Source organism: Vigna umbellata, chromosome 2 (genome assembly GCF_029865625.1).
Source record: "Vigna umbellata cultivar VRB3 chromosome 2, Vumbellata_1.0, whole genome shotgun sequence".
NCBI classification, from domain to species: domain Eukaryota; kingdom Viridiplantae; phylum Streptophyta; class Magnoliopsida; order Fabales; family Fabaceae; genus Vigna; species Vigna umbellata.
In genome coordinates this window covers 542,517-614,605 of record NC_142166.1, presented here as the reverse complement: position 1 = coordinate 614,605, position 72,089 = coordinate 542,517, and the positions used below count along the sequence as shown (strand labels likewise).

Below are 72,089 nucleotides of genomic sequence, written 5' to 3'. Positions count from 1 at the left end.
TTTTCATAATCAATACCTTTTTCTTGACTATATCTCTGTGCAACAAGCCTAGCTTTGTTCTTGGTTATATTTCCATCTTCATCTAGTTTGTTTCTGAGCACCCATTTAGTTCCTATCACTAAATGAGTCTTTTCTCTAAGGATTACTTCCCACACTTGATTCCTTTCAAACTGGTTTTTTATACACCATTAATTATCATGAAGAATGTTGAAAATAGAAAGGCTTAGTTTCAATACCAAGAGGGGGGGTGGGGTGAATTGGTGAAACACAAAAATCAGAGTCTTTTAAAAATCTTTTTCACAAACGGATATTGGTTATGTAATGCAGCCCCCAAGATTTGATGGTAGTGAGACTACCGAACGTGTGGCTGCCCCTAGGGTCTCTTTTGGGCTAGTTTGGATTGCCTTTGTGGAGGCTACAACAATGGTTAGGAGGGGTCAACTGCATCTTACTGGACAGCTTGGTGATGTAATAAAAGAATCAGCTCAGATTGCTCTAACATGGGTATGAAACAAAATCCAAGTTGCTTGATTATCCTTCCATCTTGATTGGTTTTATCTAGCATCCTGTGCATAAAAGTTTATCTATGGTTATGGTTTGCTAGTATTGTATATTGAAGTTTATAGTTCCTATTGGGATCCAATTATAAGGTCCCGAGTTTTCAAACGACAATTTTAAGCTATTATGATGTGGTTCTCCCAATATTGTTATCAATTTTTATTTGAAGCTTACCTCCATATTTCTGAGTTGCCAAAAAGTAGCATGGTGGTGATGCTAACATTGTTGTGTTTGTTACTAGTCAAAGGGTTTTTTTGTGGTTAGATCACATGGGTGCTAGGATTTTGGAATGTGGTGAGATGTTAGGATTCAATTGCAAGGTATGAGATTTGAGTGTTGTGTTAGCCATATGGGAGTGTCACCCCTTTTTATTTTCCTATACATTTTTATCACCTATTGTGCTATGTCCTTTTTTTGTAATTTTGGTATCCATCATAACCCATTAAGTGTGTTTGTTAAAAAAAACTGTAGTTTGTATCTTGCGGTGTGCATAAGTGAAATATTCTTTTATTTTTAAGCTTTAATTGGGTCATTCAGATTGAAGGCTGTATCAGCATGATATGCTTGACGTACAGTTTGGCTCTCATTTTCCTTTTAATACATGCCATCAGACTGTTATATATGCTCAACATATGGATTAAATCGGGAATCATTACTTGTTTTTCTTTAAGTATGAAGGATTGGTTTTGTAGGTAAGGGCAAGGGCAACTGATCTTAGGTTAGCTGCTGAGGAGGGATTTAGTCTTTTGGATTCATTTTCCAGCAGGTGCTGTACCTAAAGATAGGCCTCAGCAGGTGTGACTTTGGTCACGACGTTAGTATCACTTTTCAGTCAGCAAAGGGTGACATCAGACACGGCTATGACGGGAGAGATGACAATTGTTATGATGAAGTTATACTTTTGAAGAAGGCTCATTCTCCTATTTCACCAAATTCAATTGTTGACAATTGGGTTAGCGGCCCCTCGGTATCTAATTCTTTATAGATTTGAAAGTTTTAATTTTTTTCTTGGTGAAGATGTAGCTAGATAGTGAAACTTGTCTACTGTGTGAAATGTCAGTGAGGTAGTTTAGAAGTTTCTAGTTTGAACTTTTATTCGGGGCTTGTATATTATTATGATGATGAAATGAATTACATTTTGTTTGTTTAATTGAATCTATTCATTTTCACGTACATTGATTATAAATTGAATCGATAAGATGATAAAACAAGATAATTGATTGTAATATGATTGGATGTCAAACGTAAGCACAATTTTTTTTTAAACAAAATAAGTTTCTATGACGTACATGACAATGTATGTCATAATAGGTTAATTATGAAAAAATACATATTATGACAGGTAAATGCAATTACGTCATAATAAGTTAAATCTATTATGACCTATTTTTCTGTTACGTCATAAAAAGTATATACCTATTATGACGTTAGACCACCTGTCATAATAGGTCATTTTTAGTCATCATAAAAACTAATTTTTGCACTAGTGATATTTTTCGTTGATATTTTCATATTACTTATCTTGTAGAATATCTAACAATAGAATTTTCCCTAAAATCTCATCTCTTCATATTTTTCCAAAATTGTAGAGAAAACCAAAGTATGTTAAGATTTCCACTTTGGCCCTTTGTTTGCCTAGTTTGGGATGTTTGACTCAAGGAGAGACTTCCCAATAAGGGACTGCCACATGGTAAACCTTCCCCCCCTTTCCACCCAAAAATTAGGGTTTCCTTAACATAGAGGCTTCTGGTGGACACTCAACTTTTGTGGTTCTTCCCCACAAAGTTGACTGGTGAACGTTGGTGGTTGACAGAGGGTTTCACGAGTTTTCTTATAGGTGGTTCGTTTTTTAGAATGCAGAGGAGGTGCTCATTGTGGTGATTCATGTTTTGTGACGTGGCTCGTGATTTGGACGAATTATGGGTTGTGAGGATTCACAATTTTGGCTTTTGCATTTTGGGTTTGCTATAGGTTGCAACCTGCAATGGAGATCGGGGCTTTGTGGTGGGTTTCGCCTTGCTGTGATTTGAGACTATGATTGCAACAAAGAAGACAAACATGCTCGCCTTTTTTTTATGCGAAGAGATTGTTCGTGGTTGGTATAGCGTTTCTACGTGGTGGCTTTGTGTTTTGGCTTTTGTGGTTGAAGCGGTTTGGAATGGTGTGATTTAGGAGGTGCGAAGAAGACAAGCAGACTTGCATTTTCATACTAGGGTTTTACGTTCGTAGGATGTTCTGTCACAGTGGTTCTCGCAATTCTTATGGTTGGCGGAGTCAATAGGTGTTGTTGTTTTGGGGTTATGATTTTGTAGGTTGGATGAGTTGTAGAGCTCTCGCTGTGGCTAATGATGGTTCCCGTTGTGGTGCGAAGGTTGGCATATGGTGGCTAGGATTTGGTTGGTGAGAGGTTGAAGATGATGATGTGACCACATCTGGTTGGATAACTTTTTTTAGTTGAGGATTTTGCCAGGTGTTCGCTTCTTATTGGTGGGATTCATAAGTGGAGGATTACCATTTTGCAACATCTTAGCAAATCTGACTTATTAGTGGTAGAAGGGGTGTGAATAAGGAAATCAGAGGGTGTAGAATAGATTTTGTGGCCCAATCTAGGAAAAGGAGTGTATAAGTGAAAACTAGGGGTGAATTAAGGTCCTTGTAAATTTCTTTCTTGAATTTACAAATTTTAACCTTATATTGAAGTTCAGACAATTTAATTTTGTTGAGATTGTTGATAGGGGAGCACTGGTTTAGCTGAACCTACAATCTCAAAGCTTCTGGTTTTTGATGATGACAACATAATTAATAACACATGTGATGTTTATGTGTTACATGTTTTATTGCTTACATGTTATATGTTTTAATCAATGTGTAAATCTGTTTAAAGCATAGAGAACATGATTGTGTTGATACATTGCATTTCATTATGCTATATAATTGATTTTATTGGTGAATGCATGTATGATGTTTTATAGAAGGAAAACCACAAGCACTTATGTTGAACTTTTAATTGTGTGGCAAAACAACAGTTTTAAGTCGACTTCATTATGGGGTGAGTCGATTAAAACTCGTGGCTTTGCACAAACCATTTTCAAAGTGTGTTGTGAGGATTTTCAAAGTGAAAGTTTTTTTAAACTTTATTTAACTGTGTTATATAGTCGATTATATGCCGTATGCATTCGACTAAGTCTATTACAGTTTTGAAATTCTGTTAATGCTTGAATTAAATGTTACAACGGCTATATTTCTAATATGTTGACCAAACATTAAATGAGATTCGACTGCATTAATTATATATTCAATTAACTGCATTGATTGTTGCTAACTGCTATAACATAATTTCTATATTCGACTGCATTAGTAGCTAAGTCGATTAAAATGCGTCTTAATTGTGAAAATCTATAAATTGACGCGAATTTGATTTCTGTAAGAACTTTTGTGGATCTAGCAGTTTGTGATATCTTTTGCAGAAAGTGCATTTTTACAGAAAGAGAGAAAGAGCTCCAAGAAACAAGAAGTGACCGTGGTGATCATCTACTTGTGGATTCTTGAAGAGCAAGTTAACTGCACATACAAAGGTTGATCATATCTGCACATTGGGTGTAATTGAGAGATCAGAGGCTACAATCTTGTAAAGATTGGATCGATATTCCCTGTTGTGATTACAGGAAGAAGAGCGTGCTGCGTTCTTAACTTTGAGGGTGGCTCAAAGGGTTTGGACTATAGGAGAGGGGATTCTTGCTGCTAGTCTGTTTGTATATGCCTATATTTTGATTAGAGGATTAGAGAAGTGTTTTATATTTTTTATGTGAGGTCGCTATAAAAGCCTTGTTGTTAAAACCTTGATCATTATAGTGCATTGGCTTCCTATGGTTGGAAGGACACTGGATGTAGGCTTGGCCGAACCAGTATAAAAACTCAATGTTTGATCTTTCTATCCCTACACTCTTTTATTTAGTCAACTTCTTACTGTATTCAATCGATTTAATTTTCGCTGCACACTAGTGGAAAAACAGCGTATAACGTCACGCGTTCAACGTCGTAACACTCAATATCCAACGTTAAAAATGATCGGTGGCACTTTCGAAAATAAATTGAATCGCTCCACGTCAATTACTAAAATAGTGCGCCGTCTAAAATGTATTAACGTCAAACAAGAAGCATAACAACGTAATCTAAAATGTATTAACGTCAAATAACACCCAGATCGACATAAAACAATGACCTTAGAATCACATAACGTCAACTTAAGAAACATTTGACGTTCAATTTAAAATAAAAAAAAACGAAATAGTGGTTTTGCTTCCAGTAGTATTACTCCTACCCATATTTGACGTCAACCATGACAAATATTTGACATTTTATATGCAAGCATGAAGCCAAAGAGTAAATGCCTTTTCTCTTCTTTATTTCTTTTCTCTTATAAACCAAACAAAACGTCCCACACTTTATGGGGTCGAGGCTTAAAATAATATAGAACGTTGAACAAGTTGGGGTTGGACGTGCTGGTCGTAATCACATAATGTCCCTAAGGAAGCAGCCGACGTTCAATACAAAATAAATAAATACTAAATATTGATTTAATTAATATGGCGTCAACCGTAACAAAAGAAGGACGTTATATATTTGATGAGAGGGTCGCACCTCCCACAAAAATTGTGCATAAAAGAATGCAGTACAGTTACTAGGAAGTGACTCCTAGGTCGTCTCTCAAGGACCAAATGTGGTTCTGTCTCAGATCAAACACATAGTGGGGGGTTTTGAAAATGTTTTTGTGAATGCAATTGAACTAAAAAAATTAAAATTAAACACAACCGAATATAAATAAAAGCATTAAAATGAAACTACAACAGATAAATATCCAAACACAATTCAAGCTGTAAAAATGCAACGCTCAAACTAGAACATTAAATGCACAATGTTGTAACCTAAACATAAAATAAATAATTCATCACAGAAATGACAAAAAAAATAAATGCTTGAAGTTGTAAAATAAAATTTGTTGTGAACCATTTTTTTTTTCTTCTGAGGCCGTGACACCACTTACGCATGCTACTGCCAAATGAGCTCTCCAAGCCAAATTAAATCAACTCCTCCTCTCCGTGTCACACAATCCCCTTTTGTAGACCGAAAACTTAAATATAAAGTGCATGGACCAAATAAAAGCAATGCATGGAATGTTCACACTACTGTTAATTCAACTAAAATGAAATATGCTGCAACATTTTGTTTGGACCGTGGGTATCTCTTTCTTCACGTGAATCAACTTTCACGGTTTTCCAAAATGAACAAAGTGAATCAATGCTGTGACCGTGTGCTACTCTTTCCAGCCGTGACTCTTCCATCCAGTAAAAACTCAAAACTTCTTCTCTCAAAATCAGCCACCATACTCAATACATCTACCCTATCTAATCACCTCTTCATTCTCCAACAATTGCTGCTAATTGTCCCATCACAAATTCATCACTGTGTGCATCTTTTTCATTGGATTAAAACTAATAAAAACTTCTAAAGAAAAAGAACGAAACGTGAGGTTGACGGCTCCCTTCACACATCCAGCCCCACTTAAATTCCCTTCACGTCTCCCATTTTTATATCCCAGCTGGAACAATTAAAAGGCACCGTGCACCATTTTTCTATATGAAGAGAAATACTGGAATGAAAACCGAAACTCTTCCAACTCCACGCACACCATTATCCAACACGCACACACGTTGGTTCAAGCGTCCGTGCACACCATTCTTTTCTTCTCGGTACTGCTCCAACACATGTACAGGCCGAGACACCTTGTGCCACTTCCAGAATCATAAAATGCGAGTAGAGATTGAACAATAACGTGCACTTTTCATAATGAAAATTAAATAAGCATTGCTCATGAATCCAGCACTTGCAAAAACGAAATGGAAAAATTGAAAGTGTATTTTTCATTCATGATCCTCAAATAGCGTTTCCAGCCAAAGAAGAGTTCAAAAACAAAATCCTAAAATCCAAAGACAGAGACTGAGAGTGAGTGGCAAGTGGCGGCTGAAGCACACGGTCGTTGTAGTATAGTGGTAAGTATTCCCGCCTGTCACGCGGGTGACCCGGGTTCGATCCCCGGCAACGGCGCCATTTTGATGAGAGGGTCGCACCTCACACAAAAGTTGATTGCAGATATTAATGCAGTACAGTACTAGGAAGTGACTCCTAGGTCGTCTCTCAAGGACCAAATGTGGTTCAGTCTCAGATCAAACACATAGTGGGGGGTTTTGAAAATGTTTTTGTGAATGCAATTGAACTGAAAAAAATGAAAATTAAACACAACCGAATATAATTGACTGTATTCAAATGTATAAAAACATGAAACTGAACACAACAACAAATAAATATCCAAACACAGTTCAAACTACAGAAAGGCAACATTCAAGCTAAAACATCAAATGCACAATGTTGTAGGCTAAACATAAACATAAAAAAAAAATTCATCACAGAAATAACAAGAAGAAACGCTTGGAGATAATTCAAATTTAAACTGTGTGCTTCCAAAATCCATCCGCGTGAGTCACCATCTCAATCCATCATATGTTTCATTCTCCAAGAAAGTATTCCTATTCTACCACTAGAACCCGTGCCTCCTTCTAGCAAAATAAATGAAATGGAATTTTCCCCTCTTTGCCTCCAGAACGTGACACACTCCCGTGACACTACGTGTTGCCAACTTCCCACAAATACTTCTAAAATAAATTTTTCAAAGTATTCTTCACCTTCTAAAGTTGACGTGACAAGGGAATAAATTCCCATGACCGCGCACTACTTTGCTTCATCTAATCTACCTCTTCATTCTTAAACAAATAAAAGAAACACATTGCTACACCTCCTGCTACCACATGTCCCATCATCTAGACTTTATCCTAATCTACTACTCATTCCATTAAAGCCAATTAAATGCTAGCATGTTCTTTCCTATCACCGTGTGCTTCATTCCAGCAAAGTAAATCAGTACTCTCAATCAAAGAAGGTGAATCAACACCTCTCCATGTGTGCCGGAATAAAAATAAAAAAAAATATTAAATGCCAAACAATGTTGGCAGTGATAGTAGTTGGAATCAAGGGAATAAAAGAGTATTAAATGCAAAAGTGTTGAATCTTTTTTATTCAATGAAAAACTAAAAAGGAACATTCCAGCCCCTTGCACAAAATAAAATGGGAAAATCTATTTCATTCCTCATTCTCGTGTGCTGCCTCTGGACGCTCCCCTCCACCATCTTTTTCAAAACTCCAGCCCCCGAAAAGAACATGTAAGTGGCGCTAAAATGTGTGGCGGCTGTAGTATGTCCCAGCCCTCACCCGTAACCTTCCATCTCTACCATCTGAAAAAAAAATGCTCAAGGGAAAACTCTCATAAAGCTGGTGGCTGTCCCCCGTTAGGTCACCCCCCCTCCTTTTCAAAAACCGAGAGAGCCCAAAATAATACGAGTGCCCCCCTCCAGCTCGGTGCCTTTTTCCGCGTGCTTTTTCTCCATTGTCTGGACCGTGTGCTTCTCTTTTTCTGGATGGACTCCCGAGTTACTGTGTGCACCGCATTTCTCAAGCTGCTGGTTGTCACAGCTCCCCCTCAAGGCCGTGGAGTAACTTTCATCCAAGCTGGACGTGTGAAGCTTTCCAAGATGCTACTGGACCATGCCTTAACCGTGCAACCTCTTTTTGCACCCGCATGCTGTTGTTGGACGTGTAAAGGTGCGGAATGTGCTGGGCCGAAAACTGTGTGGGCCGTGTGCTTCCTTGCTTGTCACACCCTTGCTTTAGTGAAGCACCTCCTCAACGTGGCTGCTCCTGCTGGTGCAGTTTGCTTCACTTATTTGGACACATTCTGTATTTTGCCAAGGCATTAGCTCTGAACCAAAACCGTTAAGTGGAACGTGGTCCCTCCATCATTTCACTTCTTCAGCACTTTGCATTTTGGAGCTTGCCAACGTGACTTGTCCATGGGCCATGTGCTTTTTTTTTTGTTTATCAATTGAATAATAAAAAGCTGATGTGAAATGAAAAACATGGGGAATAAAATCTGCACATCTCTTCTCCACGTGGGCCGTGTGTCTCAATGTGGTGACCCCTCTTTTCCATTCAGCATTCACGGCTCATTCTTCCAAAATTAATTTTCCAATGGACCTTAGCTATTACAAATTCAAGAAAAATATTTATCAACACACAGAACAAATAAATGCAGTGCAAGTTCTTCTAAGCAAACTGTGTGAATGTTTTTCCAAATGTCCCAAATTATTATCCAATAATTTCCCTATAATTAATAATGCAAATAATTAGCTCAAATAATTCAAATTAATTAAAATTTGAATTTCCGATCAAATTAAGCACAATTGGTGAAAACGGGAAAATATCGGACATTTAAGCACAATTCCCTGATTAATTCTAGCACAATAAACTAAGTGAAGTCAGTAAAATATAGACTCATCAATATTACAGCTAGCAGTTATTTGTTTATTTTTCATTTAAATCAACCCATAAAATGTTAGTTTTATACTCGCTTAGACGTTTTGTTATTTAGTTCCTTTTTTATTATTTTTTCTTTTCCTTTTAAACCAACCACATAACGTCGAATTCTTCTTCGCGTTCGACGTTGTATTTTCTAGAAATTATGTTTTAAATTTTTTCTTCTAAACCAGACGAAAAAACGTTCTTGTACTCGTGGCTTCGACGTTTAATTAAGCAGAGGAAGCCACATATCAAGTCAAATTATGAGGGGATTTGGCTTTGACGTGTCGTACTCGCGTATAACGTCAAAGTTCAACATCCCATAACAGAACAAACAACGTTAACAATAACCTCAGTCCCTCTTTTTTTTCTTTATTTATTTTTTCTTTTAAACCAACCAAAGAATGTCGAACTTTTTCACCAATTCGACGTTTTTCTGCCACAAATAATTTTTTCTGCCATAAAAAAAAGAACACATAATAAAACAAGGACATCACAACTTAATACTATGACTCTTGATAACGGTTGAAAATATTGTTATCTGTTATGTAATTTTGATACTAAATGCACCCTTTTCTGCTTAGAAACTTGCTTGGAATCATGTTTTTCTGTTAAGTTGTGTGAATAAGAGAGTTGAGGTTGAATTTGATGGTTTTATGACTAATTTCCCTTGTTTTGGAAGGAAAGGAGATAATATGGAAAGCATAGATGAAGTGCCATGGAGATAGAGCTCAAAAAGGCCTGGAAAAGCACCAGAAGGGAGGAGTGCTCGAAGCTTGGGCGCCTTTTTTGGAGGCTTGAGCGCAGGAAACCATCGCTCATCGTTCGGGCGCCCCTTTTGGCGCGCTTGAGTGTCAGAAGCACGGAGCTTGGGCGTCCTTTCTGAGGCTTGAGCGCAAGGAACCATCGCTCACCGCCCGGGCGCCCCTTTTAGGGCGCTTGAACGCCAGAAGCACGAAGCTTGGGCATCTTTTCTAAGGCTTGAGCGTAGGGAACCACCGCTCACCTCTCGGGCGCCCCATTTAGGGCGCTTGAGCGCTAGCGGCATGGGCCGGACCTTGTTTATGTTCTGTCTTCGCTCTATTTAAAGGACCTAGACATCCTAGGTTTGGTATCTCTAGCTGGAGCAGCACAGCAGCACACTCTTTCACTCTCTAAAGGCATATTTGGATGTGAGAGCTTCCATCCTCTACTTTTAGGGTTTTGCTATCTCATGTTTTTCTATTATTCATCTAGTTTCACCATGTCTATGGTGAACTAAACTCTATTTGTTGTTGGGGGATGATGTAACCTTATGAACTCTCATGTATTTGAATTGATTCTTAATAACATATGTTTTTTCATTACATGTTAAAGTAATTCATCTGTGCTTATTACATGCTTTATTTAAGTCATTCATAGCATGATGTATGAATTGCATGAGTGTCGGGAGGTTCCTTACAATTCAGGTTCTTGTTGAATTACTCCCAAGAGTAATATTTCTCAGGGATGAGGGTATGAGTCTTGGTCGTCTTAAAGTTCTTGATCTTCACAATTAATTACTAGGAATGCTAGAAATTGCATGAACTGGTGATTAAGGACAGGCTTATTTCACCGAGGGATCGGATTTAAGTGATTTAGTGAGTGACGTTAACATTAATGCATAAAAAAGAATTCTTACATACATGAGAGGGAACTTGGTGAAATCTAACCCCAACAACATACTCATCTCATATTAAACAACATTCGTTCATCACTATGCTATTCTGCTATTGATCAAACTGCATTCATATTTAATTTTCTGTCTTTGCATCTGAAACTAATGATCTCGTTTTCTTTAATTCTTAATTAATCGAGTTATCACACGATTGTCTAGTGCCGAGAGTCCTTTGGGATACGATACTTGGTCTTACCATTTTATATTACTTGTTCGATTCGGTACACTTGCCGATTCATCAACAACTCTAAGACCCTATTCTGATTCAGACGTCTTCCTAGAATCTTCTTCAGTAAACTCTTCATCAGAATCCTCTATTTCTGGATTGTTATTAATCTCCTTCTGATAGAGAACATCTACTTTCTTTTCAAGCATCCACTTTCGTTTAATTCCATAAATAGAAAAACATCTTCTGTTGTCATCCTATTGACCATCCAAATATGATCAACATATTTGATGGGAAGAAGAATTTGAACAACAGAAATCTAGAGGAAAGAAAAATAGTAAGAAGATAAGTGATTTTTCAAATCTGTAGAACCCTTGGAGGGACAAAATTGCTTTTATAACTTGAAGTTTCTTGTTTATATGATTCAATTTTAAAGTTACTTGAAGTTGTTTTCTACAGAATTAGTGGATCTGATTTCGGACAAAACAACTCCAAGAAACTTTGAAAAATGAATCATTCAAAAACGATCAAATTGTGCAATTGTATAGAGTTAAGCACTATATTTATAGAGTCAATTCAAAATCTCTGGTAACAGCACAAAATTAATGCTCACAACGACTCCAATGCCTTTAACTTCGAAGCCCCCTAGAGTCAGACGTTCTATGGGAATTTAAAAAGGAAAAAGAAAAAATAGAGCGACCTTTGCCTTCGGATAACGAATAATATGTCAGATGCCCAAGGAATCTGACGTTTATTGTTGGATTGAAAGAAAAAAGAATTAAACCAAAAAGACACTTTGGAAGTCTGAAGAAATTGACGTCAACCTCTTCATTTTTAGTAGTAAACTACATTTTCCCATATATCATTTAAGTAGACTGTCTTTTATTATTGAAGCCCATATCAAGCCTAAAGTTCGACGTTCTATGAGAATTTAAAAAGGAAAAAGAAAAAAAAGGAGCGACCTTTGCCTTGGGACTGCCTTTTATTATTGAAGCCAAAGGTCACCCCACATCAGGTCTTTCCCAACAATCATTCTTTTTTTCTATAAATACAGTTTCGGAGCCTTATATAACCTGTAGACATCCATTTATAAAATTTCTGCTATGAACTCCATTTGTTAATTTTTTTTCTTTGTGTTTTTTGTTATCTCCTTCAAGGACACAAAAAAGCTTGAAGGAGTATAGAAAACCAAAGGAAAAGGTTGATAGATTTGGATTTCGCATCCTTGCAAAACTCTACTCCTCCTTCACTAAACTACAGAACTTCCGTAAACAAATTCATGTTAACTTTTTCCATTGGTTTGTTATCGATTCCTCTACTAAACGAATAAATTTCTTTGTTAACGATGAAGGAATGGTAGCAAACTATAGGAAAATGTTAACACTTATGAATTTAAAACAGACTCTATTCAAAAAAATCCTTCTACATTTTAACAAAGAAAAAGGTTGAAAGATTTGGATTTTGCACCCTTTCAAAATGTTACAGTCTTCATTCACAAAAATTCTTCTACATTTTAACAATCCTGTGGATCTTTTCGTGGTTTGATTTTCATTTTTTTCCTATGTTTAGTGTTATTATGTTTTTCCTTTGTTTTGTTTCCATTTATGAACCTACGTAATAATGGATTTCTTTTAGAAATCCTTCAAATAATTTTACGTCGAGTGGTGTCAATATTGGACGTGTATCTCTTCGTTTTAACATAGCATTTATCATGTCCTGCCAACAGTCTTTTCCCATATACCTGGACGTCGAGTGGTGTTAGTATATGACGTGGATCTCTTCGTTTCTAACACAACATTTATCAAGCCCAACCAACTGTGTGTTCCCATACAAAGTTGGACGTTCTATTTGAATTTTAAAAGGATAAATAAAAAAAGGGAGCGACCTTTGGGATATTACGTCGAGTAGCTTTACCAACGACGTACTGTTGGTGTTCTAAAAGAAGAAAAAAAACAAAAAAAGTGCAATGGTATATTCAATGTAATGATGTAACATTAAAATGTTCAATTACAACCATACAAATGATTTAATCAATTTAAACAATTCAATCATTATTGACTAATGTTATTGCCAAAAGAGAATTTTATTAATATTCAAAAAATTATTACAACTAGAAAAATTAAAATCAAATAACGAAAATCCATATTCTTCTATTGCAGAATTATTGTTGATCCTTTCTGGTTTTTCACATCACCTTCCTTTCCATTTTGATAAGTGATTTTTCAATCCTTAGAGTCTTTTGTCAATGATTGTGTTAGCTTTCAATTTACTTGAGTCCCAAGTATCTTTTTGAGAGATTCTAACATACAATCAATTTTCACCGCATAACCATCAAGCCCACTCATCTTCTTCATTTTTTGTCGAATCTATTTTGTTTGCTCTCGAAGATTCAGATATTGGATAGACTTGTTGATGATCATAATTTTTTATCATGGTGAATCCAATAAGTCCTTGATGACCAATCCAAATTTGAAAGAGAAAGTCTTCTTTGCTGATTGGTTGAAAAAGGCAATCACAATTTTGGATCCTTTGGAACTACCCTTTGAAAACCTACACTACAGAGCTTCCATAACCAAATTCATGTTAACTTTTTCCTTTGGGTTTCCACAATACCTCTACTAAACGAAGACATTTATTTGTGAACGATGAAGGCATGGTGGAAAACCAGAAGAAAATGTTAACACTTATGAATTTCAAAAACATTCTCCATTGTTTTTCTAGTTTTTTTTATTTAGTTCTTGTGTTTTTTTAATGTAGTTTCTTGTTCATGTTGTAAAAGATATAGGACGTCGAATAGAAATCGAATTCGACGATAAACTTTAATAGGGAACTTAAAAGTTAATAAACTTCAAGGTTTAAAAATGGATACTTTTGCAGGCAAATAAACCGTCATATAGTTTGGTTAAATCTATCATGTATCATTGTCAGAAACAAAATTCTTAAACCCTTCCTGTAAATGTCTAAATCTTGTTCTCAAATGGCTTCTTCATCTTCACGGCGTGGAAAGAAGGCTGCACATTTTTAAGAAATGCTAGTCCAAATGGGTGGATCAGTGATGACAAAGAACGATACAAATTTGGATGTTATAAAAAACTCTTCAAGGTGGTACCTCACAAGTACTTGGATGTAGAATTATTCAGAAGGGAGGGGTTTATCTTTCAAGAATGGCTTGTAGATGTTGGTCTTGCAAAATTTGTTGAAATGATCGGTGATTGTTATCCTAGCCTGGTACAGGTCTTCCACCACAATCTGAAGGTTGTCGATGGTGTTATATACTCTCGGGTGAAAGGTGTCGATATTAAAATTGATGATGAAATATAGCTATCTTTTACTGATCTCAAAGCAAAAGGCTTCATGTCTCAGTATATATGAACCGATGACGTACATTAGATCGTGTAATTATGCTCGGTATCTTGTATGAACGTCGAATCCCAGCCGAATCCGACGTTCAAACATCATTCAGTGAAAAAGTAAAAAATCTCTGGATACTGATAATAATTGCTTCTAACGAAAAATACGTTGAAGATCTATGAGGCTTGGACGTTAAAGTGAGAGTTTAAAAGAAAAAAGAAAAAATAATAAAAAATGGAGCGAACTTTGGCTTTTGGATGAAGATTAAAACGTCGAATACCAGCCGAATTTGACGTAACATTCTGGTCACACAATTAATGGTCCCAACCACTCAAATGCCCTTCACGTCGATAATCAAGTATACCCATTGGAAACCTATCTATCATAACTTCGGTAATCAAATTCATGTTAACTTTTTTCTTCTGTTTTTCTTTTTTTTCCTTCACTAAACGAAGACATTTCTTTGTTAACCATGAACGCATGGGGAAAAATAGAGGAAAATGTTAACACTTATGAATTTCAAGTAGACCCTTTGAAAACCTATCCTACATAACTTCGGTAATCAAATTCATGTTAACTTTTTTCTTGTGTTTTCCTTCTTTTCCTTTACTAAATGAAGACATTTTTTTGTTAACCATGAAGGCATGGGGGAAAACACAGGAAAAAGTTAACACTTATGAATTTCAAGTAAACCCTTTGAAAACCTATTCTACAGAACTTAAGTAATCAAATTCATGTTAACTTTTTTCTTGTGTTTTCCTTTTTTTCCTTTACTAAACGAAGACATTTCTTTGTTAACCATGAAGGCTGTTGAGAGGGTCGCACCTCACACAAAAGTTGATTGCAAAATTAATGCAGTATAAACTAGGAAGTGACTCCTAGGTCGTCTCTCAAGGACCAAATGTGGTTCAGTCTCAGATCAAACACGTAGTAGGGGGTTTTGAAAGTGTTTTTGTGATTAGAAGTGAACTAAATTAAAATAAAATGAAAATTAAACACAAACGAATATAATTGAAAGCATTAAAGTGAATGAAAATAGTAAACCGAACAGTCCTAAATCGAATATTGCACACCAGCGAGATAATTAAATTTGGCGTGAAAACTAAATATGTGACCAATTGCTAAATCATAAATCGCATTGGAAAAAAAATTGCTAAATGGAAGTGAAATTGTGAAATTGGAAAAATTATCATAGTGGCGGGAATAAAGAGAAGAATGCAACATCCAAGCTAAAGCTAATAATTGAGAGGCACATTGTGGTTTGGAACTCCGTGCAGCTGAAATAAAAGTTTAAAGCAAAGGTTTGTGAAGCAATTGAAAATGCAATGCAACGTTAAGCTAAAAATTAAATGCACCAAAAATTGGAAAGCAAAGACAAAAATAAAAGCTAGCATGTTCCTTCCTATCCGCGTGAAAACCTCCATCCCGAGAAGGATGTAACATCTCTAAAAGAATCTCTTTCTTTTCCCACCGTGACACCTCCTGCTTCCATCCTTCTCCGCACTTCTCCAAAAACATGAGAGCTTCTCCTTCAAAATAAAACTAAATGCTTCCAACAAAAATGGGAGAGCCGTAACCCTCCTGGTCTCCACGGGTCTCTCCAAAAACATTCAAAAGCTAAAACCTCCTACCCCGTGGCAAGTGGCGGCTCTCCCTCTCCAACATGTTAAAAGAAAAAAAAAACATCCAAAATGAAGGTGCTGCTCCCAGCCAAAACCAAATGTGCCTTCTCTCCTCAACCGTAGCCTTCCATATCTCCAACTCTACTCTCCTTTCGGTGGTGGCTACTCTCCTGTTGGACGAAAAAACCCCTGGAGAGTAGCGGCTGGTCCCCTTTTACAATGCAAGATGAAAAACCCTCCTCAAAACAGTGTTCCAATAATCCCTAACCTACTACGCATGCCTCTGGACCATGGTGCCCTTGGTTGTGTGTGATTTGTTGGATGTAACACCTTTCTTTAGTCCAAGCACCTCCCTTGCTGGACGGACGTGCAACTGTGGCAGCACCATTTTTAATATAAAGAATGGAACCCTTCTTTGCTGGATGCACCCCTACGCTCTCTGTGAATCAGCACACCTCTTTTTCTCCGCATGAAGCCCAAGTGTTGCTGGACACCTCTTCTTTTGCCACCTCAACACTTCTCTTCCACGTGTTGTGCTCCCGTATGTAGGAGGGAGTCTCCACTTTTCTGATAATAAGGGAAAGTTGCACCCCACTTTTACTTGTCAGTGCACCATTTTAGAAACATTTGCTTTTCTCAAGGTTGCTTGAAATTGGTGTACTCTTCAAGGCCGAGACATGCTCTCTACTGCTAAGTTTTTCACCGTGCTGGAACGTAACTCTCTGCTTCCTCCATTGATCGTGAGTTTCTTTCTTTCTCTGGTGTGCTTGCTGGCTTCTTCTTCTCCAACTTCATTCTTCATGTGTGCTGGATGTAACCGAGAGTAGCTGTTGTGTTGGACCATGCCATGATAGTGTACGTGTGCTGTGTGCCTCACCCTTCATTCAAGCTGCTGCTGGACTTTTGCTGCTGCTCCAGCCGTGATCCTCCTGGAAGATGAGCGTGCTGGACCGTGGCTGTTACAGCTCCAGGCCGAGAGTTGCTTCTCTTGAGGAAGATGACTTTCTTTGTAGTGGATGGACCCCATGCCATGAGCTTCTCTTTCCGAAACACTACTTCTCTTAACAATGCTAATTCAATAAAACTCTAACATTTCATTTTGGAACTCCCCCTGGACGTGAGCTTCACTAAGCCAATGTAAAATAATGTGAGTGGTGGCCCCCTCATTCCTTCCAGCTTAACGGACTCACACACTTAATTTTCCAAAGAAAAATTCTCCAATGTGGCAGCTCGCACTTTGATTTCAAAACATATGCTTTCTTGCCAAATGAACTTTCCTGAATCATTACATGCTTGTGGGCCATGATATGCATTAAATGGAATCAGCATGTGCATTTTTCATTCCAGCTCATATCCGTGTGTGTGCTTTGAACCGTGGCAGCTCATAGTCTTTTTCCTCTTAAAGCACAATTGTGAGATGTGGAGGCCGTGAGTACTCAAAAAAATGTGGCAGCCTTTGCATCTTTTAAAATGAAATGTGCATGTTACTTGCATCCACTAAAAGAAATTAATCCTTGGCTCAATTGTCATTTCTCATTTATCCTCTAAATTTTATCCAATAATTTCCCTCCAATCAATAATGCAAATAGTTAGTCATAGATAATTCAAATTAATCAAAATAAGAATTTCTAGTCAATTTAAGCACAATTACTAAAAATGGAAAAATACTGGACATTTAAGCACAATTCCCCGATTAATTATAGCACAATAAACTAAGTGAAGTGAACAAAATATTGACTCATCAAAATAGACCACACTTAGTCTTTTGCACTCCTGGGCAAAATCAAGACGCAGATCAGGGAATAGTTCAGAGGACATCCAGGGTATGACACAAACTTAGCACACAGAAAACAAAGACTCGCAAGGAAACAAACCGAATTACACAGTTCTCAAGGCAGCTGGACCAAGAAAGGCAGTATACAATATCCAACACAAAATCAAAGAAAGCAGATACTCACAGAAATCATCCAAGCAATTCGAGACATGGCAAAATGATCAATCAATTCAAGAGGAAAATCAAAAGCAGCAAAACCTCACAGGTGCACTATCAGTGTTTCTCTCAAGTGTCTAAGGTAAAGAATTTCAACTCAATGCACTCAAGAAAGCAAGCAATAACAGACTTGGCAAGTCTCTGATATCAACACTCAAAACATATGCATGTTCAAATCAAAAGGTCTTTTCATGGTTGTAATAGGGCCAAGGACAAGGGAGGATATAATATGGATGAGAAGCTATAAACCAAAAGAAATAGAGGAGCAATGGGGAACAAGTGTAAACACAATCAAATCACACCCAGACCTCTAATTCAATCCTCTTCTTGACTTCATTATTCACAAATTTTTTTTTTAAATTTTTTTATTTTTCTCTATATTTTTTTCTCATCCTGTCTCTTTTCTTTTCTCTCTTTAGCACACAACTGTAAGAGACAAGATACACATATATTTACAACAACAAAACAAGAAGAGGAACTAACTAGTCAATTCATCAGAATCCCCAAGGAGACCACACTTGTTCCCAAAACACTTCCAAAGCTCCAAAATTCCCTAAGGTTAAGGTAATCATGGTTTTTCACTTAGGGCTAGTGTATGAGCTTCAAAACAAAGAAATGAGGAAAGTATAGGCTCAAAAGGGGTTATCAAAGGATCAGAACAAGGCAAGCTTATTTGGCTAGAGAGGCTCAAAAACAAAACTGCCTTTATCACTTCCAAACATGCATATCAATCAAGAATTATCAACAAGAGTCAGGCCAAGGCATATGTGCAAGCAATCAAGAGACATATCACACACAAGAAAGAACATAAAGTGGCTCAAATCTCACACAGGGTAATTGTCACAATCAATTCAACCTCTCAAATATCATAATCATCTTCCCACGCAAAGAAAAGCAAAGATTTCAAGCCATAAGTATTAGTCAAGTGAAGTGAAAGACACATCTACAATCTAAACAAAGTCCAAAAATCAAGAGAAACATGTAAAATTTGCACACAAGACACGACAAAAACAACTTAAAACAGAAAAAATTTTAACACACAAAACAAAAACTAACAAAGAAAAATCAGAATCTCCCCCAATAGACCACACTTAAACTACACAGTGTCCCCAATGTGTTTTAAGCATAAGATCGGCAATTAAAACCAGTAAACAGATCATGGACAAGTGCAATAAAAGTAGGAAAACGGGGAAGAAAGAAAAAGAAAACTCCCCTGGGTTATGGTGGAAGCTGCCAATTTTGGACTATCAGGGAGATGTCTTCCACTACATGATCCAGCACGAAAGTTTTGAGGAAGAACTGCATCATCCTTCAAATTTGATCGAGCAGGGAAATGTCTTCCACAGCTGGATCTAAGAAGTGATTGTTGATGAGCGGGTTCAGCTGGTGCCTATTGATCTTCAAACTATTGTGTATGTAAGCACCCTTGTCTTCCACTGGGGGTGCATGTTGGTCAAATTCATATGTACCTCCTGCAGCATGGTTAGTACATTGTGGCTCCAAAGAATTGACACATAGGGGTATAACACCCAATCCCAGTGTAACAGGCTGAACAACAGATAAACTCTCAGAACATGAATCAATTTCAAATTCAGAAACAATATCAACCACAGACTCAGATTCATGTTCAGTGCATGGAGAATAAATATACGAATTTGATATCAAAAATTGATTCTCATCATGCAGAGAGGAAGAATTAAAAATAGACTCATCAACAATACAATCACCAACATACCTATCAACAGCATAATCATTAAAAGCATAATCATCAACAGCATAGTCAAAATTAGGTATGCTTACCTCCACTTCCTTGAAGATTGGTAGAGTGTGGGAAAATGAAGGTGGTCTACCTGGTTCAGAATTACTGCTTATTTCTGCCTGCTCTTCAAAATATTCATCAGTCTCCTCAGGTGCAAGAGTAGGGACATCTGAAGGTGGGAAAGTATGTGACGCAGTAGTAAGCTCATAACTCTGCTCCCCATCTTCTATGTGGATGACACTAACATCATCAGGAATCAGAACAGTCTGAAATGGTGATTCCTCTAAATCTTGAGACTGTTCCTGATTGAGTTGAGTGGTCATCTGCCCTATCTGATTGCTCAAACATTGAAGGTGTGCTCTGGTCTCTTGCTGAAACTGAAAGTTCTGCATGGTCATCTGCTCCAACAACTCCTGCAATGTAGGCTCAGAAGTAGAAGGCGAAGGAGTTATTTGGGCAAGAGCATCATACTACTGACTCTCGTATTGTTGGACTGGTGGAGACATAAAAGTACTCTGGAATGGTGGTTCTTGATAATGATGTTGTTGAGTACTATGCCATCCCAGGTTAGGATCATTCCATCCAGGATCGTTGCTGTAACCATACTGCACAGGGGAGAATTTGCTCAGAAACTGATGCTCAAGATATCCCCAATCGGTAACAGATCTTAGAGGAATTTCCAATCCTTAGCTGCTCCTTGTAATGAATGCGGAAATGCCCCCAAGAAAATGTGATCAAGAAGGACATGTGGAGGCTTCAGTGAAGAGCACATGATGTGGAACTCCTCCAAATGTCTATGAGGGCATTCTCCTACAAAACCATGAAACTTAGGCAGCAGATGTATCAGTCCAGTGGTGAGAACGCAATGAACATCATCCTCATTAAGTGAAACCGGCTCCCAAAGAGAGCTCTCATAAGTTGGAGGATGAGCCATATTATTCTCAACATAAAATTCAGCAGAATTACAATCAGAGTACCACATAGAAGGAGAATCATAATCAGAGGCATTGGCAGAATAAGCACTATTCACATAACCAGAATAGGTAGACATGGAAAAAGAAAAATACTAAAAATTACGAAACAAATAAAACACAACACATTTATACATGCAACACGCACACAGAAAACAGAACATCACAACACAAGACAAAACACAACACACACTAACACAACAAAAGACCTAAGACCGAACCGTTGGTCCCCGGCAACGGCGCCATTTTGTTCAGAGGGTCGCACCTCACACAAAAGTTGATTGCAAAATTAATGCAGTATAAACTAGGAAGTGACTCCTAGGTCGTCTCTCAAGGACCAAATGTGGTTCAGTCTTAGATAAAACACGTAGTGGGGGGTTTTGAAAGTGTTTTTGTGATTAGAAGTGAACTAAATTAAAATAAAATGAAAATTAAACACAACCAAATATAATTGAAAGCATTAAAGTGAATGAAAATAGTAAACCGAACAGTCCTAAACCGAATATTGCACACCAGCGAGATAATTAAATTCGGCGTGAAAACTAAATATGTGACCAATTGCTAAATCATAAATCGCATTGGAGACAAAATTGCTAAATGGAAGTGAAATTGTGAAATTGGAAAAATTATCATAGCGGCGGGAATATAGAGAAGAATGCCACATCTAAGCTAAAGCTAATAATTGAGAGGCCCATTGTGGTTTGGAACTCCGTGCAGCTGAAATAAAAGTTTAAAGCAAAGGTTTGTGAAGCAATTGAAAATGCAATGCAACGTTAAGCTAAAAATTAAATGCACCAAAAATTGGAAAGCAAAGACAAAAATAAAAGCTAGCATGTTCCTTCCTATCCGCGTGAAAACCTCCATCCCGAGAAGGATGTAACATCTCTAAAAGAATCTCTTTCTTTTCCCACCGTGACACCTCCTGCTTCCATCCTTCTCCGCACTTCTCCAAAAACATGAGAGCTTCTCCTTCAAAATAAAACTAAATGCTTCCAACAAAAATGGGAGAGCCGTAACCCTCCTGGTCTCCACGGGTCTCTCCAAAAACATTCAAAAGCTAAAACCTCCTACCCCGTGGCAAGTGGCGGCTCTCCCTCTCCAACATGTTAAAAGAAAAAAAAACATCCAAAATGAAGGTGCTGCTCCCAGCCAAAACCAAATGTGCCTTCTCTCCTCAACCGTAGCCTTCCATATCTCCAACTCTACTCTCCTTTCGGTGGTGGCTACTCTCCTGTTGGACGAAAAAACCCCTGGAGAGTAGCGGCTGGTCCCCTTTTACAATGCAAGATGAAAAACCCTCCTCAAAACAGTGTTCCAATAATCCCTAACCTACTACGCATGCCTCTGGACCATGGTGCCCTTGGTTGTGCGTGATTTGTTGGATGTAACACCTTTCTTTAGTCCAAGCACCTCCCTTGTTGGACGGACGTGCAACTGTGGCAGCACCACTTTTAATATAAAGAATGGAACCCTTCTTTGCTGGATGCACCCCTACGCTCTCTGTGAATCAGCACACCTCTTTTTCTCCGCATGAAGCCCAAGTGTTGCTGGACACCTCTTCTTTTGCCACCTCAACACTTCTCTTCCACGTGTTGTGCTCTCGTATGTAGGAGGGAGTCTCCACTTTTCTGAAAATAAGGGAAAGTTGCACCCCACTTTTACTTGTCAGTGCACCATTTTAGAAACATTTGCTTTTCTCAAGATAATTCAAATTAATCAAAATAAGAATTTCTAGTCAATTTAAGCACAATTAGTAAAAATAGAAAAATACTGGACATTTAAGCACAATTCCCCGATTAATTATAGCACAATAAACTAAGTGAAGTGAACAAAATATTGACTCATCAAAGGCAAAGGGGGAAAACACAGGAAAAAGTTAACACTTATGAATTTCAAGTAGACCCTTTGAAAACGTATCCTACATTACTTCCGCAACCAAATTCATGTTAACTTTTTCCTTTGGTTTTCCTCCAATTCCTCCTCTAAACAAAGTCATCTCTTTGTTATCCATGAAGGCATGGCGGAAAACCAGAGGAAAATGTTAACAATTATGAATTTCAAAAACATTCTCCATTGTTTTGCTTGTTTTTTTTTACTTCCTGGTTTTGGTTATAATGTCTTCCATCATCTTTGGTCTTCCTTTTATATGTTGTGTTTTGTAAAAGGGGATTTCTTTTTTAAATACTCTAAGATATAGGACGTTGGTGATCTAAAAAAAAGACGTCAATCTCCAGGACTTTGCATCGAATGCACTCAATATTCGATGTCAACTGTATAAATTTAACTTGTCTTGGAGTTGTTTCCACCATAGAAAATCAAATAGCTCTGAAATCTAATGGTAGAAGACAACTCCAAGACAATTTAAAAAACGACTCATACATTGTTGAATGATGAAGTTGAACATCTTCTTCATATAATTATTTTAGATCATAAAATTGTTTCAGCATTAAACATATTGTGAACCATATTTCTTTTTCCTAAGCGTTTCCCTTTCAGTAAGATAACTTAATCATTTATGTACTATAAAAAGCATTTTGTTGACTTCAATTTCAAAGGCCACCTTCATATGAACTGAGACCTGAATGCGGCACTTTGAAATTCAAGTGAACAAATTGCAATTTGAGGAACATAAATGCTTCGAAACCTAAGGAAAAGAAAACACAAAGGAAATAAAAACCATGAATCCTAATATGTTCAACAGAGAAACAGGAGGGCAGGGATTACGCAAAATTTAAGCTATATTTATAGATTAAATGATGACGTCAGACTGGCTAAGAAATAGACGTACATTATATCATGAATAATGCTTAGCAACTGCCACAGTCCATCATCTGTAGGAAGGTCAAAGCCCAGCCGCAGTGGATGTTCAAACAGCATTCAGTGGAAAGTAATACATCTCTTTTGATTCAGATAAGAACTAATTGACGTCCAGCGCCCAACAAACGACGTGAAAAATATCATTGGAAACAGCACACCATTAATGTCCCAAGTACTCCACAGAGTCGGACGTGCTATTGAATGATTAAAAATTAAAAAGAAAATAAAAGATTAAAAATTAGATAATTCGCTGACGAAAATTAAATCATTATAAAAGCAGTACATAGTGTAATTATGCTTAGTAACTACCACATTGTATAAACGTCACAGCCCCACCGAATTCGACGTTCAAACATCATTCACTGAAAAAGTAAAAAATCTCTTTGGATTCTGATATGAACTCCTTACTGACTAAACGAAGACATTTCTATGATATAGGACGTCATTGATCACAAATATTTGACACAACTTCAGTCTTTTGCATCGAATGCACTCAAAATTCGACGTCAACTGCATAAATTTAATTTGTATTGTAGTTGTTTCCACCATAAGAAATCAAATAACTCTTAAATCTAATGGTAGAAGACAACTTCAAGACATTTTTTTTAAAGGATTCATACATAGTTAAATGATGAAGTTGAACATATTGTGAACCATATTTTTTAAAGGATTCAAAATTGTTTCAGCATTAAACATATTGTGAACCATATTTCTTTTTCCTAAGTACTTCCCTTTCAGTAAAGGATGTGGGACTTGAAATGCCTTCAAGTCTAAATAGCAGCGCCTAAGGGTGTTTTAAGTCCTACATCTCTCAATTCTTCTACTTCTTAAGGGTTTATAAGCTACCTAACTAGTCTAGAAATCGAAACTACAACTATACATGAGCTAACTTGCAATACAAGCAACTAAAAGAGAATAGAATTATTTATTCTTCTTTCTTTTAAGTCCAAGCTATGTGAAGTCCCAAATTTCTTACACCTTAAAGAAAAGAAGAATATATAAGCTTCTTTACAACCAAACTAAGTGTTAGAATTGACGGACTTTGTTTCTCAACACCAAGAGGGGGGGTGAATTGGTGTTTTATAAAAACTTGCACTTTTTAAATCTTTTTCGCAAATTATAAGGTTCTTGAAATCTTTCTTGTGCAGCAATCAATTGTGTGCAATGAAACAGTATAAGTATATGCAATGACAATGAAAATGTAAAGAGATAGAGAAGACAAAAACAAACACAGTTTCTATACTAGTTCGACCTCAATGTTTACATCCAGTCACCCTCCCAATCAACCTTAGATTGAAGAGTAATTCACTATAATGATCAGAGTATTACTGCCAAGGCTTTATAGAGCAACTCTCAAATGTAAACATCTCACAAACTCTCAATCAAATATAGAACACAAAATCTGCCAACATAAAACAACCCGTCCCTGTTGCAGCAAACCCTTTGAGATACCCCCTCTCAAAGTCAAGAGTGCACCACTCTTCTTCTTGGCGCTCACGTACAGGGAAACAGCAAATTCAAGATTGCAAGTCTTCTCTCCTGATCTATCAAGATGCACCTTTAGTTGTGCGAAAATGATTAGTCAATACAGTCCAATATTCTGCTTCTCAAGAATGCTTCAAGATGATCAAATTATTCTCATTCTCTATTCTTGGAGCTTTTTAGTAATATGTAAAATCTCTCAAATGAATTCAATCAAACATGAGAATGTAAGTATGATCAATCATTACAGATTTTCAAACAATGCGTCAATATATAGTTTATATCAGTCCTGACGCAAGGTAATCGATTACTAAACTTATGTAATCGGTTACATTAAACAGATGTAAAAGAATTACAACAACTTTAGCTCTTATTTGCTCCTCCAATTTCTTGCTTTGAATCACTTTAGTAGGGGATGATGGGAAGATGGATAGGAGGTTGCTCCACATCATACAAATCAGAACTAGTGGTTGAAGATGAACAGGGTCCACCTACCTCAAATTTGCTGCTTGAACCTGCCCACTCCTCTTGCTCAGGAGTTTTTGTCTCAAATGCCCTAAGGTCATAGTTTTCCTTATCAAGATGAGGTGGTGGTAAAGGTTATGGAGGTGAAACAAATTGCTTCCCAAATCTAAAGTTGATGGCACTAACATCATTTTCCGGAATCTGCACAATTTGAGATGGTAATTTCTCGGAATCTTGAGATTTTGATTGAGATGGTAATTTCTCACATTCTAGATTGTACCTCTAACTGTATAGATCAAAATCATGTTGTTATTGTGGACAATTGTTGTAGATGTTAGCAGCATAGGCTTGAGGAGGAGAATGGAAGAATTCGTTCAGAAACAATTGCTTAATATCTTCTCAATTAGTGATGGACCTTGGAGGAAGACAATATAGTCAATCCTTTGCTACTCTCTCTAATGAATGCGGAAATGCCCTTAAGAAAATGTGATCATCCTGGACATGTGGAGGTTTCATTGTGGAGAAAATGATATGGAACTCCTTCAAATGTTTATGTGGGCATTCACCTACAAAACCATGAAACTTAGGTAGCAAATGTATCAGTCTAGTGTTGGAATGTATGGAACATCATCCTCATCATGTGTAACAAGCTCCCAAATAGCACTCTCACGAGTTGGAGGTTAAGCCATATTGTTTTCAGCATAGAAATTAGCAGAATATAAATGAGAATTATAATCAAAGGCACAAATAGAAGAATTAGTATGCACAAAACCAAAATAGGCAGACATGGAGAAAGAGAATGATAAGAGTTATGCAACTAATGAACTAATGCTATCTAAATGCACAGACTATCACTTCCTAGAATGCCTAACTAATATATGAAATGTCTTATCAATATCAGAATCAAAGGGTGGTGATGGTCCAAGATTGCCCCTAGCCATGCACTAAGTGAATGCATATCATGAAAAGTCAACACAAGCAAACATAGGGGGGTTACAACTGCAAGTATATGCAAACCTTATCCAAATGAGCTGAAATTTTGTGAGCAACACCCTAAATTCATGAAATGATAACACACAAATTTTCAAAGTAAAAATCAAAGGATACTTATTTTTACCAATTAAAGAAAGTTTGGAAAAATGAGGAAATAAAACTTGAAAAATAAAAAATAATAGAAAACGACCTCTTTTTGAAGATATGAGCAAAACCAAATGGCATAGAATTTTGGGATCGATCTAGAATTTCCAGAATTTTTTTTCTACAAAAAATAGACATATAATACGTCCAATTCCGATAAAAGCATCATAAGTTATCACAATTTGAAGTTTTGACAACTCTTGATTTCAAAAAAAAATGTAACTATGAATTTGGACTACCATAAGTTATTCTGTGATTTTTCCAACAAAATATGGACCAAAGGAAGTGCACACAAAAAATTTCAAAGAAAAATAACACCCCTTGCTATCCAAATGAAAAATTACAATTAATTAGGAAAAATGTGTACTATTCATGGCATTATTCATCGCGCGCGCACTATTCATTACGTTTTCTTGCTAATACATGCCAACAACACCACCCTTCCTAATTCTGACTTGTTAAATGATGCAACCAAAGAATGAACTCAAACAATCAATACACACAAAATGCACACAAAATAGATCACACAAAACATAGAACACACACTAAAACACAACTCCAAACAAAACACTAACACTAACATAACATAGGATCGCTTAACCAAACCGTTGTCACCCGACAACGACGCCAAATCTGATTGAGGTCATACCCGAATCAAATTAATTTGTAATTAAAGTGCAGTATATACTAGGAAGTGACTCTTAGGTCATCTCTCAAGGACCATCATTTGGTTTAGTCATTAGATCAAACCCGTGGTGGAGGGATTTGTGTGAACAGATTTACAAACTAAATTAACTAACTAAAACACGAATTCAAACACTAATTAAAAACGGTTGGCCACACCATGTAAAAAAATAAAGCTCAGCATCTGTTAACGCTATCTGTGAAAACCTAATAAAGGAGAGGGCTTAATTGGCTCAATTTTTCAAAAATTTGGACCCATTTGTGACAGTTAAAAACAAGAGGACCCACCTGAGATTCCCCAACAAATACTAGGATGATCCGAGGGTTTAAACCTTTTTTATACTGTTAGATATATTATCTTTATTTTATATTTATCTTTTATCTTTAGTTTGTTTGTTCTTATTTGTATTTTGGGCTAACCCCATATTTTTTCTATTATAAATAGAGGACCCTGTGTGTATATTTAACACAAGGGAGATTAATCTCATTTATAATTTTCATTATATTCAACATGGTATCTAGAGCCTAAGGTTCTTTTGAGGAAAAAAAGTTTCTAGTGCCTCTACCACTACATTCGCTGCTGCCGGCGGCACCATCGTCTACCGTTGTCACTATTAGAGTTCTAGTTTCGACCGACGATCACATGGTTTTGATTGTCTCAGCTGGGCGACCATCATGCCATCAATGACGCCTTCATTGAAGCTCCTACATGCTCTTAGCGCCTTTTGAAGTTATAGATTTGTTCCTTTTTTGTCGTGCATGATGGCATGTCTAGTAGTATTTCAAAGCGTCGAGGTTGCTCGTTTTCCACTTTCACGTTCATCGTGTGTTGTCACACATCTCATCTTGTTTAGGAAGCTATTCAGAGCATCGATGTTACTCTTTTTCCTTTTTTTTCAGGTGCCTTAATGGGAGAATCTTGAATTTTTTAAGATTTATCTCTCCTATTTATTCATGGCTTTTTCCGCTGCTGTCTCTTCTAACCTCTCTTTTGTCATCATTGCGTTTGACCCGTTCATATATGTTCTTTTTTCATGGAAAAGATGGTTTTTTGTTAGTTTATAGCCGTGGCGGCTCTCTAACAATTATCTCTTTATCCATTATCCTCAACGACGATTTGCAAGAAGAGATTTACATGAAGCAACCTCCCAGATTTGTTGCTCAAGGGGAGTCTTTTGGGTTGGTATTTCGTCTTCTATGTCATCTTGCAAATCATTAGCAATTTGGTGTCACTCGAGTGCAAGAAGTAGATATTTTCATTAAGTCTTTATGGATTATATTAGTAACAAACTTGGTACAAACTATTTGTATGCACCAGCTTGAGGGGAGTATATTATCTTTATTTTATATTTATCTTTTATCTTTATCTTTGATCTTTATCTTTAGTTAGTTTGTTATTATTTGTATTTTGGGTTTAGTCCATTTTTTTCTATTATAATTAGAGGATCCTATGTATATATTTAACACAAGGGAAATTAATTTCATATATGTGAAAATTAAGTTTGTTTCCTTAAATTTTGAATTTTATAAAATAAAAATTACAATAAAAAAGATTTATTGATATAAATATTATACAATGAGATTTTCGACCAAAATAGTTTTTTATACATTACATTAAGTTTGTTTCCTTAAATTTGAATTTTATAAAATAAAAATTACAGTAAAAAAGATTTATTGTCGTCTTCTTCCTTGGTAGGTCGAGGTACCCAATTGTACCAGACCCTGAAACAAGGAACAACATTTGGTGGGAACTCCATTCTTAAATGCTTCTCCGTTTCTCCCACTTCCTCTGCCACCGTCCTCCTCTCCACACCATGGCTCGTGCCGTCACGTGCGTCACTCAGCCCCCTCATTTCTCTCCCGCATTCAAAAGCGCCATCTCTAGCCGCGTCTCTCTGTTCTTGAAATCCCCGCGTTTTGGCCGCAGTTTTCATGCGCTCACCCGGTGCCGGACCGAAGGTAGGCACCGCCTTGTGGCAGGAGTTCGCTCCGAAAGCAAGGAATATCGGAAGGTGAGGCGAAGAGCGTCCAAGAACAAAGAGAAAGAGTTGCAACTCCGCGTGGAAATTTGCCTCGAAGAAGATTTGCCTGACGATCCCGAAATCTTGGTGCTCATTACCAAACCCAATATTTACTTTGCTAGAGAGTTCTAAGAAAAGAAAATAAAATTTATTTATGATAACAATTTATTTCACTCCTTCGGATTTTCTTGTTCTAAAAGTATTCATGCAGAATTCTATGTAAATATGTTATTCATGGTTTCTGATTATGTTTTACTTGTTCTTTTGGGCTCTGTTTGCGAATGTGAAACACTGGGGGGCGGGGTGGTTATGGTTTTTCAGCTTTTAGGTCTTCGTTTGAGAAGTACTAGAGAGTAACAACAAAGAAATGAATTACGAAGGATAACTAAGCTTGAGATAAAATAGCAACATACATGATTACTTTTACTAATTGAAGTCTTGTGAACTTGCTTGTGAGTTCTGGACTTAGGCACGTGTCAATAATAGCTTACTACATTTAAGCTTATACCTCCTTAGAGCTTCTCCATTGACACTTCTGTGGCATGACTTTCCTTCATAAGCTGTTGTTCTTATATGATGATTAACAGGTTTTATGACTAAAACAATATATTTGTGAGATAATATGTTTTATGATGGATTTCCTTTCTTAGATGATTTTAATATTGGAGTAAATAATTGCTGAAAGTTTATAAATTTGACTTAGTATGGTAGGACCCGTTAAAAGTAATACTAGAGATGCTTTTAGAAGGTTACAACACCCGTCATTGAAGAACTTGCATAAGTACTTACATGATAATTTCGAATAAATTCCATATAAACTCTTACAATCATATCCTATAGAACTTTTGTTTATCTGAAAAAAAGAGATATTTGTATGTTCAGCATTATACATTCTTATGTGGTCTCTTTGCTTTTACTGGGTACAGAGCATTGCAGAGTTGCTTCGGCTAAATGTTCCAATGGCAATGAAATTGGCTTTTGATGGTTTGAAAGGTTCCGGTTATAAAACTCGAGACACTGCTATAAGTGATGTTGGTGGGTTTGATAGTGTTGAGTTATCGATACTTCTTTGCAATGATGAGTTTATTCGAAAACTTAATAAGGAATGGAGAGATGAAGACCATGCCACAGATGTTCTCTCAATGTCAAGTCATATACCTGAGCTCAAGATTCCTATTGTAAGAATTCAATCATCTAGCTAATTATAAGTTGCATTGGGTGTTGTTGACAATAAATAAAATTAAAACATACTTTTTGGATGCTAACTACGTGATGAATTGTTTGCAGCTCATGTTGGGTGATATTGTAATTTCTGTTGAGACAGCCGCAAGACAAGCAGAGGAAAGAGGGCATACTCTTCTTGATGAGATCCGAATCCTTATGGTTGGTTTCATAATATTCTGACTATTTCCTGCCTGGTACTGAACTTTATTGTGTTAGATTATGGTAGCTGTCTTCGGCTATCAGCATAAGTGGAAAGTAATCTGGAGTTTCATTCTCTTCTCAGTGTGGGTGTGTAGTTCAAACATATAATACAATTAACATGTTGGAATTTTATCTTCTAATACTATGTCTATGGTTTGTGAACTGAAAGATGAACTTGAGAATAGCAATTACTTCATCTTTTTGCAGGTTCATGGCTTGTTACATCTTTTGGGATTTGATCATGAAATAAGTGAAGAGGCTGAAGTAGAAATGGAGAGAGAGGAGGAAATCCTTTTGAAGAGTCTTGATTGGAAAGGAAAAGGCCTAATAAAGAGTGCATGTGATGCTGAAACAAATTCAAATTTAAATTTTCATCACAGCAGTTCAGATGGTAATTGTATTTTTTACTAGTATACCTCAGCAATCCTCATGCATAATTTATTGGCTTTATTATACCTTTCCATCTTATTCTAATAAGTATTTATTTGCATAAAATGTATATGGGGACATAATCTTATAGATGAATTGTCAAAAGACAGGAAGAAAGAAGGAAGTCTTAGATTTTACAAACCAAAGTTCAGATATATCTTCTGTGACATGGATGGTATGATTTCAGTGAAAATTACACTTTAGATATTCCTTCATGTTTCGTCTGGATTTAAATTGACTTCTGTATTGTACAAAGGAACATTGTTGAACAGCAAAAGTCAAATTTCTTCTACAACTGTCAATGCTTTGAGAGAGGCATCATCAAGAGGGGTGAAAATTGTGATAGCTACCGGAAAAGTAAGATTACTATATCCATGATTTGTCAGGGTAGCATGCTAATATAGATTATTTTTTCTATATTGGATAATGGAGATCATTTCTTGGTTTCTGTTAATCTATGTATAGCTTGGTATATTTTCTTATTTAAGCATAGACATTCATATGGTTGAAAATTTTTCTGATCATTACTTTTGAAATTTGGGAAATAGGCTCGTCCAGCTGTGATAGACATTTTTAAAACGGTTGATTTAGCTGGAAAAGATGGCATTGTTTCAGAGTTTTCTCCTGGGGTTTTCTTACAGGTAATCTTTCGTAATTTTTTATTGTTCACAATGCTTCTAGATTTAGCAACGCTCATACGTTTTATTTGTGTATCACAATTAACTGACATGAAACATCTACTTGATATTCTCTATCAAAATTGATTGTAAATAGTTTTGCTACCTTAACTCGCAGAAGAGATTACCAAAATGTTCTCTAACATCTGTCCAGCTCGTTAATTCTGCCCATTTTCTGAAGACATCAGCAATTTGTTTTCCAACCGCACCTGAGATTGTCACATGTATAATTTATTTTATTCTTGGTGAGGGCTTTTGTGAACACATGTAGAAATTATCCCAGTCCAAGAGCTCCTGTTAATCATTTAACATTTATTGACAACAAACCTTTGTTGCTTTAAAACTTGTGGCATAGTTGTTGAGTACAATTTCACATTTGAAAGAAATTACAATGAGAAGATAATGGATCCACACAAATTCCTATGTAGCATTCGCCACAGAACAATAGTCTAATTCAAAATTGGATCAGTGTAATAATGTAATAGATAGCAGATTACGGGGGCCAGCCAAAAATCCATTATTTTAAATCTGGCAGTTGATATTCTGGCATATGGAAGAGGCATGATAGATTCCATATATGGTTATATGACCTAGATTTACTATTCTCCGTCACAAATAAGGTTTATATATAAAGCAAGGAGTAGAAAGAAACATAATTTGTATGCTAATAGTGTAATGTACATCACCGATGTCCCTTGTCATCATCTTTATTCAATTAGAAATAGACATTTAGCTGAAACTGTGTATTTCTGAGGCAATATAGGTGTGTTATTTATATTGAAAAATGAAATTAATACAGTAAATGGAAATTCTGAAAAAAAATAAAGATATGATATGAGAAAAAATAAAAACATTTTTAATAATATGTATATAATTTATATATTCGTTATACCCCAAATATTATAAAAGATAGTTTTGATTAAGAAAGTGAAATTTATGTCCAGCAAACTTCATTAAAACGGTTATGTAAAATGAGGTTTGTACCATATATATACCATATTTTGGTCATATCTTTAGTCTATGTGAGATCTTCAATACTAATTATTTAATTAGAAAACATGACGATCATTAGAATAACCAGAGTAACAAGTAAATTTTTAGTTGTACTTAAGGCAGTTTGATGTTTTAACTATAGAACATGGCAGTCATTTAAATGTGAACTCATTTATGCATGGATATTTCACTTCAAAGTTGTTTCTACTATATAGCTTTTTCGATGGAAGCTCAAGTTCTATCCATCAAAAGTATATCACCAGTGATTTTAGAGTCCCACAGGAATTCAAAAGGTAAACGTGGCTTAAATTGATAAATGCAGTAAAGTGATGGATTTAGCACTAGATTATTTAATTGAATGACACCATGAAGAATCTGACTATAACTTTGTACACAACTTTTCCTTTTCATAGTTTTTTTTTTCTTTTTTTTTCTGTGCCTTATATTCCATACCACATTATTACAGGGTTTGCTTGTTTATGGCAGACAAGGTCAGGAAATATTTAGGAGCAACTTAGATCCAAATGTCTGTAAAGAGGTAACATTTTCTGCTTATGTAACTCAGTTACCAACTTATATTTCTTGGACTAAGTTTTTCAAGTTTCTCATTTTTCTTCTTTTACCCAAATGAGGAAAAGAAAACAATTTTTATCAGCCCACTTTCAGGTGTCTGTGAAATCACTTCTTATGCCAATTTTGTACATAACACTATGATTGAAGATTCTAATCTTGAAATATAAATATCTGATTACGGATTCAGGACTTTCATTCTTGTTACTGTATTTAAGAAATCATTTTGTTTCTAAAACATACAGGCATGTCTTTACTCTTTGGAGAGTAAGGTACCCCTTATTGCATTTTGTGAAGGGCGGTGCTTAACCCTATTTCATGATCCGCTTGTTGATTCACTGCATACAATATACCATGAACCAAAGGTACCTCGTTTGTGGATTTTTATATACTTTATCCTATTCTATTTTTCCATTTACTGTGTCTTACCTGGAAATACTTCACAGGCTGAGGTCATGCCTTCTGTTGAACATCTATTGGCTTCTGCTGAGATACAGGTATTACTAGCGCAAACCCTTGCTCTCTAGTTTCATCTTCTGATTAATGTATTCATGGATGCTGAATGATAGCATTCTTAACACTTCATCATACGAAGCTAATAGAGGAGGAAAGGTGTAAAAGATATGATTTGATCTTAGTAATTAGAGAAATATGTACAATTGATAATCAGGGATATTCTCCATTATTAGCTATAGTTAGGATTTTCTATATAATACTTCGAATGATTGTAAAGAAATGATTTACATATGTGATTAAATACACAGTATAAAAACAAAGAAACTTTTTATGGTTATTAGAGCCAAAAGAAAGTTGAGGAAGAGGGTGACTTTGTTCAATGTCCCAGACTTTAATTTGAAAGCCATTTGCAAGAGTAACAAAAGGCAGGGAGTTCGAAAAGGTAAAGAAGGAAAAATAAGATTGGTTACCAGTTATATGATTTGAGGCACCGAAATCAAGTATTTAAGGTCCAAGGGAGGAGGACTAAGAAAACAAAAGGATATAGGATTACCGGACTGAGCCATAACTGAAATAGGTGATTACAAGACCTTTCTGGTAAGATTTTCAGACAGTTTTGGAGGAAGTGGAAGGGGATCCAGTTCTACAAAAGATCAGGAAAGATTTGGAGGCAGATGCAGGCTCACACACTCCGTTTACCTTGGAACATGATTGCCTACACTACAAAGGGCTATTAGTCTTATCCTCTACTTCATTCTGGATTCCTAAGTTGATAGAGGAGTACCACATGACTCCAATAGGGGGACATTCGGGGTGTTTCACATGTATAGAGAAGTTGCCCAATACTTGTACTGGGTAGGTGTGAAAAAAACGGTGGCTGAGTTCGCGGCTGGATGAATGGTGTGCCAGCAACATAAATATCTAGCTTCCTCCCCACAAGGATTGTTACAGCCCTCACCCATCCCTCAAGCCATATAGGATGAGATTAGCCTGGACTTTGTTGTAAGTCTCCCTAAATCTAATGGATATGATACTATATTGGTAGTGGTGGTCAAGCTCAGCAAATATGGGCACTTTATCCCTATCAAACACCCCTACTTCGCTAAGGTTATTCCAGCGATTTTTGTAAAAGAGTTAGTTAAGCTCCACGAAATTCCTTCATCGGTAATAAGTGACAGGGATTGTACTTTCCTAAGCCTGTTTTGGAAGGAATTATTCAGGTTGCAGGACACAAAACTAAGTATGAGCACAGCCTACCACCCCTAATCCAATGGACAAATAGAGGTGTTAAACAAAACCTTGGAAACCTACCTGAGATGTTTCAGTTCTGAGCAGAACTGGAATAGTTTTATACCCTGGGCAGAATACTGTATAATACCAGTTTTCAAGGTTTATCTAGGTGTACTCCCTTCAAGGTTGTGTATGGTAGGCCCCCTCCATCCTTATCCTGAGTAGAGGCAGTGGCATAGGAGCTCATGAATCGGGATGAGGCCCTCAGACAACTACGTTATCATCTATTGAGAGCTCAAGATCAAATGGTAAAATTTGCTAATAAAATACATAGGCCTTCTAAGATAAGGGAGGGGATTGGGTATACTTGAAGATTCGTCCTCACATACAGGTTACAATGTGTTACGTACCTGAGTACGTAAACTATCCAAATACAACCTTTCACACTCTCTCACACATAATAGAACAATAAACACACGTAATAGAACAATAAACGAATAACAATGGATGAATGAATCTCTTTTATTGATGGTAATATCTTAATAAACAAGGGTAAACAATAATTGGGAGCATAACCTCCTTCAATTACTTTGAGAGCATAACCTCCCTCACAAGACAATAATGTCTGTCACAAAACTCAATAATCAAAAGCATGTCTTTAACCCTAGACTCTAACTTTATTTATACTAATTATTTCCCGCCCATCTCTTATTAAATATTTCTCTAGAATATATTTAATATAAATATCCCTATATTTAATATTTAATATAAATATTCCTATATTTAATATTTAATATAAATATCCCTATATTTAATATTTAATATAAATATCCCTATATTTAATATAAATATCTCTCCGTATATTATCCTAGCATATATCCTTAATTATAAATATCTTATATTGAATATTTCCCTAAATATATATTTATTTACTCTAATTAACTTATACTATATTTATTTACTCTAATTAACTTATACTATATTTATTTACTCTAATTAACTTATACTAAATATTCTCTCTGCTCATATACTTTCCAACCCTTATTATTACCCCTACCTTAGATCGTAACATTACACCCCGCTGCAAAACAACCTTGTCCTCAAGGTTGGAAACGGGGAGCTTGATCTCATGGCTCCTCATCAATTCATGTCTGAAGGTTCGGGTGGTGGTAAAACCTTCTCTAATGTCTTCCATTCTTCGTCCAGCATTCTGGTTACCACTTCTCCTGAATCATAAGCCCTGAGGGAATGGTTTTCAATGTCTTTCAGTACTTCACGTCGCTCTCTTTCTTCTGCCAGTGTACCAAACACTGCAAGCCCCCTGTTCTTTTTGTCGGCCCATCTCTTCAGAGACTCCATTGTTCTCTCCAGGGTATTGATTCTTCCATCTGCCCTTCCTTCCAAAGCCTTCATTCTTCCTTCCAATACTAGACCGTTTGGTTCAGGTAGTTTTCTCACGTTCGGTTCTGGCTGTCTCCTCCCGTTCGGCTCGGTAAGTCCTCTCTCTGTAGGTTCCGTCCGTTCTTTCACGTTCGGATCCAGCAGTCTGCTATCGTTCGGCTCTGGCAGTTCGCTCACATTAGGATCCGTTAGTCCACTATCGATCGGTTCCAGCAGTCCCTTCCCATTTGGAGCTTGGACTTCATGGCGTATTCCACTCAACTCTGCCTTCAACCTCCTTAGGGACAACTCCATGTTCTTTAGTCTGTGCCCCATGCTCTCCAGTTTCCCTTCAATTGCATGCATTCTTCCCTCTATGATGTCTTTCACTCGTCTCTATTAGGATCCAGCAGTTTCCTCCCTTGACGATCCGGCAGTTTCCTCCCTTGACGATCCAGCAGGTCGGACCAATTGTTACGTACTTCAGTACGTAAACTATCCAAATACAACCTTTCACACTCTCACACGTAATAGAAACAATAAACACACGTAATAGAACAATAAACGAATAACAATGGATGAATGAATCTCTTTTATTGATGGTAATATCTGAATAAACAAGGGTAAACAATAATTGGGAGCATAACCTCCTTCAATTACTTTGAGAGCATAACCTCCCTCACAAGACAATAATGTCTGTCACAAAACTCAATAATCAAAAGCATGTCTTTAACCCTAGACTCTAACTTTATTTATACTAATTATTTCCCGCCCATCTCTTATTAAATATTTTTCTAGAATATATTTAATATAAATATCCCTATATTTAATATTTAATATAAATATTCCTATATTTAATATTTAATATAAATATCCCTATATTTAATATTTAATATAAATATCCCTATATTTAATATAAATATCTCTCCGTATATTATCCTAGCATATATCTTTAATTATAAATATCTTATATTGAATATTTCCCTAAATATATATTTATTTACTCTAATTAACTTATACTATATTTATCTACTCTAATTAACTTATACTAAATATTCTCTCTGCTCATATACTTTCCAACCCTTATTATTACTCCTACCTTAGATCGTAACACAATGCCAACCAGATTGCACCCAAAGTTGTAAGCTAGATACTATTTAAAAGTGCTTCGACAAGTGGGACCAGTGGCTTTTGGGTTACAGCTACCCAACATAGTATGCATTCACTCAGTTTTCCAATTGTCCCAGTTAAAGATAGTTTTGGGGACTCAGCAAGTTGAGAAAGAGTTGCCAGAGGAATTGTAGGGTAGATCTGCAATTTGTTTTCCCCACCAGGTGTTGGAGAGAAGGACGAATCAACAGTAAGGAGAACCAATGCAGCAGGTTCTCATTGAATGACAGGAAGGGGGACCAGAGGCAACCACGTGGGAGGATGTGGTGACCATATGTTAGAAGAGAAGGTGGTTAAAAATAAAACATAGGTTGTTAGTTTTTAGGTGGTTTGGGTTGTTGTAAGTCTCCTTAGTGGGAAGACTATATATAGGAGGGGTGTTGTCTTTTAGAGGGGACATTTTTGTATTAGAAGAGGCTGGACAGGATTACTGACATCCTGTGTGAAGGGAAACATTCTCCCTTGGTGGTTTTCGTGTACTTTGCTTGTGTTGGAATAATAAGATTGTTTTCCAGTGCTAAGATTGTCAACACTGGGGTTTGTGGGTGGAAACTCTGAACGTTTTCAACTTCTTGTCACCAAGAAACCTAACAGTTACAAAGCTTGTCTGGTGACTAAGGGTTGTACTGATCTTTGGCCTGGATTATGGTCTTTACAAGACAAACTTGAACTATGTAAGAAAGTAAAGAATTATTTTATTGATAATAATCACTTTAATTACATTCTCATAATCTCTATTTGTAATAATCAAAGCCTTTTAAAGAGAAAATAAAAATATGCTGAAATGAATAGGAAGATTCTAAAGATATTTTTTCCCATTTATTATGGAGATATTGAGAATATTTTATCTTAATTATATGCTATTTACAACATTTTCTACCAAGTTGGTAAATGAATATTGTTAGATTTGTTGGCAGACCCATTTTGTTTTATTTTAATTTATAATTGCATAGCCCTATGTGCTCAATACACATCAAGGATTCAACCTATGTTGGTATTAGAGCCTATCCTAATGAAGTTTATTAAGCCTATTGTGTTACCTATTATCAGACTACCCACAAATATTTATTCTCATGCATGAGATTTACATGTCTTGTATGGAAGAGTGTTGGAGATTTTATATCAATTAGAGATAAGACCAACTTACAGCATAAGTGAGGGATAATTCTTACCTTACAAGCCTATGTTTGATGTTGGTTGAAACTCTTTTCCTAATAAAAAAAGATATTAAAAATTGAAGAAAAATCCAAATCTAGGAAACCATTTATTGAAACTAAAGCCTTCCAAATGAAGAATCCAACGAATCTTGAATTAGTCAATAATATCTACAGAAAAATGTTATGTCCAGAATAGTAGACAAATGTCAAATTAGTTAAAAATACGGCATTAAAACATTTATGAAAACATAAGGCCAATTTATTACTAATGACAATAAGAGGTACAAAATACAGACAATAAGTCATGTGAAAGTACTTTGAAGATATAATAAAGCAATGAATGTGTAATACAGAATGTGTTATGAGTAGCCTATCCCATCTAGTAAGAAATGACTTGGTGGTTGTTGCTCACGTTCACTTTTCACATGTAGATGTTGCTGACATTTAGATTTTGATTCTACCCACAGAAAATGATTTTCTTAGACACGGCCGAGAAGGTGGCTGAGACCTTGCGACCATACTGGTCAGATGCAACGAAAGGTCGTGCCACTGTTGTTCAAGCTGTGCCTGACATGCTGGAAATTGTACCGTTGGGAACATCAAAAGGGAATGGAGTAAAAGTGCTGCTCGATCATTTGGGGGTTACTGCTAAAGAGGTATCCCAAATATTAGTTCTTCTTCAATGTTGATTGCATTGTCTTTGCAGACTCTCCTAGTAACACTGTTCACTCACATATGTGGAAAGGGTGGTAATATTCTAGTTAAAATAAGTAGTAGTTGAATGACGTCGCATAACATTTTTCCCGATCTAATTTAATTAAAACTGTTAGATTCTAGCCAAAATTTTCATGAAAGGTTTAGCAGTTTCATTTGGCTTAGAGTGTGTACAAAACATTTACTGATGATTTGAGGGGTCAATCTTACAATTTATTTGTGCGTATTGTCTGGCTTTATATTTGCCCCAATTTTATTTAACACAGATAATGGCTATTGGTGATGGGGAAAATGACATGGAGATGCTTGATCTGGCCTCTCTAGGCATCGCACTTAGTAACGGATCAGAAAAAACCAAAGCTGTGGCTAACGTAATTGGTTTAAGCAATGATGAAGATGGTGTAGCAGATGCCATATATCGATATGCATTCTGAGCCGCGGAAGGCTGCAATTAACATTTCAATTAAATTTTTTAGGGGTTTAAGCTATCACCCCTGATTATTTATTTTTTCCCATTTATTTTCTTTCACAAAATTGTTGAAGTTGAGGAAATTATACCATGTCATTGTTTATCTCAATCATTACAATAATTTGCACCACTAATATTTCTTTATTAAGGTTTCACAGGGTTGATGCCCAAAGTATGTTATTTTTGCTTCCTCTTGTACAATAGGATTTATGAAGGAAAATTCAGTCTGCTAGGCCCTGTTCTTGAGTGGATTTGAGGAGATTTGAGAGGATTTGAAGATAATTTTTTTTGTCGATTTGGAGGTAAATGAGAATGAATTTAGAAATAAAATTTGTAAGAATTAGTATAGAATTGTATTGACGTGACAAATTAAAAAAATTTATTTTCAAATTCACTCGTTTATTTTTAAATTCATTCAAATAAACGACAAAAAATTTATCTTCAAATTCTTTCAAATCTTCTCAAATTCACTACTTCAAATCAACTCAAAATGACCTTAATGTAAGAATTTAATGAATCTTATTTTGGGTTATGTGAATTTGCCGTGGAAATAATAATCTGTGTAGGTCGTGGCATTTTTGTTGAGTTTCCGAGGCCATTAAACTACTGCTGTTGGATGTTCCGAATCTTTGTTTACGTACTTTTTAGCTTTTTACTGCTACTCGTATCATTCTACTTTCTACCTTTTGTGATGCTGTTACGTTGCCATTATTTACAATTGAAACTTGTACATTTTAATATTAAGGATATGCTTGGAATGAAGTTTAAATTTATTATTGATAATTAAAAATAATTAACTTACCCACCTTTAATGGTGATTATTAATTAATTAGTTATTTCTTATTATGAACAATAAACCAATATATATTATTTGTTAGATTAAAACTCTTGAATAATTTTCATATTTGCATTGAAATTTTAATTAGATTTTCAAATAGTTTGGGTCTTCATATTTAAAAATGATGAAATTTGGTAGTGACGACGTTAATTCAGTGTTATGTAAAAAATTAGGATAATTAAATTTGACACTACTTAAAATTTGATTATCGTTTGAATTTTAATCTATTTGTTAAAAATTTAGTTAAGATTTTGGTCATTAAATCTTTTAAGCATAATTTTATTTTATGATTTCAATTTAAAAGAAAATACTTAACCCTTCAAATTTTCTGAAAAGATATTTTAATCCTTTAACGAAATTATTTAAAGAACAGTGGTGAAATTTGACATGGCGATAGCTATTTTTGACATGCGTTTACTTTTCGAATGTTACAAATTTGTTTATGTTCATACCGAACATTGAGATTTAAAATTGTATTTTTATTAATTTGATGGATTATTATTTTTTAATTTTAATTAAAAATGTGTTGTTTAGTGGTGTCCATTATATAATACTTGCGTATACTAGTTATGAAAGGTGTATTGTCGTTTAACTTAGTTACTATTCTAGGGCGATGCCGTTTATTATGTGACTGTTTTTTTATAATTGTTATTAGAATTGAGTCTTACTGGTCAATTAATTTTAGATTATATTTATATCATGATACTTTGACATGTATTTATTATATATGCGTGACATTTTAGTAATGATATTATTTGTTGTATGATATATGTTGTTAGAATAGATGGATTATTCAATGATTTGAGATTAGTTGAATAATACGTAATTCTTAAATGTTTTTAACATATTGTCGTTAAATATAACGATGATAATCCATTAAAACATTAAGTGTACAGTTAATGACTTGAATAGGACCAATCCACTACAAGACATAAAGTGTTAGATGAATGGTGAGTCAGGTGATTCCCCTCTGTTCTCTGTCCTTCTCGATCCCTTCAAAACCGCACTAGACTTCGTCTTTTATAGTAGTATTGGACATTCAAATCTGTTGCTTAGAACCGGAAGGATTGGCTTGCAGTTGCTGCTTCAGCTATGTTCAAGATCGGTCAGCTTAAAATAGGAGTATTCTTCTTCTCTTGGGATCTTCTCCAAGAAATTTTTTTGGAGGAGAAACCCTTTCTTGAGTTTTCTTAACAAACTTGAGAAAAGTTAGTTTGTTTAAGTCTTCCGCTACTCAAGAATGCTTCCATCGAATATATTATTCTCTCAATCTAGACAATTATTATCAAATTCGGTTATATAACTGCATCCTTTTGTTGCATCGATCCCGACTGTTGTATTCATTCTATTTTTTCCATGGTTTTTACAAGTACTATTCCGATTGCATGCATTGTGATGTTTGGGCCACTGGTATGTAGCTTTCAAATGGAATAGTTTTCTTCACTTTCGTACATGGCTTATTCCAACCTTTACTCATGTCATACTTTTTGAATTATTGTTGCAATATCAATGGTACACTCCAATGATATATTTCTTACTCTATATTTTAATAATACTTAAATTTTATAAGTGTACTGTACCGTCGATTTACAAATAAACTATCTGACCACGTTGACATGTTCTATCTGGTTACAAGCTAGTATATTTCTACCTGGTCATAACCTGATCTGTTTCTACTCGATCATAATTTTTTAGATAATCATTTTCTAGATGAAAGAACTGGATTGTGAGGTAAATGAACCACTTGACCCACCCTGGTCCCTATATAGACGAGGGTCCAAGATATTCATAATTATAAATGATACAATCATGGAGGTAAATGATTGACATTCATTATTATAGCATTAACCGCTATTTGACGCACCTGACTAACTCTGACGTCAAAGTGTCTTTTGCAGACGTACCACCACTCATCCATCCATGGAGAATGAGTACTGAGATGAGAACTTAAGAGCAGTTGACGAAGGAAAGATTGAAGAAATCCGTGAAGTTACATTCTCTTCACAATCGGCCTCGTAAATACAATTAGCATCAAGAGGAGAAATGAAGAGTAGTTGACGAAGGACGGAATGAAGAAATCCATGAAGTTACAATCTCTTCAAAGGGTATACTCGACTTTGTAAGTACAATTGGAGCCCACTATGGGGCTAAGGTATAGACTATGAAGAAAAAGTTTCGTGATGCTTAGGAGAAGTAGATGACGAGCAAGAGAAGCTAGAAATCCCTTTATTGAAACGGTCATGCTAATGTCACGATAACTATTGACTTAGTGGGTACTTAGACAATGATTGGTCTGGAGATGTGGATGACCAGAAGATCACGATTGGTTATGTTTTCTTCATGGGCAATACAACATTTACTTGACTCTTAAAGAAACAACTCGTTGTGACACAATCAGCGTGTGAAGCTGAATATATGACAGCATCCTGAAGTGTCTGACATGTAATCTGGCTTAGAAAACTATTGAAAGTTTGGAAATGATACAAGAAGAGAATGTGTTGATCCAAGTAGATAACTGATCAGTAGTCGATTTGCAAAGAACTTAGTCAATCACGAAAGGAGTAAGCATATTGAAGTTTGTTTTCATTGTATCTAAGAAAAAATTAAGAAAAGAAGAGTGGAACTAGAACATATAGGAAGCAAGAAAATAAATGATATATTCATGAATTCACTGCCTACAACATCATTTTAAGAGTACAGAAAACTGATCGAGATGAAGAAAAGAAACATTGAAGTTTATGGAAGAGTTTTGTTCGATAAACACTTAAATTATGAAAGATAGTTTTGTAATTTCGAGTAATGTTTTATTTTAAGTGTCGTGGATTAGTTAAGCCGCATATTAGTTTTTATTTCTCAATTGCATTGTAGCAGTGTAGCCAGATATTGGCAGTTGTTATTTTCTCTTTACTTGAGCAGCTCAGAGTTAGTGGTTTTTATTTCGTTTACTATAGCCTGGTAGTTAGTGATTGGTTTTATTTTTTTTTTTAGTTTTTATACCCAAATGTATATAACCCACTTAGATGCCTATTTAAAGTCTCTGTTCACGATCAATTAATATACACTAAATTATCAGAAACATTCTTTATGTGTATGCGGCTTTATCATATATGTTTTATCAACGAATCAGTGTGTGCGTGTCACATATAAATTTAACAAAAAGTAAGATAATTTTGTTTAGTTGTGCTATTTTTTATCATTGCTAAAAGAAATGAAATTAGATATCTAATATATAAAACATAATTGATTTTTTAGATTGTTGAAAATGCTACCTTTGGAAGGAGTTTGTTTAAGAAGCTTGTCCGTTTGGGATACAACAAACATAGGCTAAATGTTCAGTATAGAATGCACCCATCTATTAGTTTGTTTCCATTCAAAGAGTTCTACGATAAGTTAATTTTTTATGCCCCTAATGTCGCGCAAAGTAGTTATACTAAGAGTTTCATTGAGGGAGATATGTATGGATCTTTTTTTTCTATTAACATATCAAAGGGTAAAGAGCGTTTTGGTCGTGGAGGTTTTAGTTCAAAGAATGGTTGAAAGTGCTGCAGTTTCTTAGATTGTTGGAAGCCTTAAAGAAGGTTATTATCTCTCTAATTTTCAGTGTGCTAATATGTTGTTATGTAATGGTTGATTTCTATAAAATATATCTCTGTATTTATAGTTATTAATGTGCTATATTGATTCGTCTTAATTGTATGCTGTCTTGGCAGGGTATTTGATTAAGGCCATGGTCAATTTCATACTTTTATTATTCTCTTTTTGTACCATACATTTTTATTGTGTTCACAAAATCTTCTTTCCTGCGTGTGGTTGATGATGGATTTAGCTTTTTGATTTTAGCCTTGTCACAAACAAAAACGTTACATACATATTTATCCGTAGAAAACGTTTACTACAACCAATTTACCTACAGATTTTGTTCATAAGATAATTCTTAAATAAGATTCTATTACCTACAAATTTTGTAAGTTACTATAATTTTTTTATGAAGGCAATGGCTTTTTTTTCTTATAATAAAAAAACACAAGACCATAAAATCCAAATATGGTGTTTTTGCCAATTGAGTTACACACACTTGTGAAAAACATGTGTTTTCTTAATAATAAACATCTAACAATATCACATCATCCTTTTATTACATTGGATTTTTCCTAAATCTTACAGAAGCTCGAATTGTGCAATACCACATCAATAGACAAAACAGAAATCAATTGTTACGGCAACAACACACGTTCTCACACAAAATGCGGACAAAACAACTTTTACAGCTTTTCAAACTTTTGTTGCGTAGAATTTTGATTTTTTATTACAATAATGCTAAATTTAAGCACCAACTAAACTATTTATTCTATTTTATCTTTTCTTCCTTATTTGCATAATTGATTTCCTTGCTTATGTTTATAAGCTTTTCAAGATCACTTTCATTTTCAAGTCTACATAATCGTTAGTTCATTTTCACTTTTAATTAACCTTGGTTTGTTTTTTGTTGATAACCCGACTATGGTTTGTCGAGCTTCCGAGATGTTCTTTGACTAGGTGATGTTGAGCTTACAAGTTATAATATGACGTGGTGATTCCAAGCAACAAATTGTATAATTCATGTCTTTTAACTAGTTCAACATATTGCATTTTGCTAGTTGTTTACTATATTCTATTTTCACAGTTATTCCGTTTATTTCTAATAATCTTTAAAAAAACTTGTTATTTTATATTTAATGAATAAACTCACATGATAGTATTTCTTAGACTGAGTTAGGTTAACCTCTATACTACATGAGTTAAGAAATAAACTTAATTTTGTTCCTTTATTAATCCCCTCTCGTATTTTAACTTTCAGGAATACACACTAAGAACTTAAATTCATTTATATCATACCACGAATAACCACGTTTTTGTTGAAAGAACCACGTTCAGAAAAAGATTTGGCTAGCTAATAAGCCAATAAGATAAAGGAAAAAGAAACTACCTGCACAGAAAGCATTAACAAATGTGAGCCTAATAAGGCTCTTCGAAGGATAGGGAAAAAGCACGCAGCACAATAACGTGATAATGCAAAGTGGAACAGAGTTAATATGCAGAAACCGTGATTATACCTTCTTTTCTCATTTAATTATATCAATTAAATGACAATGGCACTTTGACTCATCAATATAAAAGATGTTTGATTTTGCGGCAGTACGAAATAAAAATACATAAGTTGCCATGTAAAGCCCTGTTTTATTTGCCTTTATACTAGCATCATATCGATATAAATGATTAGGACCAAAATACTATATTTTGGTAAAAAAAGAAAAAATGAGCCATTTTCCATTTCTTAAATTGCATATAGGCGAGGTTGAAATTTTCTTTCTAGTTCGTAAGAATTGAAAACGTGTTAGAGGCTTCGTTGGAATTTTCATCTGTATATACGTTGCTGTGTAATTCATGCGGATAACCCGGCCGCAAAAGCCACTCCAGTGGATGGTAACCAGGCTGACCCGGATATAAACTGGGCCACCGTGAACCTATTTGCCTCCACAGAAGAAGTAATGACCCGGTATCCAGGCCATTTGACCCGTTGGCCCACAGCTGCACCCGGACCATAATTCATGTACTCACCATAATACAATGTGTCCAAAGCGAAGTCTCCATTCCATTCCAACCATCCACTAGGATCTATGAGGTCACCCATGTAGGATAACATGAACACTGTTCTAGAGAACTGCTTCCATGGACGGCCCAAATAGGTGGGAAAGCTGCCCTTAACCGGTACAAGATCCGAAGCAGGTTGGATCCGACAATTGTGCATGGATATGCCTGTATTCTGATTTGGGTCTTTTCTATTCTGGGCTGTAATGGTGTTCTTCTGTTGGGCCATGGGCTTACGGGCATAAATATTACATTTTTGGAAGACGACCGCAGCATTGCCGAATATGAAGTCTACAGTACCGTAAATGTCACATTCACGAAAAAATTGTCGGTTAGAGTGGACGTAGAGAGAGTCTTGGTACCCCATGATGTTGCACCGGTACACCACCGCGTGATCGGCTCCAACGCGGAGCGCCACCGCTTGGTGCTTCACCGGTCCAGCATAGTTCTCGAACGTGATATCTCGTGCCATGAATCCAGCACCACTAGCAGCTGCCATAATTCACAGTCAATTAGGAACATGTACTAAATGGAATTAACTGACAAAGCATTATATCCATTTTCATTCATAAGTAAAAAACAAAAACAAATTTCACATATTAAAAAAATATGTTATTACATTATATATTACTAATAACTTAATATTTTTCTTAAAATGTCATACTCGTGGAGAAAAAGTACATTAGCATGACGTAATCAATGTTAAATATAAACTGTAGTTTGGATTTTTTTTGTTTAAAAATATATCACTAAGTATAGTGAAAATAGTTAAAATTTATTTATATTTTAAAAGTAATTATAAATAGGAACTGTACTGCCTAATTTAATTTGGGACATACTCACATGTTCCTGATTGATAATTTTGTCTTGCGTTGCAAGACTAGCCAACAACCGATAATTCAATTTTGGATATGTTACTACTAGTAATTATGACAATGAAATGGTGTACAATCAAAAGTTAAGAAATGAATAATCATTTGCTTTGACAAGGGTGCGATATAATGCGTAAGGTTTATGCAATGTTTTCTAGTTGAGCCGGGTTTCTTTAAACTCCAACAACCAACTACCACTTCTCTTATCACTTGGATTTTTCAAACATTAATAAAATAGGTCCAAAGTTAGTGATGTTATTTTTCTAAACATGAACTATAGTTACTTTTAATCAATTAAAAATTTTCACCAAATTTTGGTGGTTAGATTCTGCAAGTACTTTTCACTTTTTGGATGAAATTCAGCAATAAAATAAAAATTCACTTTTGACTTCGAAAGAGTGTACGGAAAGGGATTTATTATGCATGCACTATAACTATGCATATACCAACAACGGTCAAATGTTAATTTTGTCTATAAAAGTATTACGAGACACGTATCGAGTTTTATTTGAAAAACTAATTCTTCACTGAGTTCAAGCAAAAAATTAAATTTACTTTTGTTCAAATTAATTAATAAATTCTCTAGTATATTGCTTTTAACCTGTACATAATTTAATTATAGTTTACAAAAATATAATTTCATTTTTTACTTTTAAAAACTTCATGCTAATAAGCTCGTCATTATGGAGAAGTTAGCTTTCAACATAAACATAGAAATGGTACCGGTGGGGGTAAGATTGTCCAAGCGGATTTTAACTTGGACATGGAAAAGACATGCAACTAGACAGCTACGAATATAAACATTAACAAGTAGGACGACATGGGCCACGTGCAAGTTTGTAGTTTTCAATTATCATGAATGTTTAATGGTTCACATTTTTCTACCCATACTTTTCTCACAGTGCAAAAAGATAAGAAAAATTTGTATAGTTGGAAACAAGAAGCATTAAAATAATCAACAAGCAGCGATGAAAGAGGAATGTACCGAAGGATGCAGTGTGGAATGTGGTCATGCCATCTATCACATTCTTTTTTCCTGTAATGACAGTTTTGCCCTTCCCATCTCCTATAAACATCACATTCGTTTTCTTTCTGCCCACCTTTAAATTATTCTCCTCATACCTGAAAATTCCATCATATCCAAATTAAAGTCACCCCACATGCAATACTTCCATCAGTTGCAATCATAAAACACAATCAACAGCGGTGTAAAAAATTAAGACAAAACCAGCTTATCAATATAACAATTCACCAGCAATTAATTGAATATGTTTCCCTCTTCGAGTCAACAAAATTGATTTAAGATCAACCTAAATTAACGGAAATTGAGGCGTAAACATTGTTAGAAATTATAATGATACCTTCGCATTATTACAATTATGAGGAGTGCATGCAGAAAAGTGTTTTTCAAACAATAGTAACTCGTCGCCGACCATGTTGCCTTTCATTCAGTACATATATCGCACTCAATAATGAAAACAGTTAAATAAAAACAAGACAATAATTTAAAAAGTGCAATGTTCGTTATCTCGAAAAGCGTATACTTTTCTGAAAGATAGAAAGCGGGCATATTATTCGCATTAATAAAAATATATTCAGATTATATTTGTTTAATTACCTTCCTGCCCTCACGTAAATGATGAACCGGCGACTGCCGTGTTCTGGCACCTTCTTAATGGCCTCCGCTATTGTCTTCACTGTTCCGTCACCGTTCTTAGACACCACTATATCTGCCTGAATTGCTGGCTTTGGCAAACTCAATAATCTTCTATCACGTTTATTCAACCATCTCGGAAATTTCGCCAAGATATCATCGGAAACATTAGCTTCATCATCTTCTTCCATCAATCGTCTCTTATTCTGAATAGGCACCCCCGAGAAATCGCCACTTCCACTCGCAGAGAATATAGCGAGACAATTGCTCACGAGTTCAGACAAGTCCTTCAAGTTATTCACCATCTGGTCCTTCACGCTCCCGCTCGAGTCCTCAAACCCCTCCGCACACGTGTCATGATTAGTGAGAGCGGCGCTGAGCCACGTTATCACATCGTCGGTAGATCCATCAGAGCCAGGTCTCAACCCGCCGCTGTCGGATATAGTGGAAGGGGAGAGGATGGAGTCGAGGGATCGAGAAAGAGCTTCCATTGACTCCTCCAATAGCTCGAGGCAATCCTCGTACGCCGCCCGAACCTTGGGTTCTGTGGCAGCGAAGGAGAGGCCGGACGAGGCGAAAAACGCCCTGCTGACGTGGCGGAGGGTCATGTTGAATGAGATGTGGACGAGGTCTTGCTCCGAGGCAGTGGTGGAGCCGGGGAAGTCGATGAGGGAGTTGATGCATAAGGCGGGGAAACGTGTCTTGCTGCAGGTTCGGGATATGGCCTGCAATGTCGGAATTTGATTGTTTTAATTGGAGTCATGCAATAAAAGGAAATCAATAACTGACAGTGAGTTTGGAAAATGTTTAGGAGTTTAACCTATTTATATTTAATTTCTATGGATAAAGAAAAACGGGTCTTGCCTGAGTAGGCTTGCGGGATAGGTTGGACCCGTTCTGGTTACTGGAGGAGCGGGAGCGGACCACGGTGACGAGGACGGCGGAGATGGCAGCGGCGACGATTAAGGCGGCTGCGAGAATTGAGACAATGATGAGTTTTCTTTTGCTGGTTTTGGAAGATGAAGGGAGGGGTTGTAAGGTAAAAGGAGCGATGGAGCGGCGGGAGGAGCCACCTGGGTCAGCGGGCCCCAATCTGCCATATTCCATTGGGTTTTTGAAGTTGGGTGTGGGAAAGTATGAATAACCAGTTAGTGGTTTTTGGTCGAAGTGGGAGGATGCGCCTTTTATAAAAGGCGGTGCTGTAAAGATTGAGTGAGTGTTGCACTGTAAAATTTGGAAGGTTGGTGTGAAGTCTACGTCTTAGGAATTAGCTGGCTGCTACTTCCAGCGTTGTCCACTGGATGTGAATGGATAGTATAGATAGAGAGAGCTTTCTTTGCCTTTTTCCCTACCTCTTCGCCTTCCTCGTTCTTATTCTATATTATTGTTCTATGCTTGATGGTAGTTCGTGCTGAGTTGGAATTGCCCCAATAGTAAACCAGTCGTGTCATTAATTGAATTATAACATGTTAGAAAGTAATTGTTGTGTTAATTTATCACTTATCACGTGGGATTGATGTAACTTCTCTTTGTATTTGTACGTAGAGAAGTAGATCTAAAAAGTGCTAATGATCAAGTCAACTCATAATGATGTGTGTGTATTCAATGAATAGTAAATTTTATATCCTGAATCTTCATTCTTTATATTATTGGATTTTCTCGAATAGATTTTTTACCTGGTATCTATTACCTTAATCACAATTCATCTTTAATTAACTCAGTTTATTATAATGTTCTCATTCTCAACGGGCATACGATTCTTTAAGATTGCTTATTAAAATAGCCAATATGTCTTTAATGTCTAGTTCACATAATTCATAAAACGAATGAAGGCAAATTTTATGAGCCGTGGAAGATAGAAAAATGGATAATTGATAAAAGGAGAGACTACAACTTTCAATGGTGTTTTGATAATTTCAGTGAGTAAAAAGTAACTTTCTTAGAAAATGAACCACGACCGCAGTTTGTTCTCAAGTAATTTAATTTTTTTATTTGATCTTTTAATATAATAGATGGTCTACGAAAGAAATCACTTTATCTTTATGACATGGTGAAAAAGGAGACATGCATGTATTTCTTAACTATTAAGCTAAATCTCCAATAACATCATTGTCGTGTCCGATTTCTAATGTAGTTTATTGCCTCTCCTTTCTACTGTTAATCATGTCCAAAAGTTGCCACTTATTCTCCTTATTCTAGCGTTCTCACTTTTACAAGCTATCATTCCCACTTTTCGCTATCTTTTCAACTTTATCAGAAACTTCGTTGCTTAGGAAAATGGTTTTTATACACAACTTTTCAACACTTAATACACTTAAGAAGAATCCACAGTATTACCATTCAGCGAATTCAAAAGATGATTATAAAGTCTCGTTAAAGAAAATGCATTGAAAAGTTTATAAGGAAAATTAATTTCTATTCATTTTACAAATAATGTACTAACAAATCATTCACATGTATCATTTGTCAACACAATATTTAGGCGGTTAAAATGTTGATATATATATAACAGGCCAACAACTATGGTTGGTACTTAAATTACTAAATGGGTTTATTCCATCAATAACTAAATCAAGCCGAAAAATTCTATATTCTTAATCGAATTGGGGGAATTCAGGATTAATATTTTTTCATTGCATTGAATCGGTTGGATGACGAAGCAATCAATTTGTTGTTCTCTCATCAATATGTCATCTAAGGTTTTTAGTGTCTCTTAGATTCGTAAACAAACGCTTGAGTTTGGCCATGATTGGAAATTACTTTCAAAACGGAACCATCATTTTCTATCTAACCACTTTCTTCACTATTGTTTTTTGGCTTGTATCGTGATGATCCACATTTCGGACATTGTTTTAAACCTTCAAACTCTTTTCGGTATATTACACAAGGACGGGACGACTCGAGCTACCCTATTTGGAAGAGCAGGTTTTTGAGGTTGGGTATAGGATATAGACTAATGTCCTATATGTGGAAGATAAGGGTGATAGGGATGAACATTTGGTTTGATATGTTGTGTTTGTTGTTATTCGTATATTATTTTTGTTATTTGTTTTTTTAATGGTAGCTTACCACATGCTTGTTTGTGTTTGTTCGATGATCATATGACCTTTAGTTATACAGAAGCTGAGGTTGTTGTAATATTTCTGATGTAGAATAGAGACGAGAGAGGATGGGGAAGACTTGGGTTTTTCATTTTAGTTGTTTATTTTCATTAATTTTGGAACTATGTAATTGGATAACTTTTTGAACAGTTATGACCTTGTTTTATTTTCGCTTGTTTAAATAGTAAGTTTTTACTTAAGTTGTTGTCTTCCTAGACTGCTCTATGAACGCGTAGGGTGACTCTTCCTTCTATATTTGATATTCGCCAAAGTAAAAGATGTAAGTTGATATGGCCGGATTGTGGCAAGCTTTCCTACAAACCTTAAGTGTGAATGGCAGTGAAACTGTGATGTAGTTGGGTGGTAGGGAACTGAACCAGGCCAACGCTTCTCCTTTGAGAGAGATGGAGAAGGCTCTACACCAAACAGGGTCACTCGAAGTGTAGAGCTCCATTTAGTTCATGAACATTCTAAGATGTTCATCAGGGTCAATTGAACCATCATATTTCTCAAAGACTAGAAGGGTCAACTAATCGAGCTAGGTGGTTTCCATTATACCCAATGTGAAGGGGAGTAGTCTGACTGTGTTCGTAGTGAGCATGGATAGGTGATTCTTGTTGGCTCCCAAGTTTCCCTCGTGAGAGGTTCTCTTGGGGTCCTCATACGGCCTGCAAAGGATGGGCTGGGATGGGACAGGAGGGACTACACTCCTAGCACTTTGTTCCTGACGCATAGTTGTGTTTTCAACTCAAAGGGTTGTCAACTCTTCTTCATACCTACATTGTATCTCCTCCAACTATTGTTGCATGCACTTGAGTATCTTAATCTGGTCTTCTGGGTTCTTTGAATCCTCTACTACTACATCACTCGTCATGTTCCTCGTGGTCACTATAAGGTTTAACGCTGATCACTCAAGCCCTATGGTAGATGCCAAAATTTTTTGGGTGTGGGGTCCAAGGTCAACAGTCTAGGTTGCAATGTGTTTTCCGATGTTTGAATGTTGTCCAAAGAGATATCCCTGGTGTCCAAACTGATCCTTGGGTACATGTAAAATGAACTTTGATGCCAAAGTTAGCTTAACATTTGGCAAATAACAAATAATGCAATAGTAAATCCACACAACTTATCTCCTTACCTCAAACCTTTATTTATAGGTTTCGTGGTGGACTTTTGATTAACGTTGGCCTAATTATGACCTAGTTATGGGTAATTATACTTTACCCTTAAGTTGATCGATTTTAACATTAATCTAATTTGGTACAATCCATCTCGATTCGTCTAATTGAAGGCTAAATGGTATGATTTGTGATCATCCAAGCTCTCTGGTCTACTCTCCAAGCCAATACTTGACTTATCCGACCGGCCATAACTCAACCTAGAGTTGATCGTCCGGTTTGTAGTCATATGGTACATAACTCACTGATATAACTTATATTCTTGCACACTTGTAGATCATGACAAAACGAAGTAGACTTTGTGGATCCTAGTTAATGACAACCTACTCGTCTTGAATACAAGTCGACAAGGATCAGTGAAAGACATAGTGACATGGATTTGGTATACAGAAGGAGACCTCTTATTTACAGTGAAAGTCATATTATACTATATTATTCTGGGACAATTTTCCGTTTTTCAGGTATGGTTTTCTTGCAAAAATAATTAATCTTTTAAAGAAAAACACCTAGTAGACGTCGGTTAGTGCACTGACCTACGTCTATAGACGTTTGTCAATGCACAAACCGACATCCAATGAGTTATAGTAAACAAAACATTTCAAGGCCAATAGACGTCGGGTATACCCCATTTGACGTCTATATAAACGTTGGGCGTATCCCTCTGACGTCTATATAGACGCCGAATATGGTCATCTCCGACGTCTATATAGACGTCAGGGCAGCGTACTCGACGTCTGAGTAACGTCACCCACAAAGACGTCGGATACATATCGGACGTTAAAAGGCCGAAAGAACAGACGTCTAAAGCCTTTTCTGCACTAGTGCATGTGAAGACTGACTGTCCTAAAAATAACAAAAGTAAGGAAAAAAAAGAAAGAAGATTTCCAGGAAGAAGAAAGCTTACATAGCATGGGAAGAAAATGCTTCTAGTTCTTCAAGCTCTAGTGAATCAGATGAGGAAGCAAATCTCTGTTTAATGGCAGACTCAGAAGATGCTGGAAGCCAAGAACCTACAAAGTCAAAGAAGTCATTGTGGTATCTTGACAGTGGGTGTTCAAGACACATGACATGTGACAAAAAGAGGTTCATCTATTTTGAGAAGAAGAAGCAAGGATTTGTAACATATAGGGATAACAACAAAGGGAGAATAATTGGAACCGGAGACATTAGAGGAGGAAATACCTTGACTATAAAAGATGTATTATATGTTGAAGGTATCAAACACAACCTCCTGAGCATAAGTCAAGTTTGTGACAAAGGTTTCAAGGTAACATTTGAAAGTGATAAATGTACTATTTGTTTTAAGAACTCTTCTGATATTATTTTGCAAGGTGTTAGGCATAATAATATTTATTTTATTGACTTTGAAAGTGTATCTAGTCATAGCATAACATGTCTAGTTGCAAAAGAGGAAAATCCTTGGTTACGGCATAAAAGAGTTGCGCACATTCATATGCAAAATCTAAATAAACTGATTTCTAAGGTTTGCCTAAACTAAAATTTGAAAAAGATAAATTATGTTCTACTTGTCAAAAAGGAAAAAAAAATTCTTCTTTTTCATCCAAAAGCACAATTTCTACATCAAAACCTTTGGAACTTTTACATATGGACTTGTTTGGTCCATCTAAAATTAAAAGTTTTTGTGGAAACTATTATGCACTTGTGATTGTTATGATTACACTAGGTTTACTTGGACATTCATTTTAACTTTGAAAAGTGAAGCTTTTAAAGCATTCAAAACCTTTGCAAAACGTGTTCAAAATGAAAAGGATTTGAAAATCAAAACCTTAAGAAGTAATCACGGTGGTGAATTTCAAAATGAATCTGTTGAGATTGCTGATAGGGGGAACACTGGTTTAGCTGAACCTACAATCTCAGAGTTTCTGGTCTTTTATGATGACAACACATAATTAATAACACATGTGTTTATGTGTTACATGTTCATTACTTTCATGATTATTTGAGAACATGAATTCACTATGTTTTACATGAAATCTTATCTGTGAATGCATGACATATATTTTAGAAAAGGAAAACCATAAACACTTTTGTTGAACTTATAATATGTGGCAAAACAACAGTTTTAAGTCGACTTCATTATGAAGTAAGTCGATTAAAACTCGTGGCTTTGAACAAACTTTTTCAAAGTGTGCTGTGAGGATTTTTGAAGAGAAAGTTTTTCAAAACTTTGTTTAACTGTGTTGTATTGTCGATTACATGCAACCTGCATTCGACTAAGTCTGTTACAGTTTTGAAATTTTGTTAATGCTTGTATTAAATGTTACAACGGCTATATTTTTAAATATGTTGACCAAGCATTTATTGTGATTCGACTGCATTAATTGTCCATTCAATTAACTGCATTGCGTATTGCTAACTTTTATAATTGTTTTGTTATATTCGACTTTATTAGTAGCAAAGTCGATTAAAATGCGTCAAAGTTGCGAATTGCTATAAATTGACGCGAATTTGATTTCTGCAAGAACTTTTGTTATTCTAACGATTTGATTGATTTCTTTCAAATTATTGATCTCTTGCAGAAAGTGTGAAAGCTCCAAGAATTCATCAAGAAGACTATGGTGTTCATCTTTGGTGATTGCTTGACGAGAAAGAATTTGTGTGCTCTTACTGTCTGATCAATCTGCACTTGACGTGTCTATTTCGTGATCAATTTCTATCAATCTTGTGAAGATTGGAGTTGCACTGTTGTGATTACAGGAAGAGAATGTGTGACATTCTGAACTTTGAGGATTGTTCAAAGTGATTAAAGACTGCAGGAGAGGGGACATCTTGTTGTTGTTCTTTGTTTGTGTATGCCTATATTTTGATTAGAGGGTTAGAGATGTGTTTTATATTTTTGACGTGGATGTCGCTATAAAAACCTTGTTGTAAAAACCTTGATCATTATAGTGCATTTGCTTCCTGTGGTGGAAGGACACTGGATTTAGGCTTGGCCGAACTAGTATAAAAACCCAGTGTTTTTCACGCATTTGACTTTATTCTGCTGCACTACAAAGTCTTTTTCCTTGCGTTTCAAGAAAACTTTTAAAGGCATCTACTTTGCGAAAAAGATTTAAAGAAAACATTATTTTTGTGTTTCACCAGTTCCCCCCCCCCCCCCCCCTCTCGGTATTGAAACTAAGCCATTCTATTTTCAATAGAATCTTTTGAAAAGTTTTGTGATGAGTATGGAAAAAATCATAATTTTTCTGCTCCTAAAACTCCCCAACAAAATGTGGTTGTTGAAAGGAAAAATAGATCATTAGAATAATTAGCTAGAACTCTTTTGAATAAATCAAATGTACCTAAATATTTTTGGGCTGATGTAGTTAGTACTGCTTGTTATGTGCTAAATAGAATGCTTATTAGGCATGTTCTTAAGTTAACTCCTTATGAATTGTTTAAAGGAAGAAAACCGAATGTGTCTCATTTAAGAATCTTTGGATGCAAATGCTTTGTTTTAAATAATGGTAAAGATAATCTAGGTAAGTTTGATGCTAAATCTGATGAAGCAATTTTCTTGGGCTATTTTTTGACTAGCAAAGCATATAGGGTGTTTAATAGAAGAACTTTGATAATTGAAGAATCAATGCATGTTGTCTTTGATGAAATTGTGGACCTTGAGGTGAATCCTCTTGAGTCAAATAAACCAATTGCAAGTGATGAGGATTATTTAAGGGAAGCTCTTGAAGAGATGTATCTAAATGAAAACAATCATAGAGAAACTCAAAATCAAGATATGGATCCTAAGAGCTACAAACAACCTCATGGCCTCTCCTTGGACAACATCATTGAAGACATTTCAAAAAAGGTAACTACTTGACACAATCTAAACAATTTTTTATTAACAGTAGCTTTTGTGTCTCAGATAGAACCTAAGAATATAAAAGAAGCTCTTCAAGATGATAAGTTGTGCATTGCTATGCAAGAAGAGCTAAATCAATTTGAAAGGAATGACGTTTGGGAACCCATTCCTAAAAAAGAGGACTATCAAGTCATAGAGACAAAATGGGTTTTTAGAAACAAGCTTGATGAAGATGGAAACATCATAAAGAATAAAGCAAGGCTAGTTGCCAAGGGATACTGTCAAGAGGAAGGTATAGATTATGAGGAGACCTATGCCCAGTAGCCAGGTTAGAAGCAATTAGACTTTTACTTGCTTATGCGTCATTGATGAAATTTAAACTGTATCAAATGGATGTAAAAAGTTCATTTTTTAATGGTTTTATAAAAGAGTTGGTATATGTTAGTCAACCTCCTGGATTTGAAGATTTCAAATTTCCTGATCATGTGTATAAACTGAAAAAGGCATTGTATGGCCTTAAATAGGCACCTACGTCTTGGTTTGAAAGACTTAGTACCTTCTTGATTGAAAATGATTTTTCTAGAGAAAAGGTTGATTCAACCTTATTCATTAATAAATTAGGAAAACATATTTTGATTGTTCAAGTGTATGTGGATGATATTATCTTTGGATCTACTGATGATTCGTTATGTGAGGGTTTTGCAAATATAATGCAAGGTGAATTTGAGATGTCTATGATGGGTGAACTGAATTTATTCTTAGGTTTACAAATTAAGCAAATGGAAGGTGGAACTTTCATTTCCCAAACCAAGTATTGTAGGGAAGTACTTAAGAAGTTTGGAATGGACACCTGTAAAAAAGCCAACACCCCTATGGCAACCTCTTGTTACTTAGATAAGGATGAATCTGGAGAAGAAGTGAATCAAACTATGTATAGAGGGATGATAAGATCTTTGTTGTATCTTACTGCTAGTAGACCTGATATTATGCAAAGTGTTTGTGTATGTGCTAGGTACCAATCAAATCCCAAGGAGTCTCATTTAACTGTTGTTAAGAGAGTGTTAAAATATCTTAAAGGAACCACCTCCTTTGGACTTTGGTATCCCTCTGATGCTACACCTAGTTTGATAGGTTATTGTGATGCAGATTATGGGGGCTGTAAAATAGATAGGAAAAGTACTAGTGGTACTTGTCATTTTCTAGGCTGTTCTTTAGTGTCTTGGCACTCAAAGAAACAAGCGTGTGTAGCCTTATCTACCACTGAAGCTGAATATATAGCAGCAGGCAATTGTTGTGCTCAAATCCTGTGGATGAAACAACAATTGGAGGGTTTTAATATCTTCCTTGATCACATTCCCCTGAAATGTGACAACACTAGTGCAATAAACCTAACCAAGAACACCATAATGCACTCTAGAACTAAGCATATAGAGATTAGGCATCACTTCTTAAGAGATCATATCCAAAAAAGGGACTGAAAGATAGAATATATTGATACTTTGCATCAATTAGCAGACATTTTTACAAAAGCCTTGCCTAAGGATAGGTTCTATGATCTTAGAAGAGAGTTAGGAGTTATAGATATGTCTTAGTCTTAAGATTCATGACTTTTTAAGTTCTTTCGTACTTCCAGCGTATTTAATTGATTATTATAGGAATATAATCGATTATTTCGAGCTTGTAGAAAAGGTTTTCGTTCGCTCATAATCAATTATTACGAGTCATAATCGATTATCCTAATGTGCATTGAAATATGGGTAATCATGAACAGACAATCGATTATCACCAATCAATAATCGATTATCATGCAATTTCTGGAAATTAACTTATGAACAGATATATCACTTACAATAATCGATTATCATGCGTGCAGATTCGAAAATAGAGTCGTTACAACGACTATAAACGGCTATAACCGGCCACAAATGGCTAGTTTTTCAATCTTTCTTATAAATAACCCCTCATAATCGATTAATAGTCACTCCTTTGCACCCAAAAACTCTATCCAACTCATTTTTGCATCAAAATCCCCTCTTCCTCTCATCACTATTCACATATCCAAATTCTCTCATCTTGTCATGGCTTAAGCAAGAAGACCTCGCAAAAGGGCAGTTGGAGCTTCTTCATCCAGACCTCGTGCTCCTCGCCCTACAACCATTGAAGGATGGATCTCTGATCAAGAAGAGCATGCAAAATATATTCACTTCATGCAAGAGCATCAGATTATGGCTGTAGAATTCATCCGACTAGATTTCTACCGATTATATGGCTTCCAATTCCCTGATCTCTTTGGAGCTCAAGGTCTCACTCATCTTGTAGAACAAAAGGGGTGTATATACCCTGATCTCATCATAGTGTTCTATTTCAACCTAAGGTACCGCGATGGAATCATCACCACCAAGGTAAAAGGGGTTCCCATTATTTTGGATGATGACATTTGGACAAATGTTGCACAGCTCACCATTTGGGATGATGTTGTGAAAGTTCATCTTGGGGTGCCAGATTTCAACCGCCTCCTTGCCTTCCAATCCTTTCTCCATCATCTTGAACAGCAAACAAATCATCGTCAATTACTGGTGGGCGGCTTCAAAGTTGAAGAATGCTTAATTCATTATCTGATTGTGTGGCTTTTGTGCCCCCGTGCCACAAATCATGCTCAGTGTTCTGAGCAGAATATTCTTTTTCTGTATGGGATTTTAAATCACATACATATTGATTGGCCTACACTCATCTCAGACACTATGCTGAAGGATAAAAAGTATCATGCATATCATCTTCCTTATGCATTCCTCATTTCTAGAATTCTTGAATACAAAGGAGTAAATGTGGAAGGAGAGCTCACCCAACCCATCCGAGCAATTGGCACTGAAATTGGGGAGACAACGTTTCGTCAAACGGGTTTTGTTGCCCGTGGGCGTGTGATCATTCACAAGGATGACGATCACCAAGATAATGAAGATGATGATATGGACGCTCACATGGTTGAACCAGTCAGAGTTGCTGCTCCTTCTAATGTTGGTCCTTCCCAAATGCCTTCATCTTCCACCCTATCCATGGAAGAATATTTTTTCAATTTGTCCAAACAACTGGAGGTTTAACGACTTTGACACCCATCTTGGAAACATTGAAAATCATCTCAATCTTCATCCTCCAAAAAAATCACCCAGTCCAGAATTTTAGACTTTAGGTCTTGTGTTTGTTTGGTTGCTTGTTTGTTTTGTTTTAAATTGGTAAGATGCTTCTAAATATTTATGTACTTCCTTATGTTACGAATGCCATTTTCTCTACAATTAAATAAAATGCTCTTTTGTTCAAATATAGTGCATACATTGTTTTAAAGAGAGGGAGACCCTTTTGAGGGAGAGATGATTAGTCTTTTTGTTTCTGATAAAAAAGGAGGAGAAGAACAAATTCATAGTGCAGTTACTGCTAACTTGTTTCTTTGTTTGTGAGTTTGAATTTTTTTTGCAGATAACACAAAGTTACTTTTAAACAAATTATTTTTATCATCATCAAAAAGGGGGAGATTGTTACCAATAAGGTGCATTAGTATTTTTAAAAGATAATGATTTTGATGATGCTGCAAGAGAAGAACTCGAAGAATGAAGTTGTAATTTATTTAAGCTCTTTTGTAGACTGAAAATGTATTAGGAATAACTTTGAACATATAAACACTTAGGAATTTTCTGTAATCATCGATTATCACGAGCCTTTTTGAAAAACCATTGTTCTCGCAAAAAATCGATTATTGCGTGAAATAATCGATTATCCTGGTCTACATGTGAATTGCTCAAGTCTCGCAGATAATCGATTATTCCTTAGGATAATCGATTATCATTCTTTTGAAAACCCTGTAATGGACTTGAATAATTGATTATTACTTACAATAATCGATTATTAGTGGCAGTTGTATTGTCTTTTTAATTTCAGACCTGTGGGCTATATATAGTTGTCTAAAACCCTTAGAGGGTTCATCTAAGTCATTTGAGAATATAGTGTGATCTGGTGAAGTTCTCAAGTGTTAGTTCATCACTCTTGTCAAGTATTGTGAATAGGAGAAGCTCGCGCTTTGTGTGTCAAAGGTCGGAGCAGTTCTCTTTAAGTTGGCAGAGTTGTTTTCTTTCGGTTCGTTGGTCGAAGGAAGATACTTGTTGCACTCTTTCAGTTCGTCTGTTGAAGGAAAGTGTTGGTTGCTCGCTTCTGGTTCGTTTGTTGAAGGAAGTTTCCTTCCAATTCGTTCGTCGAAGGAAGGTTTTGATTTTCTATTTACATTCACTATTTTGTATCTGTAAAACTGTTTGAGTGAAACCGTTAATCACTCTTTATAGTGTTTAACAATTGGATGTAGAATCTTTTGATTCGAACCAGGATAAAAATCATCTGTGTGATTTTTTCTACTCCCTGCACTCTGTACATTTTTTGCACATCAACTGTTTGATAAAATGTTTAAGAGAAAATCAAAAGAACCATTTTTAAAATTGACCGAACAAGCTCTTTACTTTTAACAATTTGTATCGTACTCTGAGTTTTAATATTTTCGCTGCGCAATATCGGTACCGATTGTTCCAGCATAAGATTCTCAACAATGGTAGACTCTTTCATTTCTAAATTGCAAATTTTATTTCTCAAAATTACTTCTTCATCTAAAGCTTTTTCATACTTAATTTGCAAATCATGAAATTCACTTTTTAATTTTTCATTTGTAGCATCCAATTTCTCAAATTCATTTAGCAATTCAAGAAAGCTTTTTGTAAATCAATCTCACTAGTTTCAAAGCTAGAACAACTTACTTGGCTTGTAGTGTCATCAAGATTTTCCATTAAGCAAAAGTTAACTTCTTCATTGGAGTCGCTTGAACTAGACGAGCTTGAGTCATTTTCCTCCCAAGCATTGTACACTTTCTTCTTTTTGTGAAACTTATTTTCCTTCTTTTCCTTACTTTTTTTGTTTTTAGGACAATCCACCTTGACATGACCTTTTTCTCCATGTCCATAGCACTTGTAACTTGAGGAGGCGGTAGGAAACTGCATAAAAGGTTTGACTTAGACCACCAGAGAGGTGGTAAGGAACAACATGAAAGGTTTGACTTGGACGGTCGGGTAGATGGTATGGAACTACATGGAAGGTTTGACCTGAACTATTGGGTAAGCGACAAGGAACTACATTAAAGGTTGTTCAAGGATCGTGAGTGGATTCCCATGATATCCTCTGATGGCAAATCCCCTAACCATGGTCAAGAACTTTCAAGAGAGTGAAAGTCATCCATGAAGATGACATCAACTCTACCTCGTGGGCCACCTTTAGAACCATCATAGAGCATGGATTGAAGAGTAGTGTAGGATATCTAGGTCATTGTATTCGGTCATGTAGTGTAGGTTTAAGGCTTGTATTAAGGCCTAAGTAGCATAGGATTTTCCTTAAGTTAGACATCCAAACCAAGTGAAAAATGTGTGTCATGTGTCATGCTTCCATCGGAAATGATTTGCTTTTTAGAAGTGGCCACACGGCACCCTAGGAGGGGAGAGGATTTCTTTTTGCTAGTGACCACATGGAACTCTAGGAATGAAGAGGATTGTATTTTATGAGTAACCACATGTCCTCCCATCATTTGAGAGGATTTGTGGACAATTGACCACTCCTTAGATGGCCTCATTTTTTGCCAATGAGAGCAAAGATGGGAAATCATATTTTTAGGGTTAAAAGGAGACACTCTTAGCCTATAAATAGAGGTGTCTCCACCCTTGTATTTCATCTTAGATTAATGTAGTGTTATGCTGCCAAATTATGGTCATACACTTCTTAGATCAAAACTAGAGAAACATTAGAGATCCCTCTAGTCACCTTCCTCCTTGAGTTGGCCTCACTTCTTTTGGAGCCACCAAACACTACATCATCACCACGGTATCTCCTAGAGGTTGTGAGCTTCTACACCATCCACAATTTAGCTAAACATCCTTGGACCATTTACCACCACTTTTATGCACCATCCATCCAAGGAAACACCCCTCCATGCACATTTCCTAGTTTTGGCCCAACCTAGCTAAGGAGGTTGTCATCATCCTCAAAGCATGATCCGGAACATATTAAGCATAGGTTGTGTCACCAACCTATTTTCCATGGCTTGGACTCATCATCTTGTCTTGCCTTGGTTGTGACATATGAATTCAATTCACTAAACCTTGAAAAGAAGACCTAAAGACAATTTCACTAATGTAGACAGGAATTCAGAGTCAAGGAAAGGGGGCTAGAGGAAGCTATCGAGAATCTCCAGCTAAGGACTCTCAAGAAATGAAAATGTCTGAAGTGATCTCAACATAGTTTCCATTAAGGAATTCAGAGTCCAAGTGTACAGTGATAGAGGTCTCTATTTATAGGAAAAGAGACCTCCAAGTCTCGATTAACTGATTTCTAGCACATGTCCTATCTTCACATCATGAATCATGGATTAGTGGACAAGTGGCACCACACGCTTTGTATGCTTTTACCCTCATGCGAAATGTGCTAAACATGAGGTGTTCTTGAAGAAAGGTTGGTCTCTTGTACAAAGCTCGACATTTAGTATAGAGCACAACAACCTAACCATCATTATCAGCAGCCTAACAATCAGGATGGAGTTAGGATGAAGGTATAAGAGTTGAGATGAAATAAAGGAGCTCGACAGATTAACATAAGTGCTTCGAATGAAAGCTCGACTAAACACACGGGAGTTTGACTAGTCACATGAGAGCTCAACTAAAAGCTAAGGTGTTCGACTATAATCAGAGGAACCCAGGTGAAAGCATGAAAGCTCAACTACAAACTAAAGAACCGGACTTGAAACAAGGGAGCCTAACTATAAGCAGGTAAGTCCAACAAAAAATAGAAAAGACCAGTTGAAAGCATGAAAACCCGACTAAAAGCAAGGAAAACTCAACTCGTAACAAAGAGAACTCAATTGGCATAGCCAACCTGACATATGGAACTTGGTCTATAAATACAAGGTCCAAAAATAAGGACCTAATACACTTCTACATTATTTGTATATTTTAGAAAAAAAGAAAATTAAGTTAAGTGTATGTAAGCTCTAAGGGTAATTGTAATCACATTAGCACCCTGTTAGGATTTTATGGAAACTCCATAAGTAAACAGAGCAAAACATCTGCGGTAGGATTTTCAACGTAAAATTTCAACTATTCGGATGTACAACATTGGAATGCACTTGCAATGATCCTTTTCAAAAAATAAAGGGGGATCACGAGGTTGCGTAACAAGTTATTGATTATTGATTTAGGTTCAAGATACCGAAAGAGATGGAGATCAGATTTTTCTTGAGTTTTCAAGGACAAGTCGATTCATTAAACCTTTTTTTCCCCTGTAAGGCAGAATAAAAATTCATTCTTTCTGAGATTACAATAAAGCTATCAAGTTTCAACTAAAAATATAATCAAACTAAGGCATCAAACTTCAGAAAGATAAATGTGTTCTGAGATTTTCCTTTTCTTTGGTCAATTATAGATTCAGTTGAATTATTTTTACATAGCGATGAACATTTTCTCTAGTAGTAAGAGAATACTTTTTTTTTCAAACCATTTGAAGATAGATTAAATAAGCAAGACAAAAATTCAGATATCCCATGCTATGGAGGGAAAAGCACAGTATCCGCATTGCTTTCGATAGAATCACAAATCAGATCCAGATTTTTCCTCTTTAGGAGGAGCAAATTGCCTACTGAGATGAGAACGTGTCCAGGGGTCCAGGGGTGCTCTCTGTGGCGGCTGAGGAGTTGGTGGCTTTGCCTGCCTAAGCTCATTTTCTCTGTCAATAAACCTGTTTTAAAGCATACAATGTTTTGAATATAAAGTTTCATTCTCAACCTCGTAATTCTTAAGCACCTTGGAAGATTTAAAGGATTGAACTATGACAACACCTTATGGCAGACAGGCAACAGCAAGAACAATGAGCAAATAAACACTTCTTCAGTGAAATTAAGTGGGGCCACCCAAATAAACGTAAAATGAGTGTAAAACTAGAATATCAAAATGTACTCACTCAATATAGGCCATTGGTGCAGCATCACCCACTCGAATTCGGGTCCGCAGCAATCTGGTGTATCCTCCAGCTCTATCCCTGCACAACATAATCTCCAGTCAGTGTTAAAACAAACTACCATAAATGACAACTGAAACTATATCTAGTTTATTCCTTACTTGTACCGATAAGCCAGTTCTGTAAACAGCTTGTGAAGGACATCATCTCCTCGTACAAAACTAGCAGCACGTCTTGCAGCACATTGAGATCCCTAAAACAATTTATAATATAAACTCTAGGCCAAAGCCAGCAATCAAGCTAAATGAAAAAATTCAAATGATGACCCTGATAAAGAGTTTATTCTCAAGGCCAAAATATATAAATAAATTGACAACATTTATCTGTTTCTAGGGAACTGCATAAATAACAAAGCACAATCCATGGGAACAATAATATCTAACATGGGAAATGATGTATATGTTATTGAAGTTATATGTTATTAATTGTTTCTTTGCATATTTCTATATCTTATATATTGAAGTATATGTTACATTTTTTAATGTTTATGAATATTACTATTCACAACACGATACAATTTCCGATTCAAAATTTAAACTCTTCAATACGTGATACGATTCGTGATTCAACTACCATGCCACAAATAGTTCTAATCTCTATTAATTCTAATTCAAAACTGTTTTTGGTAAAATATACAGTTTCTAACAATCCTCTGCAATATCGTGTAGTTTTGAAGATGCAGAATGGTCATTCCTCACCTTAATTCACATTCAGTTACATACAGTTGCCAATTCTTAACAATTATAATCTAAAGTCCCATAAAAGCAGTGTAAAAGAGTCTTAACAAACTTCGGAAAGGAGTTAGTTGCAACAGGAGTTTGCAGCCCATCATTAGGTTCCACACATTGTTTCATACTCTTTTCAAGTTTCAAGTAATTATATTTCTCCTTCTATGGATCAAACTATCCTTACACTTTTTACTGGGATCAAAATTGGATACAGGAGGGCTGAAAGTCTTTGCCTAGGATAAGTTTCACAAGTAGAAATAAGCTAGCAGTCATTTTAAATAAAAATTTCAAAGATATAAACACAAGTTAACATTTATGTGTTGTCCTTGGACTACTAATTCAAAACTAATCATCATCTTGTGGAGCAATGAGAAAAGAGGAAAGTAAAATGAAAAAAATAGAGGAATAATAATGCATCATTTTATTGCAAATCAAAGTTATAACGCTTCCCACAAAAAGTATGGAGTGCTTTCAAACAGAGTTAAAAAGATCCAGTGATACCGAAGCATGTTATTACTACCTAAGAAATCATGAAATGGTATGAATTTGTTTTTGGACGGAGAAATAGTAAAACAAAGACGAAGATAGCAAAAGAGTTACCAAGGCATGAAGAAATTATGGAACAGGAGCAGCAGGTTTTTCATTCATAGTTTATTAAAGATATTCATAACCAGTGGTGAATATGATACATATGTAACTCGAGAAACGGGAGCTTCAGGTATTTTGGTCTGCAATGATCAATTTTCTGGGGTGAACAGATGAATTTCAGTAACTAAATATAACCTCTAATAGGCTGGAAAGTCACAATCTCAACATAGGGAAGGTTAAAAATTCCCCACCATAGAATGACCCATAATTCTTACAAAGAAGAGAGAAAATGATTATGTCTTACGTGTATCATCATATAGGGATAAATTCACTTCACAGTTCACAATACAAAATTCCTCCCCCAAACCCCAACTTGCCATATGCCCTGATTGAGGTGGAAAAGATGCAAACATGAAAAACTGAGACAACATAACTTGGCCTAAAAATAAAAAGCCACTTGGTGAAATATCAACAGTTTCCATTATAGAAAATATAAACCTCCAATAAATTTCGAAATGCATTTGGAGGTAAGAACACCTATTTACAAATTCCACGCATCAACCAACCCCCTTAATAGATTCATCCCAGTTTTTAAAGTAATGTTCGAAGACAGATAAACCAAAAGCTAAAATTACAGCGCAAATTAAATTAACCGAACCCAAAATGAATCAGAAATAATGGATGAAGAATAGCACACAAACCTCCTTTCCAAGCTGAACCATATTATCCGCTAGTCGTCTGATCTCTTTGGCCTGAACGCAACCAAATTACATGGAATAAAATGTGAGATTGAAGAAAGTGGTAAATGATGTCGCTTGAAGTGGTACCTTGGCCACAGTAGTTTCGATACGCTCGTGTTTCACCAACTGGGAAACCATGGTTCTATATAAAGGAAAGTCAGACAGGACTCAACATCTTTCCAAACCAATAACTCAAAGAATGAGCTGAATTGAAAGTGTTAACTAACAAACTAATTAACCTGAGCATGGACATACGGTGACCTGTGGGTCGACCCAGCTTCCTGAATTTTGTCATTTTCGCAGAAAAACGAAAACCCTAACAATGGTAGCTTTATTGCGGTACACTCTCCGCAGAACCGCCGCATAGACCAGGGTTCGGCTTCAGTTACGAGGCTGCTGACCAAACTTTTGAGTTTTAGGGTTTTCTTACCGATCAAGGCATGGGGGCATAAATTACGAATATTTACGAAAATAGGCACAAGTACACACCACTTCAAATTAAGAAGTTATGTATTTTCTTTTTTGATATAATTGAAAGGTGAGAGTCCATCACCTCTTTAAACATTCAATAATCGGTCATCCTAATTCAAGCTAAAATAATGAGTTTGGTCAAATTTGGTACACTTAGACTAAAGTCTAATAAAGCTTGAATAAAAAGTCTGACTTAGATTTAACACAACTCGATCAACTTCTGATATAGTCCGATGTAAGTCTAACACAACTTGATTAAGGTCTGAAAGTCTAATGTCACATGAAACCGAGGTGAAATTTTTTATTTTTTTACATGAAAATTGGTTCATGATAGACTGTCAGGATGTATCAAACCCTGGTCGAGTTGTGTCAGACTTTATCGAGTTATATTAGACCTAGTTCGAGCTTTATCAGACCTTGGTCGAGTTGTATCTGACATTGACCAAGCTATGTCATACCTTGGCCGAGCTGTTGGGTTGTGATTGTCAAACTCTTTGTAAGTTGACCAAATTGTTTAGCCAAGTTAGGTTATTTGGGCTATTTTGTATAGATTCTTTGGGACCTCGGTTTTTGTGTTCTGGAGCTTGTTATAGGGTGTTTTTAAGGTCGACCTAGGGTTTTCGGACCCCAACTGAGTTGTTGCTTGCAGTTCCCGAGTTGTATATGTGTTGAGTTGTTGTGTGTGATGTCGAGTAATGCTTTTGTGGTTTTCCTTGCTCTGTGCATGTTGGTTGAGTTGTTGTGATTGATTTTCGAGTTGTATGATCTAGTTTCATGCTAGATATTGGATGATTAATGAGTATTATTGAGTTGAATGGTTGATATGATATGATTCGTTAAGAGATGTGAGTTTGGTTGTTATATGTCTTTTGTTGCCATAACTATAAAGTCGGGATTGTTTTTCTTTTTGGCATAAGGACTTTCGTAAGCCAAGGAAAGAGGAAGAATGGTTTATTGGTTTCCTTCATAAGGCTTTGGTGTTAAGTAGAGTAACTTGTGAGACTTATGGAAGCAAGCAGATAGTGGTTTCACCGTAAGGCTTTGGACTTAAGCAAAATATTCATAATGCTTATGAAAGTAAGGGGAACAGATCTTAATCATAAGGCTTTGGTCTTAAGCATAGTATACTTGTAAGACACATGGAAGTAAGTAGAGAGAGGTTTATCCGTAAGGCTTTGAACTTAAGCATAATATACTTATAAGACTTACGGAAACAGGTAGGATGTCGGTATGTCATGGAAAGAAAAAGGCATTGATTGAATACTACTTGATGGTTTGGAAATTCCATGAATATGGCATGTTCTTATGAATTGAAATGGATGGTTTGAGTAATGTGAATGAGTGCAGCTTTGATATATTTCATCCTGTGTTTTATTTGATTAGCTCAATCTTACTTGTTTATGTTTGTGTAATGATCATATAATGTGTGTTGTTATAAGGAAGCAGATGTTGTTACAGAAGATTATGGAGTGAGTTAGAGCAAAGAGCATTGTTAGAAAAATCGTTTGGGATTTTGGAATGTATTTTTTGCAGGTATCCGCGGATACGCACAGGTATTTTTTAAATGGGTACCCGCGCGGATAGCTGGTCGGATAACAGGTACAATTTTATCTAGCGGGTTGGGTTGCGAGTAGGCATTATCCGTGTCTGACCTGACCCGTTCGTTGTCATCCCTACCTGGTATCTTCCCGATACATTGTCTAATTGAGTTTCACCCTTTTTTGGTTTCCATTACACAATCCCGTTTTGCTACCGTTTAACTTCACCAAATTAAATGTCAGAGTTTCACTCACTCTTGGTTTCCATTAGACATACTTGTCTAGCTATTGTTTAACTCCTCAAAGTTAAACGTAAAGTCTTTTAATTCTCTTCAAAATTTACAATCAAAAGATTGGTTAAAAGTCCTTAGATTTCAAAGAGGATATCTGATCAATACAATTCAATCTGACAGACTCATTGAATATTTTCTCTCTTCTCTCTTCTTACAAAAGTAAGCTTATATATAAATGAAGCTTAAAAGTCACTAGTACAAAATAAGGCTACAACATCTAACGTTCAACAACAGGAAACGAACAAACCAACGTTAAAAATGTCCGGTGACATTGTTGTAAATCAATGCAATAAGCTAGACGTCTATTAGGCCTCCCATCCGACGTTAATAAATAAATGATGCCTGACCATGCACCCAAATGACGTTAAATTGTACCGTCAGTAAACATATAACGTCCACTTAGGCAACACCAGCCGTCCATACCAAAATAAATATATATGAAACGCTCATTATATTCCCCACAGTTTCACTTTCAAAAGAGTTTTTGAATCCTTTGAAAATCCTACAAATCCTTTCACCAATCTTTTGCTTCCCTATAGAGCTTTCATAGCCAACAATCATTTTGTTAACTTTTTGTCTTTGAATTTCTATTAACTCCCAAGTTCACAAAAGCAAGACATTTCTTTGTTGTTGATTCATCATTATTATAAATAGTTTTCGTGAAACTAAGGTATGATAGAAATCTAGAGCAAAAAGTTAATAGATATGGATTTCAAAAAACCTTCTCCATTTTACATAACCTTTCGTTATTTTGCTGGTTTGGTTTTCATTTTTAAGCCTATGTTTTGTTATAGTGGATTTCTTTTGGTTTGGTTTTCATTTGTGACCATATGATTTGTAATAATGAATTTCTTTTTTAAATCCTCGAAGGTATTTGACATCAAATTAAGTGAGTATTTGACGTCATTTTGTATATGGACGTCATCCACTACCAATGTGTGACATCAAAGTTATAGTGTGATTCATAAAAAGAAATCATTTGCTCTACAATCTCATCATGAAAAAACAACTTCAAGAAAATTTATAAAATAATCATCTAAATATGATAAACTTTTAAATTGTATTAGAACAAACTATTTGAAGAAGACAAATGCTCTGAAATCTAAAGGAAAGAAAAATATCCATGAAAACATGAGAACGAATCTTAATATGTTCAATAGGGAAACAATTTTGAACTAAAGTAAGTACGAAAATCTTATTTTATAAACGAATATTAGACGTCAAACCAAGGTATAGTTCAACGTCAACGCTTTGATGGTAACAACATTTTAATTAATGCTCTCCAACTGCCCCTTCCCTTGACCAAGTTGACGTCGAACCATAGTATAGTGCGATGTCAACATATTCCTTGATAACAACACTATTATTATGATTCCCAATTGTCCTTTTTCTTGAACACATTGACATCGAGTGTTATATGGGTTCGATGTTAAGTAAAGTTGACCATTATAGGCTGACATTAATTTAACGTCTCCTTATATGATGTTGGCCTCATATTGGACATTAAAGTCTTAAAGATGTTTTCTTGAGCTTTTCTCTCTCAGATATTCTCTTTTGAGTTTGTGTGCCTTTTTAGCTTTTCTCTCGACGTTGTTTGCTTGAGCTTTTTCTTTCTATGTGTTATTCTCTTTATTCTCTCTTTGAATGATATTCTACTGAAAGGCTTCTCAAAAAGATATTCTTTAGACATAACTTTGCCTAGATCTTTGAGTCTTTTTAGTCTTGTTGTATGTAGCAATTGTTGGTTAAAGTCAACTTGTCAGAATAACTTTATTTTTTTAGTACTTTGACGCAAGTAAGCAGTACGATTTTTTGCCATGATTTTTTATGAAGAGAACTTTCATTGAATATCTTCTTTGTTCCTAACGTCTACTTTTGATTGGTATAGGATGGAATAGGGGGATGCATGTAATAAGAAATCTGCATAAAGCAGAGTAGATATGCATGCAACAAATATGTCGTTTCTCTTATCACTTTTGTGTTTATAAAAGTTGAGCATTTAATAAGATTTAATATATGTTCACAACAACAAAGTGTTTTTTACATTTTCTATCGTTCAAGTAGGATTTGATCATTTAAGCTTTTCACTAAGAGACCAAGTAATTTATGAAGACTTCACCATTGAATGAAGTAGATCGTTTGACACATGGTATTGTCCAGCCTATGTAAACACTTCTTTAAGTTTTTCTCTATTATATTCAATAAATGCGTTGAGCAAGGAGTTTTTCGACACAAGTTTTTGGAATATCCTTTGAGACTTTTATCATGTTTTCCAAAAACATATTTTGACACTTTTATATAACAAGACCCATTGGGAGTTTGTTTGATCATCACCTAGCGATATACAACATTTATTGCATTCAATAAGACTCTCATTTACACATTAATTAGGGAAACTGTTTAGAGGTGTGTATGTTCGTACTTATGTGTTTTACTAATGCTTTTCCTAAGGTATTTAGGTTTCTTAAAGCATTTTCACAAATTAATTATAGTTTACCTATGTTGTTATTCTAATGATAACACTATCACATACTCATTTCGTTTAATGTTTTTTTTGTTAAACTTCAAAACATATGAGAACGTTTAGACAATTTAGTCTTATAAACGATCTTGTCTTAATATGGAGCCCGACATGTCAGTCAGGAACTTGGTTGCTTGTATCTTCCTGGCCACAACCTTAGTAATAGGTCCACTAGTTAGACCAACCTCCCCATTCTT

General features: G+C 35.7%; 3 protein-coding genes and 1 non-coding gene across 5 annotated transcripts; 2 read left to right on the top strand and 2 right to left on the bottom strand.

The window, feature by feature from the left end:
* The first annotated feature begins 6,591 nt into the window (after positions 1 to 6,591).
* Positions 6,592 to 6,663, top strand: TRNAD-GUC (transfer RNA aspartic acid (anticodon GUC)). Its single transcript has one exon. It is a non-coding gene; the product is annotated as a tRNA-Asp (tRNA).
* Positions 6,664 to 28,857: 22,194 nt separating this feature from the next.
* LOC148203106 (endoribonuclease YBEY, chloroplastic-like) lies at positions 28,858 to 40,035 on the top strand. Of its 2 annotated transcripts, none has more exons than XM_088105661.1 (12): positions 28,858 to 29,272; positions 30,112 to 30,363; positions 30,473 to 30,568; positions 30,818 to 31,001; positions 31,146 to 31,214; positions 31,296 to 31,396; positions 31,588 to 31,680; positions 33,176 to 33,247; positions 33,525 to 33,644; positions 33,726 to 33,776; positions 39,140 to 39,328; positions 39,653 to 40,035. In XM_088105661.1, exons 1-12 carry the CDS (start codon positions 28,928 to 28,930, stop codon positions 39,818 to 39,820), a joined length of 1,740 nt encoding a protein of 579 aa, XP_087961787.1. In that variant the 5' UTR covers positions 28,858 to 28,927; the 3' UTR covers positions 39,821 to 40,035. The 2 variants fall into 2 exon arrangements, with proteins under 2 accessions (XP_087961787.1, XP_087961786.1); XM_088105660.1 differs by having other exon boundaries at positions 31,131 to 31,214.
* A 5,731-nt stretch (positions 40,036 to 45,766) lies between these two features.
* Positions 45,767 to 50,205, bottom strand: LOC148203105 (putative pectinesterase/pectinesterase inhibitor 61). The gene is made up of 4 exons (XM_088105659.1): positions 49,712 to 50,205; positions 48,812 to 49,572; positions 48,179 to 48,315; positions 45,767 to 46,813 (listed from the first exon to the last, which is right to left on the bottom strand). Exons 1-4 carry the CDS (start codon positions 49,952 to 49,954, stop codon positions 46,116 to 46,118), a joined length of 1,839 nt encoding a protein of 612 aa, XP_087961785.1. The 5' UTR covers positions 49,955 to 50,205; the 3' UTR covers positions 45,767 to 46,115.
* Positions 50,206 to 64,370: 14,165 nt separating this feature from the next.
* Positions 64,371 to 67,554, bottom strand: LOC148203104 (uncharacterized). The gene is made up of 6 exons (XM_088105658.1): positions 67,309 to 67,554; positions 67,157 to 67,211; positions 67,031 to 67,081; positions 65,115 to 65,206; positions 64,957 to 65,034; positions 64,371 to 64,734 (listed from the first exon to the last, which is right to left on the bottom strand). The coding sequence occupies exons 1-6, from the start codon at positions 67,362 to 67,364 to the stop codon at positions 64,587 to 64,589; spliced, it is 480 nt and encodes a 159-aa protein (XP_087961784.1). The 5' UTR covers positions 67,365 to 67,554; the 3' UTR covers positions 64,371 to 64,586.
* Positions 67,555 to 72,089: the final 4,535 nt, after the last annotated feature.

What these genes read in the sequence shown, in the direction of transcription:
- LOC148203106 (XM_088105660.1), top strand. Translation starts at nt 28,928, where the DNA reads ATGCTTCTCCGTTTCTCCCACTTCCTCTGCCACCGTCCTCCTCTCCAC. An exon ending in CTCCTGGGGTTTTCTTACAG is followed by an intron (nt 31,681 to 33,175) that starts GTAATCTTTCGT and finishes ACATTATTACAG; the next exon opens with GGTTTGCTTGTTTATGGCAG. An exon ending in ATCCAAATGTCTGTAAAGAG is followed by an intron (nt 33,248 to 33,524) that starts GTAACATTTTCT and finishes TAAAACATACAG; the next exon opens with GCATGTCTTTACTCTTTGGA.
- LOC148203104 (XM_088105658.1), bottom strand. Translation starts at nt 67,364, where the DNA reads ATGACAAAATTCAGGAAGCTGGGTCGACCCACAGGTCACCGTATGTCC. An exon ending in GAACTGGCTTATCGGTACAA is followed by an intron (nt 65,035 to 65,114) that starts GTAAGGAATAAA and finishes TATGTTGTGCAG; the next exon opens with GGATAGAGCTGGAGGATACA. An exon ending in GCACCAATGGCCTATATTGA is followed by an intron (nt 64,735 to 64,956) that starts GTGAGTACATTT and finishes GCTTTAAAACAG; the next exon opens with GTTTATTGACAGAGAAAATG.
- LOC148203105 (XM_088105659.1), bottom strand. Translation starts at nt 49,954, where the DNA reads ATGGAATATGGCAGATTGGGGCCCGCTGACCCAGGTGGCTCCTCCCGC. An exon ending in TATCCCGCAAGCCTACTCAG is followed by an intron (nt 49,573 to 49,711) that starts GCAAGACCCGTT and finishes CCGACATTGCAG; the next exon opens with GCCATATCCCGAACCTGCAG. An exon ending in ATTCCACACTGCATCCTTCG is followed by an intron (nt 46,814 to 48,178) that starts GTACATTCCTCT and finishes GAATTATGGCAG; the next exon opens with CTGCTAGTGGTGCTGGATTC.